This window comes from Triturus cristatus, chromosome 8 (genome assembly GCF_964204655.1).
Source record: "Triturus cristatus chromosome 8, aTriCri1.1, whole genome shotgun sequence".
In the NCBI taxonomy this organism is placed as follows: domain Eukaryota; kingdom Metazoa; phylum Chordata; class Amphibia; order Caudata; family Salamandridae; genus Triturus; species Triturus cristatus.
This window is the reverse complement of record NC_140591.1, coordinates 469,415,599-469,487,687: the sequence shown is the minus strand read 5'-3', so window position 1 is coordinate 469,487,687 and position 72,089 is coordinate 469,415,599. Positions and strand designations below refer to the sequence as shown.

Genomic DNA, 72,089 nt, shown 5'->3' with positions numbered 1-72,089 from the left:
CAGAACCAAGCAGATCCTGGGCTTTTGGGAGACAACATTCTAAAATTCTTCCATGAGGAACTAAGATCTTCTGTTAAAGAGGCGGTGGAAGCCACAATCTCTAAAAAAAGAGGGGCTCAAGCACGGAGGAGAATTATTATTCACTCTCTGATGAAAAACCCCCTCTACCTCTAAATCCCAAAAAGGTGAATAAGTTTGCCCCTTGCTGCAATAGACGATGGTGCTCTTAGCAGCACAAGAGAGGATGGCCACTCAAACGGTGCACAAACAAAAGTTGCCCTCAGCGGCATAACAAGAACGAGTTACCTTAGTGGTACAATAGATCCTAGAGATAACTTCAATTCATCGGCAGTCAATACTACCTACGATTTGGACATGGATGAGTTCATATTTGATCCACAAGATAAGTTTGACCTACTTGATGATACAGAGGAGGACACAGACCAACCCTTTACATCTCAACAGATTAAGGACCCCTTCGGGGCAAAATGTTTACCCCACCACAATTAAACATCCCTGTAGTTCTGAGTGGTGGCCGTTAGACCACATCTCAAAATACTTAAGCCATTGGGTAAGCAAACTCCTAGATAAAGATACACAAAACCTCCTGAGAAATGAGTGCCCAAGACCCTCCACGGGGGACAAAGTGTGTAACACACCTAATTAAGCCCCATAACTAATAACCTTTCTATTTAAATTCGGGAAGGATCCTAGAAAAGGTATAGAGAAATGTCTTAAACAATCTCAAAACATACTCCTAGATAACCTTGGCCCACTCACTCATGTCCTGGATATGGCAGAAGACACAAGTGGGAATAACGTCCCTGTTAATACCGAACTCCTAAGAGGCTAGGCGCAAAGGGCATTATGCATGTTAGGCAATGCCAATGCAAACATAATTACTGTAAGACGTAAAGCAGTCCTGATGAGAATGAATCTTAAGTTATCTGATCTATCTTCCAAGGAAGACATGGGTGACACTAAAGGACTCCTATCTGGAGAAAAGTTTATAAAAACAGTGGGCAAATGCATTTCCACTTTCACAGCCTTCAGTAAAGCGCAATCCAATATGCACAGGATATTTTTCTCATGTTCCCTTTTGGAAGGGCTGACAGGAGGGAACTGGCTGTCAGCCGTGGAACCTTTAGGTCCAAATTCTACCCTCAGGAACCTTGAAACCCCCAGAAGTATGGGGGAGGTTACCGACATAACCCAAATTTCTAGTCTCAAAGGGGGAGACCCCCAAGAAGCCGTGGTGGAAGAGCCAGACCTCCAACCCAAGGATATCAAGAGGAGCAACATTTCTTCTTCAACCTTAAAGGTAGGGGGAAGATTAAGAGAGTTTACCCTAAACTGGAAAAAGATAACTCAGGAACCTTGAGTTTTGGAAACAGTTACAGAATTCAAAATTGATTTTTGGGAGATCCCATACCAATTAAGAGAACCCAAAGTATTAATCCTAGAGACAGAAAACATTACTCTTATAGATGTAGAAGTGACACAGATGCTAGACAAAGTAGCTTTAAGAGTAGTGAAAAGTCAGGAATGGAAACAGGGCTCTGTAAGTACAATCTTTCTAGTAAAGAAGAAAGACAAGGGCTGGTAACAAGTCATAAACCTGAGAGACCTAAACACATTTTTTGTTTACAGACATTTCAAAATGGAGGGTATACACCTCTTGAGAGATATACTTCAGGCCAAGGATTGATTAGTACAGCTAGACCTCAAAGACGCCTACTTTACGATTCCCATGGATGAGGACAGCCAAAATGATCTCACTTCACAGTGCTCTGTCAATTTCTTTGCCTCCCCTTCGGGCTGTTCTTGGCCCCGTAGTATTTCACAAAGGTACTCTGACCAGTAGTAACTTACCTCCGGGAAAGAGGAGTGCAGCTAATCATATACGTAGACGACATCCTCATCATGTCACAGGACAGACTGGAAGCTCAGAAACACTTACTAATGACAATGGAAATCTTAGAAAATCTAGTATTTATTGTAATTACATTGAAGTCAGTGTTGACACCTACTGAAAGAATATACTTCCTGGGCTTTCAAGTGGATTCCACTCTATCCCAACTAATTTTACCTCACAAGAAGGTGGTAAAGATAAAAAAGACGTGAAGATGGCCCTATCCAAAGACTCAATCATACTCAGAGATCTGGCAAGCGTTCTGGGACTCCTTTCATCCTCCATTCAGGCCATCTCCCCAGGCCCACTACACTACAGAGGGTTACAGAGACTAAAAGCCCTAAGTTCAAGGAAAGGGCTATGGTTCGGAGGCTCGATTACTCTGTCACCAGACGCATGGGAAGATTTAACTTGGTGGCTGAAAAATTATGTGTGGTAAAATGTATGAAAGTGTACGAAAGTAAGATATCAGAAATTAGAGCAAATGATCTTGATCAACTTCTCCTATCCTATGTCAAACCCCATAGACCAGTTTTAACAGCAACACTAGCTAGATGTATACATACGATAATGAATGATGCAGGCATAGACCTCTCAAGATTTAGAGCCCACTCTTCTAGAGGAGCCATGTCTAGTAAGGTCTTTTGGGCTGCAGTATCCCTAGCAGAAATTCTTAGAACAGCTTACTGGTCAGATGCAAACACATTTGCAAAATGTTACCTAAGGCTAATAGAGCATGCTGGAAATATAGCTCTTGATGGCTTTAAACATGCATAATGGTAGCCTCCGTTCTTGTAATGAAATGACGATTCTCCAATTATTATGCAGAGAGAATCTTGATTTCATTAAAGACAACAGAGGCTAACATTATCCCACCCCCCTCACCCTTGAGGGAAAATTATACTAGAGTTGAGAACATAAAATGTATTAGATTTGTATTTCAGGATTAATTGTTGTCTAATCCTTTTTTCTTCATCATATTTGACGTTGATAATTATAAGCTTGGTTAATTTTAAGTACCTGTACTTTGCAACTTTTTTCTCTCGTTTTCAGATGATACCATATTGGATTCAGAAAAAAACCAAGATGGATTGTTGAATACTCTCTACGTACAGATTGATTGGCATATATAGCCAATCAAGATATTTGTTTGTTACAAGAGACATGGGCGACAGAAAAAGTGTCTCTTGATGGGTTTACTAGTTATAGTGTGGAGGCCAAACCTGCAGCACTTTTTGGGTGAGCCATAGGTGAGCTTTTGATTTTAATTAAGAATGGCTGTGTTAGCAGCTCTACCTTGATGGTGTTTGATAATTTAGATCTGATGGGGATCACTGTAACCTTTTCTTCGGGTCTCCGTTTGACTATTTTTAATATTTATCTTAGGTGTTCAAGGGGATTGGATAAATCACCTACACTATCTCTTTTGGAGGATGTTAGAACTGGGGGTCTCTAGTTGGCAGAGGTAGGTACCTTTGACCAAATAGGGACCCTTGCTTCTAAGTCAGGGAAAGGGGATTACACTACTGGATAACCCCTGCTCACCCCGTTGGTAGCTTGGCACGAGCAGACAGGCTTATCTCAGAGGCAGTGTGTTAAGCATTTGTGAACACATACAGTAATACAGTGAGAACACTACAGATGGACACCACACAGGTTGTATTATAAAAATAAGTATTCTTTATATAGACTTATCACAAGACCAAAACGACAAAAATCCACAATACTGTAGTCAAAATAATACTTCAAGATGGTAGAAATAGTTCAAAAATAGGTAATTCACTTAAAAGCAGTCTTTAGCAACAGATAACCCCAACTGGAGTTATCACAACGTCGAGGTCAAAGAAATCCCAAAGTATGGCGCCAACCGTGAGGTGCGCGGCGTCGGGCCCGGACTCAAAACAGACCCACAAAGAACAGTACCTTGGAAAAGCGAAAACAAAGACAGCTCACAGCATCAGGGAGATGCGACGTCGTTGGCGCATTGCGGCGTCAGTTCCTTGCTTCGAGGAAGATGATGCGTCGGGACCTGTATGCTTGCGCAGGCAGGGGAGGCGTCGGTTCCTGACCGGAGAGGAGGTGACGTCACAATGGCGCCGAAACCACGGTTCCGTACGATGTCACGATGCGATGGATTCTTGACCACCCACGTCGACGATCGGCTCCGCAATGATGTCGGCTTCGTAGTCGATGCGGCACAGCAGCAGGCGTCGGGCCAACATCGCAAGTCGGAGCAGTGCTCACGGCCATGGCAGGCTTACGATGTCATTCGCTGGTGTCAATTTGGCACGGCGTCGGGTCTACGTTTCAAGTCGGAGCAGCGCTCACGGCTTCGATGCAGAATACGTCGTCACTCGCCGGCATTGGTGTTGAAAACTTCCTTCTGTAGCAGCTAGAACAGCAAGTTCCAGATGCAGGCAAACAGAAGGGGTGAAGTCTGGTATCCATGAGACTTCAGTCAGGAGGCAAGCTCAAATCAAGCCCTTGGAGTAATATTCTGCAAGATGATGAAAGTTCTTTAAAAGCTCCTTCTCCTCTCCTTGGCAATGAAGACACCACTGCAGGCCAACCCAACACACAGCACACTGGCAGGGGGGCAGTCCAACTCCTACAGTTTCCTTGGTTCTTCTCCTTGGCAGAGGTTCGTCTTGTTATTCCAGAAGTGATCTAAAGTTTTGGGGTCTGGGTCCCCATTTTTATACTACTAAATCCCTTGTCCTCTGAAAGCAGAGGGGCCTGTACCCAGCCCAAACCAGTTCTGTGCAGTCCTGGAGCACTTTGTTGACAGGACTCCTTCTTTCCTTTGACAGTGTGGGCCAGGGACATCAGACGCACCACAGGGGGTGGAGCCAGCATTATGAAAGGCAGGCACAGCTCTATGCAGGCCCAGGTGCTATCTTCTCCCACCACTCTACATGCAGATAGGTCTATGCAGCCCTGTTCTGACTCACCCTGTCTCCTGGAATCCCCCAGCCCCAGTCACTCACAAAAGCAGACACAATACGCAAGCTAGCAGTGGCAGGCTGGATGGTTAGGTAAGAAAAGACCTACTTTCTAAAAGTGGTATTTTCAAACAGAGAATGTTAAAACCAACTTCACTAAAAGATGTATTTTATAATTCTGAGTTCAGGCATACTAAACTCTAATTTCTACCATGTTCCCTGGGTCAGTTAGGATTATAGGGTGTTATAATTAAACTGCCCATTCTGGTCTATGGAGACTGGTAGCCTTGCAATAGTGAAAAACGGAAATGGCTGTAATTCACTATTAGGACATGCCACACACACCAGGGCATGTCCTATCTTATACTTACAATGCACCCTGCCCTTGGGCCTACCCTAGGGGTGTCTGATATGAAGACAAGGGAAGGTTTGGGGACTGGTAAGTGGGTGCACTTACCCAGTCAGTATGGCAGTTCTAGACTGCACACATGCTCTGCAATGGCAGGCCTGAGACACACTTTACAGGCTGCTTCTGTGGGTGGCACAACCAGTGCTGCAAGCCCACCAGCAGCATTTGACGTATAGGCCCTGGGCACACATGGTGCACTATACTAAGGTCTGACAAGTAAATCAAATAAGCCAATCATGGAGTCACTAATCAATACATCAATTTAACATAGGGTGCACTTGCACTGTGGCACTGAATAGCAGTGGTACAGTGCCCAAAGCATCTAAAACCAGCAAACAGATAAAAACAGAGGAGGCAATCAGTAAAAAACATGGAAGGGAGACTCACGCCAATGGTACCAGGTCTAACAGAGGAACTTATAGACAATCTGGACTCTAGTGTAAAAGCCATAGTAGGAGGTGATTTTAATACCAGTTTTGAACCTCCATTATATTTAAATGAGATAACTAGAGAGGAAGATGAAGTATAGGGTATACCACGTCTGACTGGTCCCCCTTTGAGATGGTTTTCCAACCCTGGTTTAGAACTGGCCTCTTTTACATTAAGCAAGGGCCTTAGAGCGTGTAATGGGCGTACTCGCTCTGATCCTACAAGGGCAGCTACATTTAATAGAGCATTATTGATTATGTCTTGTTCGATGTAAGTTTATGGCCCCTAATGTATGATATGGAAGTGGTGGTGCGCTTAGATAGTGATCATAATTCTCTTGAAGTAACTTGACGGGTGATTTCTTTAACCCAAGATAGAAATAACCACATAACTATTGTACCTGCCCCTGTCGTATCTAATAATCGCCAGTATGTTTCATGGCCAAATGTTATGTTTAATCAGAAACTGTTCTCACAGATTTACAAACTTTATGTTACGTGCTTTGAAGCATATGTAGGACTGCATATGGATGTAGTTCCTATTCTAGACATTCATGATGGCCTATCTAATGCCTTACGGGAGATTTTTTACCAAAATTGTACTGTTAGGACTTCTAATTCATTGAAGTTGGAGAAATGGTTTAATCCTGCTTGCGAGTTAGCCAAGTCAGGTCTGAGGAAGGCTATAATAGAGGGAAATGGTACTAATGTTAAAGCAGCAAGATTTCACTACAAATCTATCTTGATAAAAACCAAGAGGAATTGGAATAATAACTTATGGCAAGATATTTTGGATGCCGGGAAAAAGAATGACACTAGACTATTCTGGCGCCTTGTTACCCAAACTAAGTCAGAAAAACCTAATTTACATCAATATAATATTTCCCCGGCTTCTGGTGACTCTCAGGTCCTTGATAGCACTCGCTTTTTAAATGTATGGGCTATATTAGATTCCACTCCTCCTATCATCTTCAGCTTAGGCAAAACAATTAGAGCGATTGATTCGCAGAAATTTGCTAAAGCCCCTGGACCAGATAAAATACCCGGGGATTTATATAAATCTGAACCTTTGATATGGTCCTCCTACCTTAATATGTTATTTAATGCTATTGCAGCTGGGGGGAAGGCTTGGAGCTGAAATTATAGCTGTACATAAAAAAGGTGATTTGGGGGAGCCATCTAAATATAGGCCTATCAGCCTCATTGATAATGCCTAACACATTTTTTCGAAACAAATCCTGATGAGACTTTTGGACTGGGTTGATACACAAGAGATTTTATCTCCCCTCCAGGCAGGTTTTAGACCTAGAATTAGTACAACAGATCACATTTTTAGATTTATTGTTTTATAATGCAAATATGTTTTACTTCAGAAACAACAACTTTATGTGGCATTTATTGATCTTAGAGCGACTTTTGATCTTATACCACGATCGGCCCTCTGGCAAGCACTGATAAACATGAGTGCTCCGGCCAACTTAGTGCATTTACTAAGTAGATTACATGTGAATTTTGCACAGGTCCGCTGGGGTCGAAATAGAGAACTGACGGATCGTATTCCCATAGAGCGAGGAGTTCGCCAAGGCTGTGTGCTACCGCCCACCCTATTTTCTCTATACATCAATGATGTTGTGGACACCCTAGAACATTGTAGAAATGATTCTCCAATTTTGAATAACAAAAAGATACCTATTTTTTTAAAAAAATTGTAATTTGAGAGGCTTAGAACTGAATATAAACAAAACTAAGTTTATGGTCTTTGGAAAGAAGAAAAAAGGAAGTCTTGGTATTCATGCGGGGGGCGAGGCCCTGGGCAGAGTACATAGTTTTGGTTATTTGGGGGTCAGACTTAAAGACAATTTAGGGTGGACAAACCAATTGGAGAAATCAAAACTAATTACTGAACACAGATCCAATGCCATTTTAAGGTTTTATAATCAAACTAATTCGAGTGCTATTTCCCCTGCTGTGGAAGTTTACAGAGCAACGGCTCAGGGTGCCGCTCTTTATGGGGAAGAGATATGGGGTTATGGTAATTTACAGTTGTTAACCATTGCCGAGAACAGCTTTTTTATAAGGCTATTAGGCTTACCATCTAGTACCCCATTAATCCCAATGTATCTTGATGTTGAAATAAAACGAGTTGCTCACCGGGCCATTTTGAAAACTTTAGTATATTGGATCCGACTATGGTCTACACCAGAATTTATAGTTTTTTTAAGACTCTCTGGTAGAGGTAATGATCCTTCAAGGAGCCAGGGAAATTCCTTGGGTTAAATCTGTTTCTGGATGCTTTTCCAAACTCGGTATGCAGAACTTGTGGGATGAGCCCAATTCTAATTTTAAAATCTGATATTAAACTACTTAAACATAGGTACGGGGCTTAAATAAATGACCAATCTGTTATAAATACCCACAATGGCCCTGCATCTATTACGTTCTTGGCTCATAAGCACTCTCCACTATTTGAAGAATTTTTAGATTTTATTTTTCCATCTCCAACCAGAAACTTGTATATAAGATTTCGTTATGGAATTTTACCACTGAGAAGCCTTACAAGCAAATGGTCGGCAAACCAAGAAACTGAAATCTGCCCTATTTGCGACCTGGCACCTGAAGATGAAAAGCATGTACAGTTTTTTTGCAAGGAGTACTTTTACATACGCCGTAAATGGCTAGTTCCCATCTGTCGTAGCATGGCCACAGGCAGCCACCTAGAAGCCTTTAATATCTTGAAAAGTGATACATCACAAAAAACAATATTTGCTGTAAGTACATTTTTAGAAGCAATGTGGTATAGGAGAGCAAAAATCCTAAAGGCTTTGAAATAATGAGTTTGTTGGTTGATCTTTTTCCATTATGTATTGCAGTTAATTTCATGTATTTTACGCACTATGCACGGTCACTTTTTTGTATATTTGCACAGCCCTCATATGGTATGTGAAGATAGAATTGCTTATGCACAAGAGGGAAATTGTTGCTGGTTCAAACAAATGACTATAAAGTGAGAAATACTAATGCAGGGTTTTAGGTTTTACGGTATGCGATGGCGCCCACAATGTATACGTAGAGGTTTGAAGCTGAAGAGTAAAACGGTGCAAATAGGACGAGGGGAAAACAAACCCTAAACCCCTCCAGTAGACCGGAGTCTAAACTAGGAAACAACATAGAATGCCCATGCACACGTTACGAGTAAGTACTGTATCAATACAGGAAGTAATGGTAAGAACAGCACTATAGACACAAATTACAGAAATCCAACACGTTTCTTTTTCTTGGTTTAATATGATTCCGTTGCCCAGCCAACACGTGTTTCGTCCGGGTGTAAGACCCACGACTTCTTCAGGGCTAAAAAAAACAAACAAAGATATGTTGTAGACACACAACATTTACAGCATGTCTCATGAAAACAAGTCGCATAATAAGCGTCAGACACCGTGACCGACCGCAGTCACCCAAATTAAAAGGCTTTTTGTGACAGATCCAAGGAAAGACCCCAAAAGCAAGGGATATGACATAAAGATTTCAGAACTAGTATTTCTCAGTGGAAAAGATCTGCATGAGAACACATAAATAATTACAAATCAGTACATAGAGGAATATATCTTAAGAATATTTGAGGATCATAAATTGCCCGAAAAAAAGGATTCAAAATTTATTAGTGAAACCTGAGCTTAAATACTCATTCGGATACAGCAAGTTAAAAACGTCTCATGACTAAAAGGGCCATTCCTAGAGAGTGCATATGGTTCTTAAGGGAAAAAGAAAAAGAAAAAGAGAATGGAGGATGAGGAAAAGACAAAAAAACAAAAAAACATAGTAGTGGACAGATAAAAAGAAATGTGAACACAATCCGATCATATAGAGGGGAAGTCAAACGGAATTACTGAATCTTACCATCAGGCGCAACGTGAACAGTAAGTGGATCTAGACATATAGGAGAAAAGTGTAGACCTCAGTAAAGCATAAATACAATCTATAGCCTAGAAACTACAGTTAATGAAATGTAGGAAAACACCGGCTCACCTCTCCGCCGGTTATAATTCCGTCCCGGCTGTACGGGAAAAAAACATGTAATGGTCACTAATTGGACGAGTTACACAGGGGTGAGTAGCCCAAGTGAGTAAGGACCTAAAGAAAAAATAACGGTACATGAGTCTTCAGGTCACTTCATTATAACAAAAATGCACCTTGCCTTCTACCCTAGTGTCAAACTCTATAAACTGCCAAGAAAAATTAGAAGGGCTCCTGTGACTGCAATTGTTGGTTTAAAATTACAGAAGGAGAGCCACGCTAATCCGTGATAATACACGGCGCAAGATATGCACGAACAGAAAGAGAGTTGTGATGGTAAAATCAATAAATCTATCAACACCACGTCGCTAATTGGTAAATCATGGCTAGCGTCGAAGCAAACAAGCATAGTTAATGTGGTAATGGCAACAGTAAATCCGAATCAGTACTGTGACTGCAATTTTTGGTTTATAAATAATTATGGAGAGTCACGCTTATACATGGTAATACAAGACGTGAAAAAATACGGCGTGGTGATACACATAAATAACAAAGCCAGTAAAACTATCCACACACAGAGGTAACATGCAGCAAATATAAAACTCATAATTTGTAAAAGGCGTCAAAAAAGACATACATAATCACTAGGGTAATGGCGTTAATAAACCGGGATCCCGTTGCCGTCAGTATTGCTCAATTATCAAGTCAAATACCATCCTCAATCAAACCAACTACGAGATAACAAACTGGGAATATGCCAGAAATCCCAAACTTGTAAGGTATTCATAAACACCATCCGTGAACAGCCGCTAATTTACCTGTGAGACGAGTGCGTCTGGGAGTGTAGTTGGAGTCCGGTTCGTAAACAGATCGGAAGTGACATGTCATGCACGTTATAACGTGAAAAGAACATCAGAAAAACTAGACCGTGTATAGCGGTTAGCAGAAAGCACCGGAAGTGAGGGAACGGGAGCCATGTTAAGTCTGCCGATACCACAGCGTCCAACGGAAAGAATTACTGATGTTACAAGTTCCCAAATATCCAAAATTGCTATATTGTGTACGGAAAATAAAATTCCGGCTCATAGCGACGGTACATGTACTCAAAAAGAGACAATAAACAGACAATTATATTGTCATGTGGTCAGTACTTTAAAAGACCACATCCCCTACTTATATATGAAACGGATTGTTGCCCGGTGGTGTGTGCCAGCGGGGAAAAGGAAGGAAAAGACATGGCTTATAGGTATAAGGCCATGAGAGAATTAGTAGAACAGGAGAGCATACATTACAAAAAGGAGCAAGGCATAGAAGTTGAAGAGTCAAGCATAATGAAATTACAAGGCATTTGAGACTCAGATTCATCAATGTACGGAAGCTACAGCGAAAGCCCAAAAGGAGGAGCTGGATATATAGACATTCAATTACAAACAGTGCCGATTCCAGCATATTAGGTATAGTAAAACAGCGATTACTCAGAAGTGCAAGTTTGGAAAAAATTCACTAGTTGAGAGAAATACAGATATCTCGAGTAATCTAACGTACGTTTAAGAATAATTAATTGCCATCCTCATTGTATTTGATGCATGGATATTAAACATTCAGCATATGGTATTGGTATAACCAAATAGAGCACTTGGACATAGAGCAGATGAAATACATACGGCCTAGTAGATGGAAGAAACCTTAAGTAAAAAGGTGGAAAAGTCAGGCAAAACAGCACATTAATTGCCCAAGAAGAATTGCAGCTCATGGTCTGTATTAAGACCCTGTTCCACCGCATTAAGACGCATGATCCAAGTGGCCTCAGAACGTCGTAATGCTAATTCTCTATCTCCACCCCTGGGGTGTGGCAGAGTATGTTCGATACCAAAAAACGTAAAGCATTTGTATTGGCCCTGTGCCGCACAGCTGTTGGCATGCACAGCCAGAGGGTATCTGCCATCATTCTGTTTAAGCGCCCTTGCATGTTCGCTAATGCGCTCTTTCAACATCCTGATTGTGCTACCCACATATTGTTTTTTACACATACACATAATTATATATATGACAAAACGAGTAGAGCAATTAATGTTATGTCTGATAGTGTACTCCTTCCCATCTGGTCCAAAGAAAGTTTTCTTGTTTTGAGAAGCCCACCTGCACACACCACAGCAACCACATTTGTGAAAACCAAGTGTGCGTTCGGTGAGCCAATCACTTCTTTCAGTCATTCTAGGTATAGTCGGGCTAAGTATGGACCTCAAGGTAGTACCCTTCCTAAAAGTAACTAGGGGTCTACTCGAAGTAACTGATTCAATATTTTTATCAGCTCTGAGTGTGTTCCAATGTTTCTTCATACTCTTGGTCAAAATTTGTGTCTTCTGGTTGTAGTTGGTTATGAGCCTGATGGATTGCTCATGTTTGTTATCAGGTTTTCTGGTCGTAAGTGTATCTGTTCTAGGCAAACCCAAAATGCGCTTTTCTGCCCTCCGTAGGGTAGTTTGTTGGTATCCACGAAATTTAAATCGGTTCTTCATGGAGTCTAAACAGGAGTGAAATTCTCTCTCTTCGCTACAATTCCGTCTGGCTCTCGTAAATTCACCAAAGGGGATGGCCCTAATCTGGTGCTGTGGATGTGCACTGGAGGCATGTAATACTGAATTGCATGCTGTGGGCTTTCGGTGTAGTTTACTATGAAGAACACCATCTGTGATGTATAGTTCAATGTCTAAAAAGACTAGATTTGTTCTGCTGTGTTGATGCGTGAATTGAACACCTAGGGTGTTGGAGTCAAGATATTGATAGAAGTCATGTAGCATGGTTTCAGTGCCCAACCAAAGTAACAGACAATCATCAACATATCGCCCCCAATAGACGATATACTGACTAAAATGACACCCCTTGTCACTCCACAGCCATTTGGATTCAAAGTACCCCATGAAGAGGTTAGCAAATGACGGTGAAAACTTTGAACCTATGGCAACTCCTCGTATTTGTTTATACCATAGGCCTTCAAATAAAAAGCAGTTATTTGTTAGAATGAGTTCAGTCATGGCTACTAGCATTTTAGTGTGTTGCCATTGTGTAGCTGGTAATTTGCCAAAATGCCATCTCAGAGCTTCCATCCCTGTATTCGGGTCAATGTTTGTGTAGAGGGAAACTACATCTAAAGACACTAGAATAATGTCATCTTGCCAAGTTAGGTCAGATAGTAGGCTAAGAATGTGTTTGGTGTCTTTTATATATGCAGGGAGATTCTGAACCAAAGGCTGTAAAAACAAATCAACATATTCCGCAAGTTTTTCAGTCGGACCCCCTATGCCGGAGACAATAGGTCTACCCGGGGGGAAAGGTAGGTTCTTATGTACTTTGGGAAGAGTATAAAGTACAGGAAATTTGGGTCTGTTGACTTTAAGGTACAAGTATTCCTCCTGGCTGAGAAGTCCTTCTCTAAGCCAGACTTGGAGATGTTTGTTGATGAGTGATGTGAGGGTACCCATTGGGTTGCTTGTGAGGGATTCGTAGCATGTAACATCATTAAGTTGGCCCTTTATTTCCTTATCGTAATCTTGTTTGTCCATAACTACGATATTCCCTCCCTTGTCAGCCTCCCTGATAATAATGGAGGTGTTAGCAGAGAGGAGTGTCAGTGCCTTACGTTCCCCTACAGTGAGATTAGTATGTGAGTAGATCCTACCTGAATTACTCCTAGCCTCGTGTTTGTCAATGTCTTGTGAGACAAGCTTGTGAAAGGTGTCAATAGTATTGCCCCCTGGTAACACTGGTGTCCATTTTGATTTAGGTTTTAAACCACTGGCTATGGTATAGTCCGTATCAACATTAAGATCTAATAACAAATGGGTTAAATCATCGGGTGACGCTTCCTGATTGGTAATGGAAAGAAGTAATTGGGTATCATATAACTCCTGAATACTGAGAATATCAGATGCACCACAGACAGGAATGTTCTTAGTATGTTTATTACTACTAGGATTAGTTGTAAACATCTTTTTCAATTTTAAATTTCTCGTGAACTTAAACAAATCAACTTTCATTTTGCACACATCTCCCCTATCTGTGGGACAGAAGTTTAATCCTTTTTTGAGGAGGGAGATCATGTCATAAGAGAGTGAAAAAGAAGAGAGATTTATAATATCCACCCCCTTCTCCTGTATGTTGCTCAGTTCCTCTTGTCCCCTGACCTCAGGTTCCTTCTGTATTCGTTTGTTCCCTGCCCTCTTGCCTCTCCTGGTTTTCTTATAATATCTGTAGGGATGGGCTGTATCCTGTTGCCCCTTTTGATACGTTGTACTTCTTGTAAAAAAGAGGAGGAGGCATTGCCAATTTTGTCGCTACTAGTACTAGCTGTAGGGTTATCAGATTCCCCATCACTAGAAGCGGGCACACTCAGGGAGGTGGCGCTGGAGGAAACAGAGCTATTGAGTTGACCAGTTGTTGTACCCTTCGTCTGTTCATTAGTAGAGATGTCATCATATTTCTTGGCGAAGGTAAAGATTCTCCCTTCTCTATAGTCAATTTCATCTCGTTTAAGTTTCCTAGCTTTGCGCTGTTTGATGTCATCCTGATGTTTAGCCAGGATATCTGCCAGGATGACATAATTTTTTTCGGTAGCTTTCACTAATCCTAGGTCTTTAATTTCACTTTCCAAAATACAGATCTCCTTCTGCAATGCTGTTACTTTACGATCCGCATTGTCAATTAGTATGCCCATTAAGGTTTTAGAGTTAGTTGTAAGGGATTCCTCCCAAAGTTTCAACAGGTCTTCATCTAATTCATCGTATGTGGGGAAAATAGTGGGACGTAACCCCCTAGGTATTCTTTCCAGTCTTAAATATTGCCTTAGAGTGATTCCATCCCACCATTTGCTATTTTCATTCTTTTTTAGTCTTTCCAATCTTATGAATTTGTCCCTCAAACTCTCCTTTTTAGTTGAGTTCGTATTCTTCATACTTGCAGCCACGGTGTCTCCTTTGGCCAGATTTTGGAATAATTCTTGTGCTATTTGGTCACGATTCATGATAAGGTCGTGAAATTTCTCAGTTGGAAAAGACAAAGCACACAACTCAGTTATAATGTATTGTAACAGACGTCAGGGCAGCCCCTACCGTAAGATAGTACAGAAATACTAATGCAGGGTTTTAGGTTTTACGGTATGCGATGGCGCCCACAATGTATACGTAGAGGTTTGGAGCTGAAGAGTAAAACGGTGCAAATAGGACGAGGGGAAAACAAACCCTAAACCCCTCCAGTAGACCGGAGTCTAAACTAGGAAACAACATAGAATGCCCATGCACACGTTACGAGTAAGTACTGTATCAATACAGGAAGTAATGGTAAGAACAGCACTATAGACACAAATTACAGAAATCCAACACGTTTCTTTTTCTTGGTTTAATATGATTCCGTTGCCCAGCCAACACGTGTTTCGTCCGGGTGTAAGACCCACGACTTCTTCAGGGCTAAAAAAAAACACACAAAGATATGTTGTAGACACACAACATTTACAGCATGTCTCATGAAAACAAGTCGCATAATAAGCGTCAGACACCGTGACCGACCGCAGTCACCGAAATTAAAAGGCTTTTTGTGACAGATCCAAGGAAAGACCCCAAAAGCAAGGGATATGACATAAAGATTTCAGAACTAGTATTTCTCAGTGGAAAAGATCTGCATGAGAACACATAAATAATTACAAATCAGTACATAGAGGAATATATCTTAAGAATATTTGAGGATCATAAATTGCCCGAAAAAAAGGATTCAAAATTTATTAGTGAAACCTGAGCTTAAATACTCATTCGGATACAGCAAGTTAAAAACGTCTCATGACTAAAAGGGCCATTCCTAGAGAGTGCATATGGTTCTTAAGGGAAAAAGAAAAAGAAAAAGAGAATGGAGGATGAGGAAAAGACAAAAAAACAAAAAAACATAGTAGTGGACAGATAAAAAGAAATGTGAACACAATCCGATCATATAGAGGGGAAGTCAAACGGAATTACTGAATCTTACCATCAGGCGCAACGTGAACAGTAAGTGGATCTAGACATATAGGAGAAAAGTGTAGACCTCAGTGAAGCATAAATACAATCTATAGCCTAGAAACTACAGTTAATGAAAAGTAGGAAAACACCGGCTCACCTCTCCGCCGGTTATAATTCCGTCCCGGCTGTACGGGAAAAAAACATGTAATGGTCACTAATTGGACGAGTTACACAGGGGTGAGTAGCCCAAGTGAGTAAGGACCTAAAGAAAAAATAACGGTACATGAGTCTTCAGGTCACTTCATTATAACAAAAATGCACCTTGCCTTCTACCCTAGTGTCAAACTCTATAAACTGCCAAGAAAAATTAGAAGGGCTCCTGTGACTGCAATTGTTGGTTTAAAATTACAGAAGGAGAGCCACGCTAATCCGTGATAATACACGGCGCAAGATATGCACGAACAGAAAGAGAGATGTGATGGTAAAATCAATAAATCTATCAACACCACGTCGCTAATTGGTAAATCATGGCTAGCGTCGAAGCAAACAAGCATAGTTAATGTGGTAATGGCAACAGTAAATCCGAATCAGTACTGTGACTGCAATTTTTGGTTTATAAATAATTATGGAGAGTCACGCTTATACATGGTAATACAAGACGTGAAAAAATACGGCGTGGTGATACACATAAATAACAAAGCCAGTAAAACTATCCACACACAGAGGTAACATGCAGCAAATATAAAACTCATAATTTGTAAAAGGCGTCAAAAAAGACATACATAATCACTAGGGTAATGGCGTTAATAAACCGGGATCCCGTTGCCGTCAGTATTGCTCAATTATCAAGTCAAATACCATCCTCAATCAAACCAACTACGAGATAACAAACTGGGAATATGCCAGAAATCCCAAACTTGTAAGGTATTCATAAACACCATCCGTGAACAGCCGCTAATTTACCTGTGAGACGAGTGCGTCTGGGAGTGTAGTTGGAGTCCGGTTCGTAAACAGATCGGAAGTGACATGTCATGCACGTTATAACGTGAAAAGAACATCAGAAAAACTAGACCGTGTATAGCGGTTAGCAGAAAGCACCGGAAGTGAGGGAACGGGAGCCATGTTAAGTCTGCCGATACCACAGCGTCCAACGGAAAGAATTACTGATGTTACAAGTTCCCAAATATCCAAAATTGCTATATTGTGTACGGAAAATAAAATTCCGGCTCATAGCGACGGTACATGTACTCAAAAAGAGACAATAAACAGACAATTATATTGTCATGTGGTCAGTACTTTAAAAGACCACATCCCCTACTTATATATGAAACGGATTGTTGCCCGGTGGTGTGTGCCAGCGGGGAAAAGGAAGGAAAAGACATGGCTTATAGGTATAAGGCCATGAGAGAATTAGTAGAACAGGAGAGCATACATTACAAAAAGGAGCAAGGCATAGAAGTTGAAGAGTCAAGCATAATGAAATTACAAGGCATTTGAGACTCAGATTCATCAATGTACGGAAGCTACAGCGAAAGCCCAAAAGGAGGAGCTGGATATATAGACATTCAATTACAAACAGTGCCGATTCCAGCATATTAGGTATAGTAAAACAGCGATTACTCAGAAGTGCAAGTTTGGAAAAAATTCACTAGTTGAGAGAAATACAGATATCTCGAGTAATCTAACGTACGTTTAAGAATAATTAATTGCCATCCTCATTGTATTTGATGCATGGATATTAAACATTCAGCATATGGTATTGGTATAACCAAATAGAGCACTTGGACATAGAGCAGATGAAATACATACGGCCTAGTAGATGGAAGAAACCTTAAGTAAAAAGGTGGAAAAGTCAGGCAAAACAGCACATTAATTGCCCAAGAAGAATTGCAGCTCATGGTCTGTATTAAGACCCTGTTCCACCGCATTAAGACGCATGATCCAAGTGGCCTCAGAACGTCGTAATGCTAATTCTCTATCTCCACCCCTGGGGTGTGGCAGAGTATGTTCGATACCAAAAAACTTAAAGCATTTGTATTGGCCCTGTGCCGCACAGCTGTTGGCATGCACAGCCAGAGGGTATCTGCCATCATTCTGTTTAAGCGCCCTTGCATGTTCGCTAATGCGCTCTTTCAACATCCTGATTGTGCTACCCACATATTGTTTTTTACACATACACATAATTATATATATGACAAAACGAGTAGAGCAATTAATGTTATGTCTGATAGTGTACTCCTTCCCATCTGGTCCAAAGAAAGTTTTCTTGTTTTGAGAAGCCCACCTGCACACACCACAGCAACCACATTTGTGAAAACCAAGTGTGCGTTCGGTGAGCCAATCACTTCTTTCAGTCATTCTAGGTATAGTCGGGCTAAGTATGGACCTCAAGGTAGTACCCTTCCTAAAAGTAACTAGGGGTCTACTCGAAGTAACTGATTCAATGGTTTTATCAGCTCCGAGTGTGTTCCAATGTTTCTTCATACTCTTGGTCAAAATTTGTGTCTTCTGGTTGTAGTTGGTTATGAGCCTGATGGATTGCTCATGTTTGTTATCAGTTTTTCTGGTCGTAAGTGTATCTGTTCTAGGCAAACCCAAAATGCGCTTTTCTGCCCTCCGTAGGGTAGTTTGTTGGTATCCACGAAATTTAAATCGGTTCTTCATGGAGTCTAAACAGGAGTGAAATTCTCTCTCTTCGCTACAATTCCGTCTGGCTCTCGTAAATTCACCAAAGGGGATGGCCCTAATCTGGTGCTGTGGATGTGCACTGGAGGCATGTAATACTGAATTGCATGCTGTGGGCTTTCGGTGTAGTTTACTATGAAGAACACCATCTGTGATGTATAGTTCAATGTCTAAAAAGACTAGATTTGTTCTGCTGTGTTGATGCGTGAATTGAACACCTAGGGTGTTGGAGTCAAGATATTGATAGAAGTCATGTAGCATGGTTTCAGTGCCCGACCAAAGTAACAGACAATCATCAATATATCGCCCCCAATAGACGATATACTGACTAAAATGACACCCCTTGTCACTCCACAGCCATTTGGATTCAAAGTACCCCATGAAGAGGTTAGCAAATGACGGTGAAAACTTTGAACCTATGGCAACTCCTCGTATTTGTTTATACCATAGGCCTTCAAATAAAAAGCAGTTATTTGTTAGAATGAGTTCAGTCATGGCTACTAGCATTTTAGTGTGTTGCCATTGTGTAGCTGGTAATTTGCCAAAATGCCATCTCAGAGCTTCCATCCCTGTATTCGGGTCAATGTTTGTGTAGAGGGAAACTACATCTAAAGACACTAGAATAATGTCATCTTGCCAAGTTAGGTCAGATAGTAGGCTAAGAATGTGTTTGGTGTCTTTTATATATGCAGGGAGATTCTGAACCAAAGGTTGTAAAAACAAATCAACATATTCCGCAAGTTTTTCAGTCGGACCCCCTATGCCGGAGACAATAGGTCTACCCGGGGGGAAAGGTAGGTTCTTATGTACTTTGGGAAGAGTCTAAAGTACAGGAAATTTGGGTCTGTTGACTTTAAGGTACAAGTATTCCTCCTGGCTGAGAAGTCCTTCTCTAAGCCAGACTTGGAGATGTTTGTTGATGAGTGATGTGAGGGTACCCATTGGGTTGCTTGTGAGGGATTCGTAGCATGTAACATCATTAAGTTGGCCCTTTATTTCCTTATCGTAATCTTGTTTGTCCATAACTACGATATTCCCTCCCTTGTCAGCCTCCCTGATAATAATGGAGGTGTTAGCAGAGAGGAGTGTCAGTGCCTTACGTTCCCCTACAGTGAGATTAGTATGTGAGTAGATCCTACCTGAATTACTCCTAGCCTCGTGTTTGTCAATGTCTTGTGAGACAAGCTTGTGAAAGGTGTCAATAGTATTGCCCCCTGGTAACACTGGTGTCCATTTTGATTTAGGTTTTAAACCACTGGCTATGGTATAGTCCGTATCAACATTAAGATCTAATAACAAATGGGTTAAATCATCGGGTGACGCTTCCTGATTGGTAATGGAAAGAAGTAATTGGGTATCATATAACTCCTGAATACTGAGAATATCAGATGCACCACAGACAGGAATGTTCTTAGTATGTTTATTACTACTAGGATTAGTTGTAAACATCTTTTTCAATTTTAAATTTCTCGTGAACTTAAACAAATCAACTTTCATTTTGCACACATCTCCCCTATCTGTGGGACAGAAGTTTAATCCTTTTTTGAGGAGGGAGATCATGTCATAAGAGAGTGAAAAAGAAGAGAGATTTATAATATCCACCCCCTTCTCCTGTATGTTGCTCAGTTCCTCTTGTCCCCTGACCTCAGGTTCCTTCTGTATTCGTTTGTTCCCTGCCCTCTTGCCTCTCCTGGTTTTCTTATAATATCTGTAGGGATGGGCTGTATCCTGTTGCCCCTTTTGATACGTTGTACTTCTTGTAAAAAAGAGGAGGAGGCATTGCCAATTTTGTCGCTACTAGTACTAGCTGTAGGGTTATCAGATTCCCCATCACTAGAAGCGGGCACACTCAGGGAGGTGGCGCTGGAGGAAACAGAGCTATTGAGTTGACCAGTTGTTGTACCCTTCGTCTGTTCATTAGTAGAGATGTCATCATATTTCTTGGCGAAGGTAAAGATTCTCCCTTCTCTATAGTCAATTTCATCTCGTTTAAGTTTCCTAGCTTTGCGCTGTTTGATGTCATCCTGATGTTTAGCCAGGATATCTGCCAGGATGACATAATTTTTTTCGGTAGCTTTCACTAATCCTAGGTCTTTAATTTCACTTTCCAAAATACAGATCTCCTTCTGCAATGCTGTTACTTTACGATCCGCATTGTCAATTAGTATGCCCATTAAGGTTTTAGAGTTAGTTGTAAGGGATTCCTCCCAAAGTTTCAACAGGTCTTCATCTAATTCATCGTATGTGGGGAAAATAGTGGGACGTAACCCCCTAGGTATTCTTTCCAGTCTTAAATATTGCCTTAGAGTGATTCCATCCCACCATTTGCTATTTTCATTCTTTTTTAGTCTTTCCAATCTTATGAATTTGTCCCTCAAACTCTCCTTTTTAGTTGAGTTCGTATTCTTCATACTTGCAGCCACGGTGTCTCCTTTGGCCAGATTTTGGAATAATTCTTGTGCTATTTGGTCACGATTCATGATAAGGTCGTGAAATTTCTCAGTTGGAAAAGACAAAGCACACAACTCAGTTATAATGTATTGTAACAGACGTCAGGGCAGCCCCTACCGTAAGATAGTACAGAAATACTAATGCAGGGTTTTAGGTTTTACGGTATGCGATGGCGCCCACAATGTATACGTAGAGGTTTGGAGCTGAAGAGTAAAACGGTGCAAATAGGACGAGGGGAAAACAAACCCTAAACCCCTCCAGTAGACCGGAGTCTAAACTAGGAAACAACATAGAATGCCCATGCACACGTTACGAGTAAGTACTGTATCAATACAGGAAGTAATGGTAAGAACAGCACTATAGACACAAATTACAGAAATCCAACACGTTTCTTTTTCTTGGTTTAATATGATTCCGTTGCCCAGCCAACACGTGTTTCGTCCGGGTGTAAGACCCACGACTTCTTCAGGGCTAAAAAAAAACACACAAAGATATGTTGTAGACACACAACATTTACAGCATGTCTCATGAAAACAAGTCGCATAATAAGCGTCAGACACCGTGACCGACCGCAGTCACCGAAATTAAAAGGCTTTTTGTGACAGATCCAAGGAAAGACCCCAAAAGCAAGGGATATGACATAAAGATTTCAGAACTAGTATTTCTCAGTGGAAAAGATCTGCATGAGAACACATAAATAATTACAAATCAGTACATAGAGGAATATATCTTAAGAATATTTGAGGATCATAAATTGCCCGAAAAAAAGGATTCAAAATTTATTAGTGAAACCTGAGCTTAAATACTCATTCGGATACAGCAAGTTAAAAACGTCTCATGACTAAAAGGGCCATTCCTAGAGAGTGCATATGGTTCTTAAGGGAAAAAGAAAAAGAAAAAGAGAATGGAGGATGAGGAAAAGACAAAAAAACAAAAAAACATAGTAGTGGACAGATAAAAAGAAATGTGAACACAATCCGATCATATAGAGGGGAAGTCAAACGGAATTACTGAATCTTACCATCAGGCGCAACGTGAACAGTAAGTGGATCTAGACATATAGGAGAAAAGTGTAGACCTCAGTGAAGCATAAATACAATCTATAGCCTAGAAACTACAGTTAATGAAAAGTAGGAAAACACCGGCTCACCTCTCCGCCGGTTATAATTCCGTCCCGGCTGTACGGGAAAAAAACATGTAATGGTCACTAATTGGACGAGTTACACAGGGGTGAGTAGCCCAAGTGAGTAAGGACCTAAAGAAAAAATAACGGTACATGAGTCTTCAGGTCACTTCATTATAACAAAAATGCACCTTGCCTTCTACCCTAGTGTCAAACTCTATAAACTGCCAAGAAAAATTAGAAGGGCTCCTGTGACTGCAATTGTTGGTTTAAAATTACAGAAGGAGAGCCACGCTAATCCGTGATAATACACGGCGCAAGATATGCACGAACAGAAAGAGAGATGTGATGGTAAAATCAATAAATCTATCAACACCACGTCGCTAATTGGTAAATCATGGCTAGCGTCGAAGCAAACAAGCATAGTTAATGTGGTAATGGCAACAGTAAATCCGAATCAGTACTGTGACTGCAATTTTTGGTTTATAAATAATTATGGAGAGTCACGCTTATACATGGTAATACAAGACGTGAAAAAATACGGCGTGGTGATACACATAAATAACAAAGCCAGTAAAACTATCCACACACAGAGGTAACATGCAGCAAATATAAAACTCATAATTTGTAAAAGGCGTCAAAAAAGACATACATAATCACTAGGGTAATGGCGTTAATAAACCGGGATCCCGTTGCCGTCAGTATTGCTCAATTATCAAGTCAAATACCATCCTCAATCAAACCAACTACGAGATAACAAACTGGGAATATGCCAGAAATCCCAAACTTGTAAGGTATTCATAAACACCATCCGTGAACAGCCGCTAATTTACCTGTGAGACGAGTGCGTCTGGGAGTGTAGTTGGAGTCCGGTTCGTAAACAGATCGGAAGTGACATGTCATGCACGTTATAACGTGAAAAGAACATCAGAAAAACTAGACCGTGTATAGCGGTTAGCAGAAAGCACCGGAAGTGAGGGAACGGGAGCCATGTTAAGTCTGCCGATACCACAGCGTCCAACGGAAAGAATTACTGATGTTACAAGTTCCCAAATATCCAAAATTGCTATATTGTGTACGGAAAATAAAATTCCGGCTCATAGCGACGGTACATGTACTCAAAAAGAGACAATAAACAGACAATTATATTGTCATGTGGTCAGTACTTTAAAAGACCACATCCCCTACTTATATATGAAACGGATTGTTGCCCGGTGGTGTGTGCCAGCGGGGAAAAGGAAGGAAAAGACATGGCTTATAGGTATAAGGCCATGAGAGAATTAGTAGAACAGGAGAGCATACATTACAAAAAGGAGCAAGGCATAGAAGTTGAAGAGTCAAGCATAATGAAATTACAAGGCATTTGAGACTCAGATTCATCAATGTACGGAAGCTACAGCGAAAGCCCAAAAGGAGGAGCTGGATATATAGACATTCAATTACAAACAGTGCCGATTCCAGCATATTAGGTATAGTAAAACAGCGATTACTCAGAAGTGCAAGTTTGGAAAAAATTCACTAGTTGAGAGAAATACAGATATCTCGAGTAATCTAACGTACGTTTAAGAATAATTAATTGCCATCCTCATTGTATTTGATGCATGGATATTAAACATTCAGCATATGGTATTGGTATAACCAAATAGAGCACTTGGACATAGAGCAGATGAAATACATACGGCCTAGTAGATGGAAGAAACCTTAAGTAAAAAGGTGGAAAAGTCAGGCAAAACAGCACATTAATTGCCCAAGAAGAATTGCAGCTCATGGTCTGTATTAAGACCCTGTTCCACCGCATTAAGACGCATGATCCAAGTGGCCTCAGAACGTCGTAATGCTAATTCTCTATCTCCACCCCTGGGGTGTGGCAGAGTATGTTCGATACCAAAAAACGTAAAGCATTTGTATTGGCCCTGTGCCGCACAGCTGTTGGCATGCACAGCCAGAGGGTATCTGCCATCATTCTGTTTAAGCGCCCTTGCATGTTCGCTAATGCGCTCTTTCAACATCCTGATTGTGCTACCCACATATTGTTTTTTACACATACACATAATTATATATATGACAAAACGAGTAGAGCAATTAATGTTATGTCTGATAGTGTACTCCTTCCCATCTGGTCCAAAGAAAGTTTTCTTGTTTTGAGAAGCCCACCTGCACACACCACAGCAACCACATTTGTGAAAACCAAGTGTGCGTTCGGTGAGCCAATCACTTCTTTCAGTCATTCTAGGTATAGTCGGGCTAAGTATGGACCTCAAGGTAGTACCCTTCCTAAAAGTAACTAGGGGTCTACTCGAAGTAACTGATTCAATGGTTTTATCAGCTCTGAGTGTGTTCCAATGTTTCTTCATACTCTTGGTCAAAATTTGTGTCTTCTGGTTGTAGTTGGTTATGAGCCTGATGGATTGCTCATGTTTGTTATCAGTTTTTCTGGTCGTAAGTGTATCTGTTCTAGGCAAACCCAAAATGCGCTTTTCTGCCCTCCGTAGGGTAGTTTGTTGGTATCCACGAAATTTAAATCGGTTCTTCATGGAGTCTAAACAGGAGTGAAATTCTCTCTCTTCGCTACAATTCCGTCTGGCTCTCGTAAATTCACCAAAGGGGATGGCCCTAATCTGGTGCTGTGGATGTGCACTGGAGGCATGTAATACTGAATTGCATGCTGTGGGCTTTCGGTGTAGTTTACTATGAAGAACACCATCTGTGATGTATAGTTCAATGTCTAAAAAGACTAGATTTGTTCTGCTGTGTTGATGCGTGAATTGAACACCTAGGGTGTTGGAGTCAAGATATTGATAGAAGTCATGTAGCATGGTTTCAGTGCCCGACCAAAGTAACAGACAATCATCAATATATCGCCCCCAATAGACGATATACTGACTAAAATGACACCCCTTGTCACTCCACAGCCATTTGGATTCAAAGTACCCCATGAAGAGGTTAGCAAATGACGGTGAAAACTTTGAACCCATGGCAACTCCTCGTATTTGTTTATACCATAGGCCTTCAAATAAAAAGCAGTTATTTGTTAGAATGAGTTCAGTCATGGCTACTAGCATTTTAGTGTGTTGCCATTGTGTAGCTGGTAATTTGCCAAAATGCCATCTCAGAGCTTCCATCCCTGTATTCGGGTCAATGTTTGTGTAGAGGGAAACTACATCTAAAGACACTAGAATAATGTCATCTTGCCAAGTTAGGTCAGATAGTAGGCTAAGAATGTGTTTGGTGTCTTTTATATATGCAGGGAGATTCTGAACCAAAGGTTGTAAAAACAAATCAACATATTCCGCTAGTTTTTCAGTCTGACCCCCTATGCCGGAGACAATAGGTCTACCCGGGGGGAAAGGTAGGTTCTTATGTACTTTGGGAAGAGTATAAAGTACAGGAAATTTGGGTCTGTTGACTTTAAGGTACAAGTATTCCTCCTGGCTGAGAAGTCCTTCTCTAAGCCAGACTTGGAGATGTTTGTTGATGAGTGATGTGAGGGTACCCATTGGGTTGCTTGTGAGGGATTCGTAGCATGTAACATCATTAAGTTGGCCCTTTATTTCCTTATCGTAATCTTGTTTGTCCATAACTACGATATTCCCTCCCTTGTCAGCCTCCCTGATAATAATGGAGTTGTTAGCAGAGAGGAGTGTCAGTGCCTTACGTTCCCCTACAGTGAGATTAGTATGTGAGTAGATCCTACCTGAATTACTCCTAGCCTCGTGTTTGTCAATGTCTTGTGAGACAAGCTTGTGAAAGGTGTCAATAGTATTGCCCCCTGGTAACACTGGTGTCCATTTTGATTTAGGTTTTAAACCACTGGCTATGGTATAGTCCGTATCAACATTAAGATCTAATAACAAATGGGTTAAATCATCGGGTGACGCTTCCTGATTGGTAATGGAAAGAAGTAATTGGGTATCATATAACTCCTGAATACTGAGAATATCAGATGCACCACAGACAGGAATGTTCTTAGTATGTTTATTACTACTAGGATTAGTTGTAAACATCTTTTTCAATTTTAAATTTCTCGTGAACTTAAACAAATCAACTTTCATTTTGCACACATCTCCCCTATCTGTGGGACAGAAGTTTAATCCTTTTTTGAGGAGGGAGATCATGTCATCAGAGAGTGAAAAAGAAGAGAGATTTATAATATCCACCCCCTTCTCCTGTATGTTGCTCAGTTCCTCTTGTCCCCTGACCTCAGGTTCCTTCTGTATTCGTTTGTTCCCTGCCCTCTTGCCTCTCCTGGTTTTCTTATAATATCTGTAGGGATGGGCTGTATCCTGTTGCCCCTTTTGATACGTTGTACTTCTTGTAAAAAAGAGGAGGAGGCATTGCCAATTTTGTCGCTACTAGTACTAGCTGTAGGGTTATCAGATTCCCCATCACTAGAAGCGGGCACACTCAGGGAGGTGGCGCTGGAGGAAACAGAGCTATTGAGTTGACCAGTTGTTGTACCCTTCGTCTGTTCATTAGTAGAGATGTCATCATATTTCTTGGCGAAGGTAAAGATTCTCCCTTCTCTATAGTCAATTTCATCTCGTTTAAGTTTCCTAGCTTTGCGCTGTTTGATGTCATCCTGATGTTTAGCCAGGATATCTGCCAGGATGACATAATTTTTTTCGGTAGCTTCCACTAATCCTAGGTCTTTAATTTCACTTTCCAAAATACAGATCTCCTTCTGCAATGCTGTTACTTTACGATCCGCATTGTCAATTAGTATGCCCATTAAGGTTTTAGAGTTAGTTACTTCCTGTATTGATACAGTACTTACTCGTAACGTGTGCATGGGCATTCTATGTTGACTATAAAGTGAACCTGATGGTCAGAGTGGTCGATACTTGAAGTATTATATATTTTAGTTTGTTGTACTTTTATGTGATGTTTTATTGTGTTTTTATATTGCTTTTAAACTGCCTGAAGGGAAATGTTGAAATTATGAACATTATTGCTATTATGAATATCTTAATGAACTGATTGAAATGTTTTTTGATAATTATAGTGAGGCTGTATTGGTGTATATAGGACTCAGAATTTCTTCCCGTGAATTGGTTGTTTGTTTGAGCTTGTTTTCATTTGTTGTTTGTACTTTGATGGTTATTTAACCGAATAAAGTTATTCACTACTGCTACTTCTACTCTATACGTACAACCAGAAGTGGATAATTGAGTGCTTGTGTGTTCACAGCTAAAATAGGAAGATAGGCCTGTGCACTGGATATTTATGCTTCTTCTTGAACATTCTAAATGTGTATGATTTATTACTGTCTTTAAAGGGCTGCATCTTGCCATAATGATGATGATGCATTGTTATGCTGAGTGAGGGGTGTGCGCAAGTCAAGTGTGGCATGAAAGAAAACTCAGATTTTACAATTTCCATTCCAGTAAGTAAACTTAAGGGCTGTTTGTGCCTAGCACATTGACATCCCAGCCTATTCCTAAGAGTCCCAGGTGAGAGGTGGTGTGTGTTGATTGTGCATCACCCTGATGTACTATGGATGCAAACCCAAGGGAGGGGTCTGTCCACCTGTAGCTTGTAACAGTGACAGCACATTAAAGGTAGTATTCTGTTGAAGGGCTCTGTAGTCATTAGCATTTGTGAGGCCCTGGGCAGCTGTCTACGGGCAATGGCAGCCCAGACTGGCACATAGCATTCACCCTGAACTTAATCCACTTCACACCACTCCTGTTATCAACAACTGAGGTTCAGACTACTTGCATGAACTGAGCAAAGGAGATTGTTGCCATGCAGTGTCATGCTGAAAAGATACACCTTCGGCTGTGTCACATAAGGGGACTAGAAGGGGCAGTGGATGACCAAGCACAGACAAATGTTGTTGACTCAGAATATACTAACTGGACTTGACATAGTCTAGCATTCCCAACCGAACAATTAGTTGGACACCAAAAATACTCTTAGAAATGAATAGAGTGTTCCTAAATGTCTGAAACAGAAATGACACACAACGACCATGCAGCACCCATCATTGTCCCTGAACAAGTAAACGAAATATCTTGAACACAACACACACAATTCACTCCTGACAGTATCATGACAACTCCTAATCCATATGTGGCTAAGTCACATTTGTGTCACCTAACAGATATGAGTATCATAGCCTTTGGCAAATAAAAACTGTTTATCATCTTAGGTCTCAGAATCATCATATGCCTGAAACAACAACATTTAGAACGAATGCCCATATGTGAAATGCACTAGCAAATGATACACATCCCTATGACTACACACAAACAAATCCTTGTGAAACCAGAATACACAATAGGTTTAATAGAAGGAACATCATAAAGCTTGTCACAATGCAAAAAACAAGTAGAACAAACCACAGAAACACAAGCCTGAAGTGCCATGTATTGTGTCTTGGTCACAGTTAACTTGTCACACATCCTCTCTGGCAATGTAGACACACTCAAATTCAATTATCACACAAATACTCATTGAAAAGCTTTGACAACATATTGCAACTAACATCAGCCTGGGATAGACCATACATCCCCATCCTGCTGCTTACCATACTCTGGTCTGGTGCATCATATTTCTGGGTGTATGAGCAAACTCACGGCCATTTGTGTACCAATACAGAATCAAAGGGAACATCACATAAGCATGATGTGGCCTATGTATAATTCACAGTATTGGGAAATGCCCAGCCTCTCACACTCTAATTGAGGCATGAGGTTAGAATTAGATCTACATTACAACACTAGATACTGCACAACTACAACTTTACAATCACCACATACCATCACTAGCATTCTAATTGTGTGAAAACCATTCATGCACCATATGCTATGTATACAAGCAACAAACACCTACAACAATTGTGTCGCTGTAAGCACAGTGAAACACTGTAACTTACTGAGACATGCCCTGGACACATACCATTCACATGATTTCCCCAAACAATAGCAGGATGGCATGACTAACATCTCATTGTACAGGCCCTGGACAATACAGACCACAGACACCTTGACTACCAAGAATATCTGCCAAAAATGGATTCCTGAGAGACAACAGGGTCGGAACGGTGTCAGAATAATGCATACCTTACAATCACCATGTGCACAGCACAAGAAATGTATCATATGGGTCCATAGCCTTGAAGGTTATTGGCCTACAGTGGCATGCAACCTGTGGCAAGGTTGTCATTGCCTCTAGTCGATCACATAGATCAATAGAAGAAACTGACATGGGTCCACCACTATCAAGTCAAATACAATAATTCTACCATTACTTTGTGTACATTGGTGTGTCGAAAGTCGCTACCATGTAGTCAAAGTCCATATGTATCAAAGTGTATTAATGAGGCAGTTGTCTTTCAGCACATTACAAACATATGCAGCATGCTTTTCTTAAATTGTTGCATTTTGCGACACTTGAACTATGTTGACATCGGAACGCATGAATTATGTGGAAGTGTGATCTTTAATAAAAAGGTCTGTGACTTCATGTCACACTCATAGCCAAAACCAATGTTGGCATTGACCCCCAGCCAATGTAGGCACCAAAGTCTACATACTGAACAGGTGCTCATACTCCATGTTCCATATGCAATCCATGCCATACTAACATCATTGTATAGTTACACTTCTAATTACACATGATTTGCAATTGACTAAAAATCATTTTTGGGAGGTTACAGAAATCTGTAAACGAAAATTGGAACATGCTTTATTCAGCATACAATATATCCTTTAAGAGTAGGAAAAAGGCAAATGGCCATTCCAAATGAGTTCTGCACATGGCCCACAAAGTCCTCGGCCAGCATTGCTTGCCTGCACTTCTCCTGCAAAGGGACACCTCCCACAGAATGGGCATCTAGGGGGTAGACTAGGCACCAAGGGGACAAGACCAAGGAGGAGTGGATTGGCTTTTGGGGATGGATGGAATTAGGAGGGGGTGGGCCAACTGCAGTGGTATGGTCAGATGGAGGGGGTGGATCAAGTGCAGTGGAAGGGTCGGATGGAGGGGGTAGGTCAACTGCAGTGGGAGGGTCAGATTGAAGGGGGTGGGTCAACTGCAGTGAGAGGGCTAGATGGAGTGTGGGATGGGATGGGATGGGCTTAACATTTTGGAGATTTTGTAATGGGTAATGGTATGTAAGGGATTAGGGAGGGCAGGTGACTTCTTGGGGTGGGATTTTTTAGCAGTGGAGGTCCTGGGCTGGGAATTGGGATTAGGGGTTTCTGGAGGGGGTTGGGACTATGGAGACTGGGAGGATTTTCTTTTGGTGGGTGATTTGGGGCTAGGTTTTTTTCCAGCGGGCAGGGGGGCAGATGGAGATGGCAGGTCCGGGTGGATTTATTCTTCTTCTTAGGAGGGGATTGGTTGGTTTGGGTAGGGTAGGGAAGAGGTCAAGGGCAAATAGGTAGAATGTGTGGGTTGAAGGGGTACGGGGAAAGGCAAGGGTGGGGGTTGTGGAGGCAGAGGATTGTGCGGTCTACGGTATGTCTGTGGATGCTGGTATGTTGTCTGGTGGTATGTCTGTGGTGGTGAGTGTGCCATCTGTCTTGTGAGTGTGTGTGCATGTGGGTTTGTCCTTGTGCCTGTGTGTTTGTGTGCTGCTTGTGGTGGCTGTTGAGTTGAATGAATGTGTATGTTTGTGTATGCTTGGGTCAGGTAAGGCAGTTGGGACTGTGGATAGGGAGGAGGCAAGATAGGGGTGGGACAGCTGGATTTGGGTCATTGCTGCCGTCGGTGTGGAGGCTAGAGTCTGATTGGATCTTTGTAGGGCAGACATGTCTGAGTGAAAGCTCTAAGGAATTATGCCATTTGTGTAAGGTGATTGGTATGCACCTGGAGGACCTTCAGCACTGCTGTCTGCCCCATAGAGATCTGCCTCAGGATGTCAATGGGCTTCCACACTCAGGGTAGGAGGGGGACAGGGGCAGGGGTGAGGTACCTGGCATGAAGGAGACGCCTCCCCTTCTAGGGGAGCGGCCATGGACAGTGGGCTGGGGAGCAGCTGGGAGGGTGGAGATGGTAGGGGTGGTGGTGGACTCGGATGTAGTGGATTCAGTCCCTGGGTCATCCACCACCACAAGGGAGTCCTCACTGGAGCTTGAACTGGTCAGGGATCTGACAGATGCAACGTCTGACATGCCCTCAGTGAGGCTCCCCTCACCCTCCGTGCCACTGGTTCCCTCCTGCTCAGAACTCAACACTGGAACCAGTCTGGCAAGCTGCTTCCTCCTGTTCTGTGGTGCTGCCTCCTCTGCTGGCCGTTTCTGATGCTGTGAACAAGAAGTAAAATGAATCACATGGGTCGTCTGTATGTACTTGACACATAGGTATCATCACAAATCTTCACAGATCAACCAACTACATCAATTGGACTTGTGCTCTTATTTTTGATACTGTTCCTTAAATACCACATGTTAGTACGCAATTTAACCTATGCACCCTCACACGTGATGTTGTCAGCGACATTGTGTGTAGCAATATCAAAAGCCACAACCACAATGTCAACTACTTCACTATGCACCAACTGTTGTATTGTCTTTCGCTACTGATGGTCTTGTGTCATGACATACCTGTCTCATCTAATGCAAGGGATTTAAGACCTCACAATGGAAATAGGAGTCACACAATTGAACTGAGACATGGTATCCATTCTGCAATTCCTAGTCATCAATTAGGGAACCATTGGGTCTGATGGTACAGGTCATATAACTGTATTGTCATTCATCAAGCTTGCGTAGCCATTGCATAAGTCATATCACACAGATAACAGTGATTGTGCTCATTTGTCCTGTAGCTCAAGTTCTTTCCTCTCAAGGTCACACATCTAACTCCTATTGTGGAGACACCAAGGTAGTAGGCACCAACTACATCAATTGGACTTGTGCGTTTATTTTTGATACTGTTCTGTAAATACCACGTTAGTAGGCAAGTTAACCTATGCACCCTCACACATGATGTTGTCAGCGACATTGTGTGCAGCAATATCAAAAGCCACAACCACAATGTCAAATACTTTACTATGCACCAGCTGCTGTATTGTCTTTCGCTACTGACGGTTTTGTGTCATGACATACCTGTCTCATCTAATGCATGGGACTTTAGACCTCATAATGGGAATAGAAGTCACACAATTGAATTGAGACATGGTATCCATTCTGCAATTCCTAGTCATCAATTAGGGAACCGTTGGGCCTAATGTTACAGGTCATATAACTTTATTGTCGTACATCTAGCTTGCGTAGTCATTGCATATGACATATCACACAGATAACAGTAAGTGTGCTCATTTATCCTGCAGCTTAGGTTCTTTCCATTCAGGTCACACATCTAACTCTTATTGTGAAGACACCAAGGTAGTAGTCATAGCTAGGGTGAGAGCTGTGTGGCCCGCAGTCTTGTGTCATCTATGCACAGTGTTAGGAATGAGAATCTGAATTTTGTGCACATTGGAAACACTTCACCAGTTTCACATGCGAACATTGATCAACACACTGCCAAGCCCAATGACTGCATCTTCACAATGCTCCACATGGATCACTATGCCACTGTACTGTCTGGGTGCATCGTCTGTACAGACTATTAGCAACGGACATCTTGTTTTTAAATGTTTAGTCAACACTTTGAACCATTCTGTCCAGACTTCAGAAGTACACCTTTTTAGAGGCAAAATCTGAATGTTCCTTACTTCTTTTTGCCATTGTGCACACTTTGGACAGCTTAACTTGCTCTTGCTTGCCATCTCATGTTGCTAGAGAGCAAAATCACTTAAAAATGATACACATGTGACATCTATGAAACTAACAGTGATGAATGGAACACATGGTTTAGAAAGGCAAACAACTATGACTATTGCAGAGCATTTACAAACATGGGAGTTATGTGAATGTGTATCTAACATCATCACTTACAATACCAGCCCTGTTTCCACCAGTGACCAACTTTGTTTGCCACAGAATGGCTTGCATCATCACCATTACAGAGTCAGACATATGGACTTCCTCTTAGGAATAGAGAGAATGGAATCTTACTCCCAATCATATGAAAGCCCTGTGTGTCAGGTGGCCAGAGTTAGCAAACCTGCAATTAGCCCATGGGATACATTGGAATACACTGAGCACCAGGGCTAGGACCTGACGTTTGCACACCTCCCAATCAATACTCACCAAGGCCTCAACATAGACATCACCTGCTACTTGGATGTATAGCATGGGTTTTACACTTGAGTGCTCCAACAACATACTTCACAGATTTGGTGTGACCACACAAGGAACATTCCAGACAATTTGCTGACACATATTCAACAATCACAATATTCCTGAAGGTTATCTCCGTGCACATGTTGTTGCAATACATTCAGATCACTTGAGCATGGCCTACTGTCACTACCCAAAGCATATAATCCTCACATGTACCAGATGGAAGGGGCATAACCATGCATCTTCTTATCCTTGTGCATATGCATCTTTGAACACTGAACAGTGGTTTTGGATTTCTTACAACCTGTAAAACTGCCAGCAGGCTGAGATACTTCAACATGCATGGTTAAAAAAGTTGTGCAACAAGGCACATACTCACCCCCTCGTTGCTGCTGTCTGCCTGTTAACTGTCCATCCAAGCCAGGGAAGACCTCAGCTAGGATGCGGAGCATGTGGGGGGTCAGGGTTCAGCGCATGCCCCTCTTGCTTGGAAGTGACATGCCCAGCTGGAATATCGCAATCTTCTTTGTCCAGCCTCTCAGGCCCTGCCACCATTTCTTGCAATGTTGACTGTGCTGATTTGCGACCCCCACAGACTGCATCATCCAGGCGATGGTCCTCCACAGCTTGGCCTTCTGATGGTAGTGGACCTGTGAGAATTACATGGTGACACGCAAGATGCACAGAGACAATTACTCATACACATGGGTCATGAGCAGCTTGCTGACACTGTCTAAAGGTGAGCAAAGTGGCATTCTGTGCACTTTACCAGTGTACAATGATTATTCTCTCCCATGAGAACAGTAACATGATTTTTACACCAATACATACACTTCTACAGCAGTGTACTTGCCCATACCAGTTTTCTACACAGTTAGAAACTTCAGATAAATCAGTTTACATGCTTGTCTACGGGATTCCTAATGCGACTAGTTCATGGTTTAATGCACATGTCAAATAATAATGCTGTGTGCAATCACCTGCTCCTCTGGTTTGCCATAGATCTGCCTGTAAGAGGCAGGAGCGTGTCCAGCAGCATTTGGTTTTCCTCCTGGGTGAAGGTTGGTGCCCTGCACTCTATACGTGCCATAGTAGCTCCCATAGGATGTGGGCAGCAGCAGAGAGATGGGGAGGTACAGGAATAATGCAGTTAGTGCAGGCAAGTGAACTCTCTAGGGAACTGAAAGACTTACATCTAAATCGCAGAGGCGGTCTTCAGTCAATGCGGTCAAAGCGATAGGTCTGCTTCAGCCGCATTTTGCGAATCCGTCCAATATATTCCATTGCTTACAGATGACACGCCTACGGTGCGGTTTAAAATACATCATCAGACCGCAAGTGACTTTGATACATTACCAATGGGAGTTTGCCAAGTCCGTTTCCAGGCGATGTGGACACCCGCGCCTGGAACAACTGATAGCCAATGGCTGTGTCTGATTCGGTTATGATGCGCCTACCGCGTATTTTGAAAAATCAGTTGGCAGGGCAGACACTTTTATAAATGTTGTGAATTGTTAAAAAAACATGGCTGGATGCATCTTTTTCCTGCTGAAAAGGACATCTAAATGAAACGCTCACACTCCCATGATGACCTAACCTTGAGGGGCACATGACACAGTGAATGGAAGGCTAATACCAACTGGAATAAAAAACAATTCCAGTTAGCCTCTTAGTCTCGGTCACAGTCACAATGGGTTTTTGGGCCAATACAAGTACAGTCTGTACCTAATCACTGCTTTACGTGACAATGTGACTCAGTGAGCAATGTGTGTGATGTGAGACTGGAAAGCTGTTTTTTTTCAAGTCCTCAGTAATGCTTTTACCAAGGAATCACTACACAGTGACATTGAGCAGCCACATAAGCTTAGGTTGGATAAGTGAATTACTAGTGTATCTTTGTGTCCCACACTTGAGTGGACAACCGCATCATATGGAACTCCTATATAGTTAATGGTATGTGTATGTAATTGTTCATGTAATGCAGATATGACAACATGACAGTGTCCACTGTGTGACAGTAGTGTGCATAAATTACATTGTGATATGCTCTGAGTATGTGGTGTCCCACATATCAGGTATTACATGATACAATTGCGGGTACATTTGAACCACATGATGGTTCTCACAAACCAAAATGTAGGCTTATTTGCTTGTGAGTTGTTGAGTATGTCATGCTTGCTTGACATGAACAGTGACAGACACTAGTGAAGTTTACAGTACTGCACTGTAATTGCTGTGTCACCATACCTTGGAAACATGTCTAGCAAGTGATTTAATGCTGTGATATGTATCTAAGGACAACCTTATTCTTTGAAATGTGCATTTCCAGTGACATCTATTTTTAGGTGTGGTAATTGTTTTATTTGCTGTTCGTCAAAGTGCATGTTGCTTGGTACATTGTGAAGTAACACCAACTGTGTTACATTCTACACATAGTTATCGCAGACAGCCTCCAGTGTACAGATCCTTTCCACTCCTACCAACATTGGAAGAATGAGACATCATTAAGAAATACCATTTCACAAGGGCTACAATTGAGGAGTTGTGCCAGCAGTTGTCACCTTATTTGTGGCCTGGTCGCACTCATCCTACCGCACTAACCCCCAAGATGAAGATGATGGCAGCATTGCATTTTTTTTCCACGTAAGTTTCCAGTACACAGTGGCAACATCAGGTGGAATGTCCTAGTCCATGTTCAGCAATGTCCTTCAGGATGTGTTGTAGTCATTGATCCGTTACGTGGACCACTACATAAAGTTTCCTAAACCAGGATAGTTGTCTGACATCAGGGGTGATTTCTTTGCCTCATGTGATTGGATCGATTGATGGCACACATGTTGCATTATACCACTACAGGCCAATGAGCAGGTCTATCGCAGCCTCAAGCATTACCACTCCATCGATGTCCAGGTGGTGGGTTTGGCTGAAATATGCCTCTCTCACATCTGTGCCTGTTTCACTTGCCCTGCACATGATGCATATATCCTGCATAACAGCATCATCCCCCATTTGAGGGCTCAACTACAACCTGACCTGGCCTGGCTTGTTGGTAGGTGATGTTGTATGTGTATGTTGTAGTATGTGTTGGTTTTATATCAGATAGTGATGTGTTGTTTTACAACTCAAGTATTTTCTGTGTTCATTGTAGGAGACTCTGCATACCCCAACAAGCCATGGTTACTGACACCACTGCACAACCCAGTCACCCCAACAGAAGTGCGCTTTAATAAGGCCCATGGCCGGACCAGGCGGGTAGTGGAGCAAACCTTTGGCCTCATGAAGTCCAGATTCCGCTGTCTGGATTAAACTGGAAGAGCCGTCCAGTATGCCCCAGGAAAGGTGTGCCAGCTAATTGTGGATTGCTGCATGCTACATAACGTGGCAATACATAAGGGAATACCTCTGACTGTGGACGATGGAGACCAGCAGGTGCCACCGATGGAGGATCCAAGACTGGGCCATGATGACAGTGGTGATGATGATGATGGTGTGGATTTGAGACAACGGCCTATCCACAACTTTTTCACAGGACTGTAAGTATACAATGAGAACGGATGACTGGCTACCATTGTTTGTTGTTGAATTGCTTGTGGACAATGTGTATGCATGCTTCTGAGTGTATGATAATTGTCCTGAGGTTTTTTCTAAGGTAGGTCATTGAAATGGACAGGCTAACATGTACAGTGTTATCGTTTGGCATAGTCAGTGTACAAACTGACATTTTTGTGCTTTAGAGGGCATACTTTGCAGAATTGTGTTACCTCATTCCTGATTTCCTGACTCTGTTCTATGTTTTTTCTTACAAAGGGTGCTTTGCCATGTCGTCTACAGAGGGGACTTGCACATAAGACACATGACAGATACCGACATGGAAATGACCTGATAGTCTGGTGATTTTATTTTTAGTGCCTTTCAGCACTATGTGATGTAATGTGACTTTATGTTCAGGTCCCAGGTTGTATCAGGAGAATAAGCATGTTTTCCACATTGATATGTGCCTTGTCTGATATGACACATCCAAACAGATTTCTGATAAAAGTTTGACCATGAAGAACTGGTTTGCTAACAATGATTTTTGATTGTGCTGGCAAATAGTGATAGTTGTGTAGACAATTGACTTCCTGTGAATATGTACAGTGTACTACGGGTTGTGTGAGAACCTGGATGTGTATATCTATCATGCTGGGCCAAGGGGCATTTACTCGCAAGCCCTTAGTTTACTACTTGGAAGTAATTTGTTACCGATGTTGGTGACACTTTCTTCATTGTGATTTTGCAGGGGATTACAATATGAACATTTGGCAAGTATTTTTGTAAAACGTGTTTTCTTTTTGTACAAGCATGTGATAAAATAAAGCCACACAATGGTGGTGTGCTCACAAAAAAAACAGATTGGGGAGATAGGATTTGACAGTGTTTGTAGATGAATTTCTCCAAGGGCAAGCATTTGAGTCCAAAGTCCAACTTTGTCCTTCCATCTCATGTGGGACAGTCATTTTGGACAGTCAACAAAGTGAACGCTTGGCACACACTGCAGGATATCAGGGGCACATTGTCACTTGCTGGTTGGTGCCTTGCCATCCGACTCTCACAAAGTTTTCCTCAGTCACCCCTTTCCACTTTTGGGTGGGGAACCCACAGCTGCAGGCTCCTGGGGTACTGGGGACTCTCCGCCAGACTCTCCCTCCCAGTGGCTTGTGCAGATTTTGATGCACCAGATACTGTGGGCACACAGGGAGATGTGGTCAAGTGAGTTGCAATCTGGCGGAGGCCGGTACCGCTGTCCCACAGCACCCGAGTCATGTCATCAATTTTTGGAATAAAAGTGTCCAGGTGTTGTTTTTTTTGGCCTGACTGCAGCTGCTCGATGTTACAGAAGATCCCTATTACCTGACCCAATTCTCCCTGGTAACCCTCGTAGACTTTGATCACCCGGGAGAGGTTTGGGTGTTCCTCGGAAGTATCAGCTGCTTGATAGCATGGATCCACACAGCCCCTCCCACCACCCATACCCACCCAAGCAGGAGCAGCTGTTAGTGGCACAGTCAACACTGAGCCTCCTTCCTCATTGACGGGGGTGTTGTTATTGTTCAACTTCAGAGTGCTCTGTGTTGCTGTGCTGTTGGTGGTGTCTCTGGCTGCTGTGTCCATCAGGGTAGAAGTCAGCTGGGTGTTGTCAGCTAAGGCTGCAGTGGTTGCAGTGGCCCTGCTGTAGCTGCTGGTGCTGTGTACCGACCCAAACCTGATGGGCGAGGTTGCTCCTCCTCGCCTGAGAATATGTGAGAGTCTTCCATGCCGAAGAGCTCCGGGTCGGTCAGAGTCTGGGATTGACTGTCCTCATTTGGTCCAGGGGTGTTCCCAGCTCTTCCTGTGGTTACAGAAATGACACAATCATTAATGTGAATGTCCACTACACCTCAAATCATACCCATTACATAGATGACTGAACCTAGAAATAGGTTAATGAGGATAGATTTGCCTCCTTCTTTCATGATGCTGGCCTATGTTTTTGGAGAACAATGCAAATCTGGATTGGTGATCTGCTCCACCTATGAGCATAAATAGGCATGTTGTGTTTAGTTCTTATGACATGTCCAAAGGCATTGACCGGTACCTGACACGTTGTGGATGACACTGGTGGGTTGGTGTGCTCCACATCTGTGGGATAACAGTGACATATGTACTCTTTAGTTCCCAACTTTGGAATTTGTCAGGCCTGTGTACTGGGCTTAGTCCATGTCTCACCAGTCACGTAGGTGTGGCTGCCTACACACTCACAGTCTGTTGCTTTCCCTCGAATTGTGTGGTCATGATGGGAGTGAGGTGCTTATTGTTCTCATCCATGACACTCAAGGGAATGCCTTGTCTGAGCCAAATGTGTGACTGCTTAGCTTTGTGCCTACACAGATCATGTATTTGGTAAATTGTCAGATGAGATCACAAACTCTGCTTTCTGCTATGTTGTGACTCACTAATTTTGTTATATTTCATATTGGTACCCTAATATAGGTCCAGGGAACATCGTACACTTTCCCTACATCAGCTCCCTTTATTTCATACGAACGATCCTTATAAGTACATAACTCCAAATAAGGACAGAATGCCTTATAGGGACATCACGCCTTATAAGGACTGCAACCTTTTATGGACTAAACCTTTCACCTAGTTCCATGCCGAGGGTGAGTTTTTCCCCAATCGATATTGCTAAGACGTCATCCTTAGCACATATGAATAAGTGATGAGTACACTCTCCAGGAGGTATAGTTCACCTCTCCCATCGAAGCACAAGGTTTAATCCCCAACGTCATCCTCATACTGAGCAATGGCAAACACACGTACATAGACTGTATAAATACAGCACCTCTTGCTATCAGAAGGCAGGAGGGACCCGAGACTTCACGGCCGACACACTGACCAGAGACGCTGCAGCTCCGGCATGCCATCGCTCCAGCTGACAGTGGTCTTACAATCCCTTGCGGGGTGTCCAGCTCAAGTCCAGGACGAAGTACCACACGGTTTGACTAAAGCCTAGTGAGATTCTTGGCTCTTAGGCTCTTAGGCTTCGGCTATATAGTACCTACTCACATGCTATGTAAACTTAGGTACATCTAGTCAGGCATCTCAGGAGTACGCACTTCATTTTATAAATGCATTTTCTTATTCGTGAATATGTTCATGACTATTGAAAATTGGTATAACAATAATATTTCTTTTTATTCACTGTACTGCTGGTTCTATATCTCTGCTACTGTGTTACAGTTGTAACAGCGCACATATTCTACATGAGAAGAGCTACTGCACAATAAATTCTTATTGTAAACACGTTCGACTGTTTCTTCTCTGTATCTCTCTGAGAGCAAAAACAAGCAAGCACGAGTGACTAGGTGAAAAGTAATATATTGTTTCCACGAGTTTGAGGTTATTGTGTTCTATGGTTGCCAAAAACGAATCTCTCTGATAGCAGGAGATTCTAGTGGCACTGCGAGCTAGCTAATGCAAACCATCGGCTAATATATGCAGCGGGGGTGTACAGAGTCAGTCTGCCACCAGACCCACAGTATATGTGATCCGTAAACGTCGTAGGTCCTGCATGACAGGATACTATTGGGACTACACTACAATTTCATGAGCTGGGGTTTGAGTTGTGATGGTCTATTTGTGAAACTTAGAGTCCTACTCCCACCCAGCCCAACAGGCCACCAGGAAGAGTGTTCTCGAGACAATGATGGGAAATGTACTTGCAAGATGGCTGTCACTTGTGCTTGGTGTTTTGAGCACAAGGTCAAATTTGATAGTTGTGATAGGGTCAGAAAGTAGTCCCCAGTGTCAGCCATCTTGCTAGTCCATTTCCACTCACTGTCAGCTAAGCATAGTTCCTGTTGGGCTGATTGGACTGGGTGGGAAGGTGTAGGACAGGGGCTGATGCAAGATGTTGTGATTCCAAACACTCTTCCTCCCACCCAGCCCAACAAGCCCACCTGGAACTATGCTTACCTGACAGTGAGGGACATGTGCTACCTAGATGGTTCAAAGTGATGCCTGTTGTCTTAGTTGAGCAGAACTCCAATCATGGATTTGTGCTCCAAAGACTAGTCCCCAGTGTCAGCCACCTCAATAGCCTATTCTCCACTCACTGTCAATTAGCCATAGGCCCTGAGGAAGTGGTTGTGCTTTTTTGGATAAAGAGTGATTGCCTTTACTCCAACTCCCATCAGGCGATCCCTTACACACACTCGTCCCGCCCATCCCAAACAGCATACTTGTGATTCTGTTTCCTGAGAGTAAATGTAAATGTACTAGCAAATTGGCTGACCCTGTTGCATGGTGTTACACATTTCCCCAACTCCCATCAAGGCCTTGTGCAATAAACACCTGTGCCCAGTGTCAGCCATCTTGAAAAGACATTCCCACTCACTGTCAGTAAAGCATAGTTCCAGGTAGGCTTTTGGTGCTGGGTGGGAAGAGATGTATTTGCAATGGCCACATCTCACACCAGACCCTATATTACACACACTCTTCCAACCCTGCCCAAACAGCACTCCTGGAACTATGCTTCCATGAAAGTGCTTGGAAATGTACTGGCAAGATGGCTGACACTGTGGACTGGTGTTTGGAGCACAAGGCTATGATGGGAGTTGTGGTAAACTGAGACACCATTCACCAGTGTCAGACATCTTGCCAGTTCACTTTCCCTCATTGTCAGGACACCAGTCTTCCTGGTGGGCTAGTTGAGCTGGGTGGGAAGGTGTGTGTGGCCCCATGCCGGATTGAATTTGTAGTGCCAGCCAAGACTCCTCCTCCCACCCATCCCAACCAGCTCATCTGGGCCTATGGGTACTTGACAGTGAATTGAAGTGTACTAGCAAGATGGCTGATACGGGTAACTGGTGTTCAGAGCACAAACCTTGACGGAAGTTGGCTTCAAGTTCTACCCCATGCACCAGTGTCAGCCATCTTGCTAGTCTACTTCCCCTCACTGTCAGGTAGGCATATGCCCAGAGGAGGTAGATGGGCTGGGTGAGAGGAGAAGTATATGCACTGGCTACAACTCTCATCCGGACATATCCTACATACACTTTCCCACCCATCCCAACAAGCCCACCTGAAACTCTACTTTCCTGACAGTGATTGGACAGTGAACTGACAAGATGTATGACAGTGGTGGCTGTTGTCTGAATTGACCTCAACTCCCATTATGGCCATGTCGTTTGTACACCAGTCCCCTGTGTCAGCCATCTTGGCAGTACATTTCCACTCACTGTCAGGTAAGCAGAGTTTCAGGAATGCTGTTTGGGCTGGGTGGGAGTAGTGTGTGTAGGACAGGGCCTGATGGGATATGTAATTATTGCAAACACTCCTCCTCCTTCCCAGCCCAATATGCCAACCTAGAACTGCTTACCAGACAGTGCGGGGATGTATACTATCAAGATGTATGATAGTGATGCCTGTTGTCTGAGCTGACCACTGGCAGTACATTTCCACTCACTGTCAGGTAAGCATAGTTCCAGGTGGGCTGTTTGGTCTGGGTGGTATGTGAGACTTGGAATGCAATGGTGACCACCCACCCAATTACAAATTGCCTCACAAATGGCAGAAGCCTGCCGGTCCATGCACCGCAGCTGAGAAGGCGGAAAGGGAGAGCTATAAAGACAGAAATCCCATTAACATCTTCTTCTGAAATGGAGTCCACCCTACACGTGATGCTGCTGCTCTACCTTCTCGATCACATCCAAAACAGACACTGTCATGGACGAAATCACCAATAAGTCACACAAATACATGTTGCCATAGATACCTCTGCAAAACGGTGCCTCGTCGTGGATCAGGCAAGGGAATTGGGGCCCCCAATTATTGCACATTTATATAGTGTCCCTGGCTGAGAAAGTTTCTCAACGATCTATTTAGACAAAGCTTTGAGATGCCCTCCCAGGCCCAAACATTGGTACTGCACAAGCACACCATACACAAATAGACATGTGTCAGCATTTCATTCAAAGTGAGAGTGATGTCTGCTTTCATATGTGTACCACAACACAACCTCCTCTACAACATCACACCATTCAATCTCTGTCACAAATAACACTTGACATTTATCACTTCTCTATCATGGCAATATTTATCTTTACTAGTCGTGCAGATCACCATTTTTCATTTTTTTTTTTTTTCAAATAATAATGATAACTTTTAATAAGGAGGTACTGAAGAACAGCCACATTTTCTAAAAGTTTTGGCATATCTTACAGAATGGTGTGGATCTAAAGGATATAATTGGCCTATAACAACTGATGACATTTCAAAAGGTACCACTTCTGGTTTCCTTTTTTTTTTCTTTTTTTAAATATTTTTTATTAGGCAACATCAATACGATCAATAATATGTAATACAAAAATTAAGACAATACTTCAGTTCTATATAATTCATAGAGAGAAAAATAATAAGTCAGTAACATATTAAGACATTTAGATTTTATAAATTTTATAGATATTTTTTAATAAAAGGAAATTAAACATATACCTTGAATTACGTTAATTTTGATTTTAGAAAATAAAGACAGAACTAAAGCTTTTCTTTCCAGGAAATAATAGGTAGCCAAATTTGAGTACCTTGTTGTCTAGCTTTCAAGCCCTTAGCTGAATAGATTGCCATTTCTTGATTAGAAATCGACAGAAACCGCGTTACCCAAACTTGAAAGTTAGGGGGATCAATATCTTTCCATCTAGTAGCCAATATTAATCTATATACAGCCATACCCAAAAACAAGCATATTTCTTCTTCCTTACTATGCCCAAGAATATTATCATAACCTAAGAGGAGAAGAGTCTGGGACATATGAACTTTATGACCGAATACCTCTTCCCAGAAATCTAACATTTTTAATTTGAGGGAAGACAATTTATTACATTCGACAAACATGTGTATTAAGTGGGCCGAACCTATACCACACCTGGGGCATTTATCATCTATTCGTTTCCCCCATGCGTATAGTTTTGCCGGTGTAAAGTATAGATTGTATATAGTCTTATATAGTTGAGCTTTAAGAGTTGATGTTAAGAAAACTTTACCGGCAAGAGAAAGAACCTTATCAATATCAACATTTGGATTAGTCAATTTAGATGCCCAAAGTGACTCTGTTCTCTCCAAATCATCACATTGTTGTGCCAATAGCAATTCATAGAGTATGCTTATACTAGAATTTTTCATCCCCCTATGTACTCAAAAAAATAAATATTCCTCATTGAAATATTTGAGAGTTTCGCAGACAATATGGCATTCATTTGAATATATTTAAAACGATCAGAGATAGGAATATTAAATTTTATTTGAAGATTCGAGAACCTCATGTTTGGCATAGTGTCAAAAAAGTCTCCAACTGATATCAGTCCAAGGCTCTCCCACCTCTTAGCAATATCATCATTAATTTGCCGAGAGAGAAGAAAGGAGTGCCATAGAGGCATACATTTCTTAATTTTGGGGATGTCCAAATGTTTGGAAATTTTTCTCCATACCCTCCAAGCACTCTCAATAGTCTTAAACTTAACCTTTTTATAGTACGATGGTTCCATCTGTCTCAGCAATAAGCCATTGGCTTTACTCCCTACTGCTAGTTCGTATATTGAAGGGATTCCAATCCGATCTGTGTCATTACATATTGGTTTTATGTTAAAGAGTGGAAACATCCCTTGGAGAAAACTAGCCCAAAAATAAAAAGTTATATTTGGAAGGCCGAGGCCTCCTCTCTCCTGTGGTAGGGATAGTAATTTTGCAGATCTCCTCATTTTACCATATCCCCAAATAAATTTAGAAATTTGTGAGTCTATGGCTGTGATCAACTTCTCCTCAACTAGTATAGGGATTGCACGAAAAAAATCTAATACCTTCGGAAAAATATTAATTTTAACAAAATTGACCCTACCAATAATAGAGGGATTGAGGCTATTGACCCTCAAAAGATCGTTTTTTATAATTTCAAGCATAGGGTCATAATTAAGTTGATTAATGTTTTCAATCTTAGGGGATATAGAAACTCCTAGATAAAAAGCATTTGTTGCTTTTCTGGGGTCATTAAATAAGATATTATTTGTGCAAATAACAACAGTTTTCTCACAATTCAGAGAGTATCCCGACATAACCCCAAAAGACCGGGTTAGGTCTTCAATTTCTTTGGTTGCCTCAGTAGGGTTAGTTGTTACAACCGCTACATCATCCTTATAGGCAAGTATCTTAGTATCATACTTGCCTGTTTTAATTGGTGTTATCTCAATACTTGCCAATAGTTTTAAGATCAACGGATTAATATAAAGGGCAAACAATATTGGGGAACAAGGGCACCCCTGCCTTGTGCCCCTTAGAATGTTGAAAGATCTAGATTCGAGGCCCATCGTCTGAACTTTAGCAGTTGGATCTTGATACATAGCTTGTATAGATCTAACCAAACCAGCCCCTAAATTATTGATATCCATTATTGCCCATAGGTATTTCCAAGAGACTCGGTCGAAGGCCTTCTCGGCGTCAACGAGGATCATAGACATCCGGCCCCCCGTCGCAGCCATAATATCAAATAATGTTATGACCCTACGAATATGATCCGTAGTTCCTTTATGAGGGATAAAACCATGCTGCCACGGGGAGACCAGATGTTCTACAACCCTCCTGAGCCGATTGGCCAAGACCTTAGCATATATTTTGGAGTCTGAATTTATTAGTGAAATTGGGCGATACAAAGTGGGGAGCTCTGGGGGTTTACCCTTCTTGGGGAATATTACTATATTAGTCTCTTTCCAAGATGGAGGTGTATTGCCATTCACCTGTATTCCTATACAGAGATCTAATATATATGGTGTAATGACCGAACCAAGAATTTTATAAAGATCTAGGGGGATCTTATCAGGGCCAGCTGCCTTGCCGGGAGCGAGACCAGATACGGCAGCTTGTACTTCGGCTAACGTAATATCTTTATCTAAATCGTCCTTTGTGGCTGCGTCAACAGTATTAATCAATCCACAATCCGTTAGCCAAAGCAGTAGTAGTTCTTTAATTTCGTCCGACTCAAAAGTCTCTTCGTTAGTATAGAGATTCTCATAATATCCCCTAAAGTCCTCCAATATCTTATCTGGTTGAGTATGAGTCTTAATACATATATGAGTATGAGTCTTACCATTTGCATATATATGGCTAATTTTATTAGATGATTGTTTCTGTCGGGTACGGAGGGCTAGTTGCTTTCCGACCCTTTCTCCATCTTCATATAATTTATTACGACTGGCTTGGTAAGTCTCTGTTGCCTTCTGATTAAGCTCACTATTAATCATAGTTTTCAAAATTAGCAGTTTATTTAATGTGGCTTTACCATCCCCCCCTTTAGTTATATCAGACATCTGTTCATGCTCAATTTCGGCAAGATCTAACAGCTGCCGCTGATTAGCCAGGAATACCTCTTTCCTTTTTTTAGCTATGAAACTGATAGTTTCACCCCTAAGAGCAGCCTTGAAGCAGTCCCACACTATGACCCTCAACGTACTATAACGATTACAATCGAAATACCCTTGTGTCCACGTCTTGATGTAGTCAATGTATTCTTTATTAACAAGAAGTTTTCTGTCAAAAGTCCAACTATAGCGGGGCTTATACAAATTGGACAAATTAATAGAAAGAATAAGCATGTTATGGTCAGAAAGTGTCTTGGGACTTTTTTCGATTTCTGCACCCAAGATCTGTTCACTGACCAGCCACATATAATCGATTCGAACATATTTATTGTGTGGAAATGAAAAATAGGTATAGCCAGGATCAGAATATCGTTTAAAGGCCCAAACATCAATTAAGCCAAGACTTTCTCTAAGTTGGGAAAATGCTCTATAAACTTTGGGTTTCCTTCCTATATAAGTAGACAAATACTGATGATAGGGCATTCCTAAGTGTTTAAAAGAGATATTTAAGTCGCCACAAATATCAATGTCTTGGGCCAGGAAGCCAACTCAAGCTCTAACTCTTCGAATATATGTGGATCGTCGTGATTCGGAGCATAGACTTAGCAGAGTGTTATTCCAGACCCTAGCTCAATAATAACCCATCTACCAGAGGCATCCACTAGCTTACGCTTCGCTTGCCCCAAAAAGCTTCTGGCAAAGATAGCTACGCCACAAGTTTTGAATGTTAGTGACGTATTTGCTAGTAAATTAAATCCAGGCATTTTTAATAAGTCCCTATCTGCCCAAGCAATATGGGTCTCCTGAAAGCAAAGAATATCATAGGCCCCTTGCCTAAGTAATTCATGGATAGATGCTCTCATGGCCCTATCATTAAGCCCTGCCACATTCCAGGAACATATTTTTAACTTCCCCATAACTGTGTCCAGTAAGTTTCCATGTTTATCTCACCACAAATATAAAAAAACATTTTCTTTATTACTTTAAGATGCAGTAAACGTTAGAGGTTGCCATTTTTTCCCTTGTTTTTCCCCCCCCATTCCGGCTTCCACCGACCCTCCCACCCCCCCCTTACTACCACCCCCCGAACCACACCCTCACACCTCCCACACCCTCAGTGAGGCTTTTAGACTCCATGAGAGTCTATTTGATGAGCGTGCATAGTGAGACCCAGCACTGGAGCTAGTATTTAAATGTTTGAAGTAACATAATATCCTCTGAATAAATCGGTAGCTCAGAAAAACATTTTGAGAAAAAGAGCATAAAACCACAAGGATTATTTAAGACCATAATAACCTTGGAATGCTTCAATAAGCGCAACCAGATAACACCATAGTAACACCCTAGTATCAAGGAAATCTAATCAAATAGCGCTACATTAGAAGTTGCTTCATAAGGTATCTAAGTATTCCTTGGCCTTAATCTCGGATGTAAAAATTTTTATGGTCCCCCCATTAATTATTTTGAGACGGGCTGGATTATTCAAATAAGCCAATACTTTCTTCTCTTGAAAAGGTCTAATCAACTGGCGAAGACGCCATCTCCTTTCCACTGTGGCGTGACAAAAATCGGGGCGGACAAAGTAAGAAATAATGCCGCTCCCTCGCTTTGACTCAGGTCTAGCTTTCTCAGATATTGCTTGTCTGAGGAGGAAGTTACCAAAGTAAACTAAGATTGCACGGGGATACGCTCCCGAACGTGCAGGGTGTTTTAGATTTAGAGGCACGCGATGAGAACGTTGTATTTCCAAGTCCCAATTCCAATTCGACAATTCAGGTAAAGAGTCACGAAATATTCTAATAATAAAGGTTCGAGCATCCTCCCCTTCTAGAGTTTCAGGGACTCCTAGAACACGGAGGTTATTTCTGCGGAGGCGGTTTTCAAAATCCTCTAACTTCCATCTTACGTCAGAGAGCTCTGCTTCATGTGACTCCACTAACTCATAGTTTGTTGCGATCTCAGTTTCGTTGGATACTATGCGAGACTCAAGATCAGAAAGTCTATCACCGAAAGAGTTGACAGTTTTGTTCAATCTCCGAACCACGCCTTGCACTTTTCGGAGGGTATTTTGGGCCTTACGACCATCATGTGCAGTCTCTTCCCTATGTGCTGCAATTGCTTGGAGAACAGTCTCCATTACTGTATCGAGAGTGGCTGGTGGACCCGACGAGTGATCTGGGCAATCCGGAGCAGTGGGTTGGTGGAATGGAGATAAAGTATTTGTCGCTTTGTGATCTGTAAATTGATCCGGGATAGATTGGATAGATTGGATGGGTTGCGATGTAGGAGTATAATTCCATGCCAAATCTGTCGAACAGTGTTGGCCCTTTCTTTTTTTAACTACTGTTTTTTGAGCTCTTGAGCCAGAATCAACTTCATTGTCGCTACCCGTTGATAGAGAGCATGTCTCATCAGACCATTCTAACTCGACAGAAAATGAATAGAAATCGCTTGGGTCTTTATCTATATCTGTATCAAGGGCTCTCCTGTTGTTTGTATCAGTGCTACATCCAGCACTTTCAATGATTAATTGTTCTTGGGTAACGTTAGAGTGACCCACCTCCTCCAAGCTAGGCATAGTTAGCGTCTTATTTTAAAATAAATTACTTATAACAGCCAAATCGACCACAGTCTCCTTGTTAGAAACTTCAGGTGCCATTGTAGGAATTAGCGCGGTCTCAGCGACCTTGTCTATGATTTTAGCTGGACTCAGGTAAGGTAGTTTACTTATATTGATATTTGTATTTGTGACAGTTTGTGAATAAGGTAGGATAGATACGTTAAGAGTGTCTTGAGGAAAGTCCTTGGTGTTGCCTGTATCTGGCAAGTTCCCTTCAGACTCTTCAGCCACACCAGCCACATCTCCAGAAAAAATATCAGGACTTACTTCAATAACTAGCTCTCTAGAGTTTTGCAGGGTTTCACTGCTTCTTAGGCGAGTCTCTGGCGTTGCGTCTGTATTTGCTGGCTTACTCTGCTTCGCCTGACCTGGAAGTGCCCCACCAGGTGTTCGACGAAGGAGGTCAGCGACTGTGGGACCGGCAGCACTTCCTTTCGCTTTCACCAATGATGCAGACCCCTGCCTTGGAGTCCTGGAGCCCGAATTCGATTCTTGGACAGTTCGCTTGCCGATCGCGACATCTTCGCGCTGCGCCAACCTCGCTGCTGCTGCTGCCGCCCTCGCCTTAGTCGCGGCAGAGGAGCCTGCATTCTTGGGAGGCATTATAATTTCCTCATCGGCATCAGCATTATCGTTGTCACTGAAGGCAGATTGGAGATCGGATCCCCTGTGCGACAATCTGGTCGATTTCCGTGATAACAGCTGCTCGTGGCAAAGGAAATGAATGACCGAAAGACCAATAAATGTGCTGAGAGTCTTGAGGTAAGATCCTGTACCTGCGCTCAGTATCTTTTCATTTGTCAGCACCATCGGGAGACATAAAGATAGCGGCCTCTTATAATCTGTTTGACTGTTTGACTGATAACTTCCTCTATATGTTCTGTTGCTCCTTTGCTCTTACTATTAAAATTCAGATTCAAAGTCCATAGTTCCCCTCCAGCGCTGGGCCGTTTGCACCACGATCTTAGTCGACCGCCATCTTGCCTCCCAGCTCACCATTTTTCAAGTCTTGTAAAAGTCACATTGAACTGACTCCAACTGAAAATAATTTTTGGGATTCCATCTCCGACTAAGTTGCTTCAGTGAGTATTACAAGATCACAATGCACACATCCCTGCTTGAGTTCAAAGTAACATCAGTATGGATGTGTTTTCAAACTTAAACATACCTTCTCTGCAGCAACTCTGTAGTCCACTCGCACACATATCCCACATCAAAAGGCAATGTCACTCTATGGGATAATATGGAAGCATTGGGGGAAACATTCTAAGGTCACAATAGAAAAACTCTGCAGGAAACCTAGGCCTGTATCAGGGAGAACCCACAAAAGCTGGAGCACTGGTGCACACTACGTTTTGCACATGTCGAACTAACACCATGTGCACTGGGCCTGGGAACTGAAGTATATCAGGGACAACCAATAGCTTGTGATGGACAATGGAGAGGTACAACTTATGAAAGGAAACACAGCACTTACAGCATGTGGCACACATTTCGTTGGAGTAGCTCTACGGTACACACTGCAAAATAAACACATGTCCATGCATAACTAAACAAAGAGAGGACCAGTTGACACCCTCCATGTGTGGATACACAAATATCCAATAAAAACACATCAAACACATACCCAAAATACATCATAGAAAGAAGGGCAAGCACAATTATGATGGCATTGGCCAGACCAAGATGTAATACTTAACACATAGGGGCCGATTCCGATCCTGGAAAAACGCTGTACAAATCGTGGTATGGAGCGTTTTCCCCATACAACTCGTACTTGTAATGATTCCCCTACAACCTAGGAAGTACGATCCCTACAAATAGACGCTCTCCATACAAATTGTAAAAAAGACCATACAACTCGCATATACAAGCGATTCCGATTCGGATTGCCCTGTACGCAACGTTCACATGTATTCCCGGCAGCAGTTTACAACCCGTCAAGTATGATTCGTACAAACGGCATTCCGTACGGCTCTTTTTTTACAGGAGCCAAAAAGTGCTGGGAAAACATTGTACGCCCCGAAAACAGTACGAGACGGACCCCCCATGTACACGTCGTACACCCCATGAATACAGGGGTACGGTGCGTATGTACGGTGTGTACCGATGACACGGAAAGTGGAGCACGGTGCGTATATACGTGCTGAAGGGGTACTGGTCGTGTACGCACCGTACAAGCACCGTACCCCAAAATCGCTTGTGTACGCACCGTACCCCAAAAGTGCGTATGTACGGTGCAGACCCCAAAATCGCGTATGTACGGTGCGTACATGCGTGATGTTGGGGTACGCTCCATACACATGCCTCGCATGTGGGGGGACCCCTGTACGCCTCATACCCCTATACGACCCATACCCCGGTACGAGTCGTACCCCCAGAACGAGTCATACCAGGGTACGAGGCGTATAGGGGTTCGCTTCGTAGCCCGGTACGAGTCGTTCCCCGTATACAGGCCATTTTCCATACAAATCGCATGCTGACAACCCGGTACGAATCGTACTTGACGGGTTGTACAACCTTTTGACAAATAGTATGGTCTTTTTTACGAGTCCGTGTCGTACAGCTTTTCCCGATCCGATTTGTAAGGATCGGGCCGATCTGTATGTATTTTTCCCGTACGAATCGTACTACATGGGTTGGAAGGGACTTGTACGATATGTATGGAAAAAAATACGGATCCGATTTGTATGTAAAATAAAAGTCCAGGATCAGAATCGGCCCCATAATGTGTCATTCAATGCTATGTCTGCCCCATCTGGCTGTTAACCCACACAGACAAATATCCAACATTTACCCTTGTCCTTTCTGACTCCAGGACTGATTCCAAGGGCACATCTCACTGACCACTTCAACTCAATCACCAATCAGGACTCAAACAAGCACAATTGTAGTCACACACCACTAGCTATACAATAACATCATGTACATAGGAAAGAAATGGCAGGACTAATGTCTATCAAACTGTGAAAGTTTTTAATGAATGGATCAAAACCAATCCAAAAAAGAAACAAAGGCCAATGGGCAGTCAATATGTAAAGAAATGTGCCACAGCACAATGCTGTGCCAAAACACTTGCCCAATCTGACACTGCCAGAGAACCTCGTCTCAAAGGGGCATCTATTGGGAATCCCAAGCACCTCCATTAAGTAAATTGGAAGGGCTAAGGTCGGTATCATGAGGGTTTGGATCGACAATGGGAGGGGGGTAGTAGCTGTGGCAGAGGAAAGGACAAGGAAAAACTGAGGGATTTCCATGGGAGCCTGGGGTGGTGGGATAACAAGGGATGGCCTTTGGGAGGTAGAGGGAGTGTATGTCTCTATCATGTCTGTTGGCGCAGGATCTGTGGGTATGTGTGTGGTGGTGCTCCTGAGGGTGGTGAGGATCTGTTCGGTGACTGCATGTTTTTTTTTTGCTGCGTTGTGTGGGTGGTGTGAGGCATGTGGATGTTGGTGTGGGTGCATGTTTTCATTTGTGTGTGCTGGGGACAGGTGTGACAAAGGATTTGGGATGGGGAAGAGGCAAGAGTGAGGTGGAAGACTGGGCTGCATGGGAGGCCACCATCAGCTTGCAGCTGATCTGTGCATGTTCTCAATGCACTGCAGGAACCGAGCTGCTGCTCGTTTTTAATACTGCCTCGTTTGTGTCATTTATTTTAAGCTCTTCATTTATTATACCCTGCTTTTAACTAGCGCTTATTGCACCTGGCCCTTACTTGCATTTAAATTGGGACACTCACCGCTGTTTGGCGGGTCCGCTTCCCGGCGCAGGTCCGTTTTTAGCGCCATCTTGGATAGGGATGGTTCAACACTAACGCTGATTGGCTGGTATCGCGCTCTAGTCGCCAGGAGGACGCTAGGCGGATACTTAAGAGAGGTAAATCTCCTGCTCTCTCTCTATAGCTTGCAGCTGATCTGTGCATGTTCTCAATGCACTGCAGGAACCGAGCTGCTGCTCGTTTTTAATACTGTCTCGTTGGTGTCATTTATTTTAAGCTCTTCATTTATTATACCCTGCTTTTAACTAGCGCTTATTGCACCTGGCCCTTACTTGCATTTAAATTGGGACACTCACCGCTGTTTGGCGGGTCCGCTTCCCGGCGCAGGTCCGTTTTTAGCGCCATCTTGGATAGGGATGGTTCAACACTAACGCTGATTGGCTGGTATCGCGCTCTAGTCGCCAGGAGGACGCTAGGCGGATACTTAAGAGAGGTAAATCTCCTGCTCTCTCTCTATAGCTTGCAGCTGATCTGTGCATGTTCTCAATGCACTGCAGGAACCGAGCTGCTGCTCGTTTTTAATACTGCCTCGTTTGTGTCATTTATTTTAAGCTCTTCATTTATTATACCCTGCTTTTAACTTGCGCTTATTGCACCTGGCCCTTACTTGCATTTAAATTGGGACACTCACCGCTGTTTGGCGGGTCCGCTTCCCGGCGCAGGTCCGTTTTTAGCGCCATCTTGGATAGGGATGGTTCAACACTAACGCTGATTGGCTGGTATCGCGCTCTAGTCGCCAGGAGGACGCTAGGCGGATACTTAAGAGAATCATGTTTACGCGCTGCGGATACGCGCTGCGGGGACGCCAGACTGACGCCGGAGTTACGCCAGAGTTCAGCCCGTCTGCGCCCGTCCGCGCTGAGGACGCGCTGCAGGACGGGCTGGACCCTGGGCCCTCCGACGCTCATCCTTCCCCTCCACTAGAGAATCTGTATGATACTCTTCTTTCTTTGAGACCTCGTGCACTTTGTTGCCATCACCGGCTTAGACCAGAAGTCCTGAGCCGGGCCCGTTTATGTCCCTCTTGCAATAGCTTTTTTACTCGTCCTACGCAATCCGGTACTCGTGCTACCCCTCTTCAGTCTACCAGCCACATCAGTCAACCCAAACAGGGTTTTTTGATCAATGCTCGTTCCCTGATTAAGCATGGGATCGAATTTCATGATTTCGTCAGTTTGAGGAATCCAGACTGGGTCTTTGTCACTGAAACTTGGGCTTCTGAGTCCGCTGGTCATGATCTGCTTTTGGCTATACCTGAAGGATACACCTTTCTGAGATTAGACAGAGAACATTGTAGAGGAGGTGGAATAGCCATTCTTTTTAAATCTACTCTCTCCTGCATAACAAAACCGGTATCAGTTTCTACAGATCCTTTTGAAGCGCTTTATTTTTGTATTACGCACACTCCGGTGAGCTCTTTTTCTGGCATATTACTCTATAGACCCCCTGGGTCTAGAGTCAACTTCTGCCCAGAACTTTTTAGAATTTTAGAACCCTATTTTGGTAGGCCTTACTTTACCATTTTGGGCGACATTAATTTCCATTTAGAGGATTCTATATCAAAAGACACCTCCTCTCTTATTAATTCCTTGGAGGCATGTGATTTTGTTCAACTCGTTCTTTATCCGACCCACCTGGCGGGGCACACCCTTGACGGGATCTTTACCAACGATTCCAGATTAAAAGTCGGTTTGCCGGTACCAATTACATGGTCTGACCATTTAGCAGTTCCGCTGTCTCTAGACATTTCCTGTCCTGATGTCACGACTGACACCGGTAAAAAACAATCTAAAAGGAGCTTCAAAAACTTTACTAAGGAGACATTTGCACCTTTTATCCGCAACATCAATATTTCAACTAAACAGAAGGTTGATGACTCGGCCCAAGATTTAACTGATGCAATTATCAAAGCTGCTGATGAGCTAGCCCCCCCTTCCTTTAAATCTGCAGCTAGACAGAAGCCATCCGCCCCTTGGTTTTCTGCCGATCTGCGGTTGCTTAGACAAAAATGTAGACAGAAGGAACGTGGCTGGCGTAAATCTTGGGATTTAAAAGATAGAGAAGGTTATAAGAGTCTAGTTCGGGAGTATAGAAAGCGAATCATTAAGGAAAAACAGGACTATTTTTCTAACTTAACCTGTTCGTTAACATCTTCCAGAGAGCTTTTTAAAATTGTAGACTCCCTTTGCTCCCTTCAGGTTCCTGACCCAGTAGTTGCTTCTCAGGAGCTATGTGATGATATATCGAATTTCTTTTATACAAAGATAGACGATATTTACATAGCCCTAAAGACACAGAGGAACTTACTCAGTTTGGAAGATTTCGTGCAAATCACACGATTGGAGGCCTGGAATGTAGATTCCCCTCAGTCCCTTGCACATTTCCCGGCTCTTACACTAGAAGATCTTAATAGCCTGCTAGATAAAACTAAATCTTCATCTCCCCTTGACCCACTGCCCCTCAAGGTGCTTAAAAACTGCAGAGAAATCATTCTTCCTCCGATGCTTGAGGTAATGAATGGAGCCTTGGAACAGGGCATTTTTCCATCACTTTGGAAGAGAGCCATCGTAAAGCCGCTTTTGAAAAAGACCACCTTGGACCCTGGAGTGCTGAAAAATTTTAGACCCATCTCTCTGCTGCCAGCCCCTGCTAAGATGTTGGAGACCCACTTGAACTTCCATCTCTCGAACTTCCTCGACGCCTCTGGCTTCTTGGATGGGTCCCAACACGGCTTTAGAAAGCTACATAGCACGGAGTCTGCATTGACAAAAGTCATGGATAACATCCGCAGAAAAGTAGATTTGGGTCTTACCTCCGTACTGGTGCTGCTTGATCTTTCAGCAGCTTTCGACACCCTGTCTCCCCTGACTTTAACATCTAGGTTAAGGGAGGCAGGGGTAGTCGGTTCAGCGCTCAGTCTCATTAGCTCCTTTTTACAACATCGAGAGCAACGTGTCATGCTAGGTGAATACCTCTCCCCTGTCAAGTCGTTGCAATGTGGGGTGCCACAGGGGTCGGCATTGAGTCCGACCCTGTTTAACATCTATGTGGCCCCCCTTGCAAGACTTGTAAGATCTCAGGGGATGGAGGTAGTGTCGTATGCGGACGACACGCAGATTATGGTATCCCTGACCCACTCTGTCAGTAAAACTGCCTCCAACTTTAGGGCCTGCATGCAACTTGTTGCAGACTGGATGGTTTCCAACTCCCTAAAGTTGAATGGGGACAAGACAGAGGTCCTGGTCTTTGGCAAGGACCAGGACATATGGTCAGATGACTGGTGGCCCCCTTCTTTAGGCAGCTGCCCTATACCTACCAAATCTGCTAGAAACCTAGGAGTCATCTTTGACACCCAGCTCTCCATGGAGCTACAGGTGAATAGAACGGTGGCGACCTGTTGGGGGGTCATCAAGACCCTAAAAAGGATTGTGAATTATCTGTCCCCACAGGCGCGGAAACAGGTGGTGATCGCCCTTGTTGGCTCAAGGCTTGATTACTGTAACTCTGTGTACGCCGGGGCCAACAAGGGCTTGCTCCAGCGTCTACAGGTCGTACAGAACGCTGCAGCGCGGTTTGCCCTCGCTTTGCCCTGGTTGTCATCAATGACCTTAGCGAGGAAGAACCTCCATTGGCTTCCCATTCCGTCAAGGATCACCTTTAAACTTCTTTGCCTTACATTTAAGGCTCTAACTGCAGGCTCGGCTGATGCTCTTGGTTCATTACTCACCAGATATGTTCCGAGTAGATATTTACGTTCCAGCGAGCAATACCAACTGGTAATCCCCAGAGCCAAGAAGGCTAGATGGGGGTCCAAAGCTTTTTCCATATTGGCACCTCTCATGTGGAACTCACTCCCCCTTGAAATCAAACGACTTCCTTCCCTTGATCTCTTTAGGAAGTCCTTGAAAACTTGGCTCTTTATTAAGGCATACCAGTAGGTTCTGTTTCTGTCTGCTATCAGCTATATATTTTGGTTTAGGCGCCTTGACGCCCACTGGGCCTAGCTGCGCATTATAAATAATATTTCATTCATTCATTCAGTGAGAAGTCCTGAGTCTGAAACGGTCTCTGTAGCAGTGGCGGCTGCCACTAACAAAGGGTGGTGTAGCGGGTGGTGGGAGTTCATGGGGAGAGCACATGGGGAGAGCACACGAGGCATGTGTTAATTAAAACAATGTTTAAAACTTTCCTGACTCCACCAGCCGCATCTCGCATTGCATCACTCCTGCTGGCCTCTTCCTGGTCATAGCAGCCCCTGTGACAGACTCCCATCCAATCCCGATGCTGCAAAGCTGCTCAGGAATTGGCCTGAGCAGGGATGACGCTCCGCTCAAGTGATGGAGTATGTAGGGTTTCTCCAGCCTGGCTGCTGAATGCAGCCGGGCTGGAGAAACCTAAATGCGCATGTGTGTTTTGGTTGGCCTGCGATGGCCGACCACACACATATGCGTAGTTGTAGAGTGCACAAGCGCTCCTCCGCGCCACTCCCATGCCTCTCCATGCATAAGCTGGCTCAGAGACAGCAAACAAAAAATAAAACGTGCCATTGCTCTTTAGGGCAGACATATTACTGTGAATGCCTTCCAGGAACACCAGCATTTGCGCCATCAGGTTGGACTGCTCCTAAACGGCATTCAGCAGTGCATCCTGCCCAACAGAGATCTGCCGCAGGAGGTCAATAGCCTTCTCACTGAGGGAATCTGTGGCCACATGGGCAGGGGATGAGGTGCCTAAACCAAAGGAGATGTCCCGCTCCTTATAGAAGCGGAACTGGACAACTTGGTGGGGAGCACGTGGGGAGGTGGAGATTGAAGGGGAGGTGGCGGACAAGGTTGGTGTGGACACAGGAACTGGGGAATCATCCACCACAAAAGAGCTGCCACTGGAGTCCAACTCAGTAGAGAAATATGCTGCATCCTCACCATCAGGGCCACTGACTCCATTGGTGTCAGTATCCTGACTGTGGCCTCCGTGGCCACCTGCATCCCCAACATCACCAGCGCCATCACCTCTGGCTGACTCAGTTGATGCTGAAAAGAAAGTGGAAATAGATGTAGGACATCTGTGTTAACTCATTGTGCAAATATATCCCAAAAATTACATCATCAAATGGGCAAATATCACTCCACTGACAAGGTCACTTATAATGTACATAGAGAGAGACGTGGGTCCCATGCTCACTATGCCACGGATTTCAAGCTAGCCTGGCTGATGAGGGATGATGCCCCGGAACCAGCCCCAGGATGCTTGTTTTTCAGTCCAGGGAGGACCTGGCCTAACAGTTGAGGCTGGACTGGTACCATGGGGAACAGGGTCAAGGCTGATTTGCATATAGCTGGGTCCAAACTGGAATGGCATGGTGAGAAAACTAGCGATATATTAAACCCAGATCTGTGACTGGGGAGTGAATGTTTGACAATGTTCAACATTCCGTCCATCATCTTTTTGTGTTGCATTTTCACCCTAAGTGTGAAGGGTATGCCCAGATGTCGGTCCCATGCTCACTACGCCACCAGTTTCAAGCTAGCCTGGCTGATATGGGGTGATGCCCCAACACCAGTCCCAGGATTCTTGTTTTCCAGTCCAGGGAGGACCGGGCCTGGCACTTCGGGCTGGACTGTTCCTATGGGGAACAGGGTCAAGGCTGATTTGCATATGGCTGGGTCCAAACTGGAATGGCTTGATGAGCAAAATAAGGATGGATTAAACCCAGATCTGTGACTGGGGGTGAATGTTTGACAATGTTCAACCATCCATCCATCATCTTTTTGTGTTGCATCATATACATAGTGTCAATAGAAGAAGATGGCTAATTAGATTGACCATTATCTCTACGTATGCCTAACAAACCCTACCTTGTCGACACACTTCTGTCTGTGTGTACACATCACCTGAATACCCATCATAAATGAACATTTTACCTTTATACATTGGCCAACACATACAAATGTGGAGAACTCTCAGCCCTTAAGTATGTACACTCTTACATCATGGGTCATGTGCTTGTGCAGATGGTATCACCAAAAATAACTACCTACACATGCCATCATGTAGGCATACATACAGATAGGACCACTGTTGTTTGTCATGTCACAATGCTGTACATACCTCCACTTACCAAGACCTAGTATGGCTCATTCTCTACATCCTATATGCACTGTATGCCATGTCACATGTAACTGATCCCAGGGACAAGATACACAGTATTGGGGGAGCATCACTCCTGACTCAAAGAAGACATGTGGTCTGTGTGGGACAGCTGATACACACAACATCAATCATGTGCAGGTGAAGGGACGCCCTCCAGCTTTGCTGTTTGCCCTCCGTTGGGGGCTGTAAGTCAGGAAGCTGGGAGCAGAGACTACATTCCCCAGCGTCCCTTGTGGTGTCCCTGTGCAGCTCAGCATGCAGCCGCCCACGTCAGCACCAGCATCCCCACACAGCGCCAGGAGGCACTTTTAAACCTGCTAGTGGCTCCCACAGCGTGGGAGGTGCGCGGGCATGCCCGGGCCAAGGGTGGGCCCATCTGCACCCGTCCGTGGACGTCTGAGGCCGGGCTGGACCACCCCCATTGGTTCAGCTCCTTCAAGGATCACCGTAGACACCGTGGACATAAAGGAACCGCAGGTACTACCCCTGACAAACAGGTTTTGAAATTCTAAAACTTTTTGCCTGGCAAAAATGGTGAGAGACTCTAATCTTATGTAACACAGTACCTCCATTTATTTTAACGGTGTACAGAAGAGAGGAGTACCCATATCATATACAACGTACTTTGGCCATCCAGGAGTCTGTGTTAAGGAGGTTTTTGTGACAATTCAGCATAAGTCCTGGTTTTCTAACTTAATCTTTTACTGCCCCTTTTAACGGAATACCTATAATAATAGAGAACAATTCTAAAGGGCTCAGTTGTGTTTTAAATATTTGTGTGTCCTTATAACATCTTATTGTCTTGCATGTTACATACTGGACATACCTCCTTGCTCATTTGCACTGTATTGGGTATTGCACTTCGTACAACGCCTTAGCACCTTGCACTTTGATACTAGCACTAGAATTTTTGCACTTGGCACTTTATATTGATATTGATTGTGTATTGTATTATAGATCACTACTAGCTTATATTGTATAATTAAATATTGCTTGAGATATTGGGAAGCCACCATGGTCAAACGCAAGATTCAAAAAGCTACAATTGATAACCCGCGCACTACAATTGATTCATTTCTAGTTCGAGCAGTTAGTGCAATCATCGATGAAATTGATAGGACAGAACACCGTCTATCCTTGGGTCCCGACATAATGGTAGGGGAACAGATAGGTAACAGTAGCGGATCCCTACCAGAAGAGCTAACACAATCTGCAGAAGCTGTCACTACTGTGCCCTATGGAACACCTAGACCCCCTGTTATTGCATCAGATCCTGAACACGATTTGCCTCTTCCATCTGATTCCTCCCGCCTACGTATATCTGATAGATCGCCATCCCCTAAGAGGAAGAGAGGGTTTAAGAAGAGACAAATGTTGGTGGGCAATCCCAAAGGAAAGAAAGGCCCTATACAGACCCCTAAAGATCCTAAATATGATAGCCTAGACAACCAAGAAACCACTGCTAACCCACAAACAACACTAATAATAGCTATAATTTTATCTAAGGTCAAGGTGCTGCTTAGACCGGTTTATGAGAAAATTGATAATCTGTCCAGATCTATGACCTATTGAGGGACAGTTGCACTAGTGCCGGGGCAAAAAGGGAGGTCATCAGGGGAGGGGAAGACGAACCTGTGCCCAAGATAACTACCCCCATTGCTACTGGAATCAACAAAGGAACAGGTAAAGAACATGTCAGGGGGCGAAATTACATAGCAAGCTGAGTGCACACTAGCGGTAACAATGTATTAGCAAACCATATCTGCCCAAGTCAGCAGAGTTCAACTAATAAACCACGACTAGTTAAAGGGACTAGATTGGATAGGATGGATGGGGAACACCCAAGCACACATATAATAAGGCATATCACTACATAACCCAAGAAAAGAGAGCTGACATTTCTATTTATTTGCCCCCTGAGTGCTGCCCATACGTTGCCGTTCTGGTGAACGTGCCTCCCCTGCTACCAGGACAACTGGAGAGTCATGACACACTGAAGAACAGAGTAGTACACTGGCTTGACAAGAACTGTGGTTTACTGGTGACAGGAGCTAACCAGACTCTAGTGACACAAAGAGTAGATTGGATTGCCCCCTTACGGAAGTGTCTCAAGAAGACTGCATTATCATCAATTTTAGAACCCCAAGTTTGGCTAGAAATACATTATTTAAAGCCCCCCAAAATCTCAATTTGACCCAATTAGGACAGTGTTACCACTTGGTTTCTTCTACAGGCATTTAAGAGTCGCACAACACAGGGATCAAAACCCCCAATGAATCCAGCCCTGGTAATCCAACCCCACCAGGATTTACTAGTTTCAAATAGATTTCAGGCCTTGAGTACTCTCCAAGAAAATGACTGACATAAGGATATTAGCCATTCTAGATTTGAGCCTTATCATACAGGGAAAGGTAGTAGTCAAAGATGCAGGGGGCCTACCTATAAGTGTCCCGTCCCAGACCATACCTAACGATACCTTGGACTCCGAGTGTGTTTCTATAGAGGCTCCACCAGTAGGTCCAGTCAAAAGAAGCAATAGCAAGTACACTCGTATAAACTCAGGGAAACTACTTGAGAATGGCTACACGATTGCCACCTGGAATGTTGCAAGCTTAAGGGGTAAACAGGATTCATCAGAATGGCAGGATTTAATTACCAGTGATCTCAATATAATTTGCCTCTAAGAGAGACGTGGTGTACCGAACCGGTATATGTAGAAGGGTTCTCTTCACATTGGCTCCAGGCAGTGCCCTCACCAGCTGGTAGGGCCGAGGGGGGACTCCTGACTCTTATTTAAAAAAAGTTATCTGCTATTACTATTAAAAAAATCATTACTATAGGAACACACTCACAGATTTTTAGTTAAATTGCAAAGACAACAGGGATGTAGTCATGATCAATTACTACAATAACGTGTTCCTTTCAACTCGCAGTAACTTGGTTTTAGAGTTGGACACTGGGCTTGGTAAATTGTTAAGTACTACTAAGACTAATATTGTTTAATTTGGGTGGGGAATTTGGATATCCAGTCCTGTCCATTGTCGATGACTAAAGTCTGTGGGAACATGTATGGTGAGGATGATGAAAGTATGCATTTGGCACACAATGATTATGGCAGAGTCCTTAATTTATTGATGGCTAAATACGACCTTGAATTGCTTCAGTGTGCACGGAATATCAATGGTGGGCTTCTAACAACCTTTACTGGCAGAAATGCTGTTTCTACTATTGACCATATGCTTATCTCAGCCAGCAGCAGCCATTTGTGTTCTACTCCGTGGATCACTGAGCAGGTATTGAGTGACCATAATCATATTTCTATGTCAACTTTAGTTTGGGGAATAAAAACGGTAGCTAATCAAGATCTTATTACTAGTATTGCTCCCATTAGGCCCAACGGGACACGTATCAAATGGGTTGGTGTGGAACCTGCAAAAATCTTACAGGAAATTGTTACCAAATGTGATACAGAGATTTGTTATTGCCTCAATGAGGATGTTAATCCCTCCCAGTTGTTAGCTAACTTTGGAAAAATTAATGTGATAATCGAGGGGATACTGACTGCACCCTTCAGGGAAAATAGCAGACATAATTGAGGATGGTTTGACCATACTTGTACCAAGGCCTTAAGCCAACTTAAACACGCTCTGGGTTGTAAACCTAGAAATACTGAGATTATCAGTTTACCGTTCCTGAAGAGGGATTCTTTTCCAGAATTACTCATGTCACCTGTGATGCATGGGTGAGTCACCTTTCTAGGATTTTTAATCATCCTGTTCCCGATATATTTGAGCAGCAAAGTATAGTAGGAAGTAAGTGGCCGATGCTGCCCCTAGATATTTCCATCGATGAAGTCCAGGATGGTTTGATTGGAAGTAGGGGTGGTAAAGCACCAGGCCCAGATGGTTTTTAACTTAGCTGTGACGGAGCATATACCATCATCATGGGGCCAATCCGTGATATTAATCCCTATTTTTAAAAAAAGGTACTAAAACCGAAGCAAAAAATTATCGCCTAATTTTGCTCCTGGACTCATCCATTAAAGTGATGAGCAGAATCCTATTGGTGAGACTTGAAAATTGGGCAACTGAAAACAAGATACTCTCACCAGTCCAACATGGTTTTAGAAAAGAGTTGGGAACCCTTGAGCAATGCATTAACTTAGAACTCTTGATAGGCAAATATACGCACGCTAAACAAGGAAGATTATACCTCTGTTTTTCAGATCTTAGCAGTGCGTTTGACCTTGTTGACCATTCTAAGCCAACCTTGCTTAATTTAGGGGCTCCCAAAGAAATAGTTTTCTTCCTAGCAAGGTTGTACGAGAAACTCTCCTGCAAGGTGCGATATGGACAGCGTGGGGAGTGTACACCACATTATGAGGTCAAACGAGGTATTCGCCAGGGTTGTTTCCAGTATTTGTGCTATCCTTGTGCCTGAAATTTGCGTTCCCTAACGACCTTTCATCCCGTGGACCCACCCCCTCATGTCGTACCGCATTTACGATGACATGTCCACGTTGATTCTTTAAACATACTGCTCTCGATAAATGGCCCACTATTTGTCTGAAACATCGTTTGTATAGTACTCGGATAGCCTTAGATATATTCTTTGACCTGACCCCAGGCTACCCTTACGGGACTGATCTCATTACCGTCTTCAGAACTCCGACCATCCCTGATTGGAACCTAACCTGGAACTGATGTGCCTTATCTGATGCTTGCCTAGTGTTTTCCCCATATCATATAGAAGAACCAATATGTAAAGAGTGCTGTTGATGGAACGGCTACCTCTGTGTTTGTCCCACACACCTTACATCGCCGTTGCCCTGATGGAGGTGTGGCTCACTGGTTAGAGGCGGCAGACCCGTAAGCAGAGAATTGGCCAGGGACCAAGGTTCAATTCCTGACGCGGCAGGGTTGTGGACCAGGGTCAAAACGGACTCGATAATTCTCGCCTCGGTACCTACTCTAACCAGGAACACACTCGGCAACTCTGGGCATTAAGCTTGCCTCATCTCTACAACGGCCCCCCACAGACGCTGGGGATGCCTGGTTTCACCTTGGAGATACCCAGAAAGGGACCATCTCACAGGGATAGCCAGGACGGGTTCTCCAGCGGTCTATAGCGCCGGGACACCTCCTCGTGAGGTAGCTGTTCGCGCTTTACAAATATCAGTATTATTATTATTATTATTATTAGCTTACACCGAAACGTGCGTTGGCTTCTGCACTCTCGTGTTCATTGAAAGAAACAACTTATCTCTATGAACTGTTTATGCACGAGCCAGTCTGAATTGTTACCTTTTTTGAACTTCTACCCTTTTGATGCGCTTTTTAACTTTATTGACAATTTTATGTATGTTATGAGTATATTCGTATCTATTTGCTCTGAAAAAGACTTTGTTGTCCGAATGAGTGTTTGTATGTTTGTCGTTTTGTGTGGGACCTTATGTTTATTGATTTAAAAATAATCTGCATGCAATAGCGCTCATCATTCATTTTGTATGTATAAATTATCACTTTGAACATTGTGATCCGAATAAAGTGCGCTTTTTATTTATCGAGCTTGTCTGTCCTGGCCCTTGGCTTCTCTTATCAAGTTGACCCAACTCTTTGGGCCTAATGAAATTAATCTAGTGTAGACTGTGGGGTTCTGCTTTCTTGTGAAGATTCGCCAGGGTTGTGTCTTGGCACCACTTCTTTTTACTTTATCTATAAATGAAGTCGACAAAGCCCTTAGGTCGGTCCAGGCAGACGCTCCACTAATTGCTGGCAATTCCGTACCTGATTTACTATATGCAGACGATGTGGTACTGCTCTCCAGAACCCCAGTTGGTTTACAACGACTAATGGATAACTTTAGCCTTTTCATCAATAATAGGAAATTGCTGATCAATAAGGCCAAAACTTTTGTCATGGCCTGTGGCTAGAAAACCAAGAAATGTAAGACTTTTTTCATAGAGAACTCCCAGGTGGAAGTTGTTAATACTTTTTGTTATTTGGGAGTAACTTATTCAGGGAATCGAAAATGGTTACACAAGTTTACTAATGTGCGCTCCAAGATGGTTAAGAGTGTCCATGGGGTTTTCAGAGTTGCAAATAAACTAGGTAATCATCCTATCAAGGATATGCTAGACATATATAAGGCTAGATGTGTTGCCAGAGGCCTTTATGGTGCCGGGGTTTGGGGTCTTAAATACAACCAGATTCTACAGCATGAAGAAAACTCTTTTTTAAAACACCTCATCAGCATCTACCGAAATTATACATCGTGATGTAGGCATTAACCTACTATCAGATCAGATTGCTATGCAGCCTTTATTGCTATGGAGATTCATTTGGCCGAAAGAGGAGACTAAATTTACTCAAACCATCTTTAAAGACTGTTTACTTCTGGACAATAGTTTTAGCATCCCTTGGCTCAAATATATTCGAGACTCATTTAGTAACTTATTTAACCTTCAGATCCAGGGTGACCCAGGCTGTGTGACAACTATATCCAAACAGGTGATCAAGGATACTTTTTTAGCTCACCAAATAGAGACTCGCAAGAGAGTGGTAGGGAAGCAACCCACCATTATATTCTATCAGCAGTTTGAGATTAGAATGGGATTTCACCACCTAGTTGCCTTTCCCATTATGAAAACATGCCCATCAACCCCATGCCCCTGTGATGGGCTATCAAAGCAAAGCACTATACATTTTATGCTCTTCTGCAAGTTTTATTCATTTTGAAGAAGTTTTTATCTGAAACCATTGTTTCTCAAATTTAATGTGAGAACAACCCAGGCTGCTATGAACTTATTGGTTACACTTGATGATCCAGGAATATGGTTTTATGCTGCTACTTTTATTAAAAAAACAATTGCTGCTAGGAAGGTATCATGCTTGATAATTAATTGGATGGTTTTATGTATCATACTGTTTTATACATGTGTTTTAGATGTTGCCTCTGCTTTTATGGTTGTTGTACATACCGAATAAAGCTCTTTGAATTGTGTAGGTGAAATGTAACATTACTCAGCAATGTGTCTGTACAATGCTGAAGTTTGACAGGTGACTTTACTCAGCTCTAAATCAGTACCACAAGACATACGTCTTGAGCAAAGATTATGCAGCAACCTCACTACCTACACATACACCCACACTGATAATCCTAAGGACATTCCTCACTTACACCGTTGATGGGCCAACTGCTGCCTATAACAGAAGGAAAATGTTAATGCACAATATCAGACTCGGTACAGTGCTCACCCCCTGGTAGCTGCTATTTGGCCCTCAACTGCCCATCAAGCTCAGGGAAGGCCACTGCCAGGATACAGGCAATTATAGGAGTCAGGTTCTGATGCGCTCTCCTACGACCTGGGGATGACTTCCCCAGCTGGGCTTCCAGCGTTTCATGTCCTCCCACCTCTTTCTGCTGCTGGTCTTGTTAAACGGCCTGGAGGATACAGGGTGTGACAAATGCAAAAAGAACTATTGATGAACCGAATGCAGAACAATGTCATACATTCACCCCAGTACAGAGATCTGGGCCTAAATCCATCGTTTGTTTGCTCACCATGCCATTCCAGTTTGGACCTAACCATATGCAAATCAGTCTTGACCCTGTGCCCAATGGGAACAGTCCAGCCCGAACTGCCAGGCCAGGATACAGGGTGTGTATATACATGGCCAAGTGGTTTCCCCTTCAGAAGGTCAGATTGCTCTGGTGTGTGCCACTGTTGCTCTCAGACGACTACATTTGTGAATCGGCCCTGCCATACAAAGTGTTGGTGGTCTGTGTTAGTCAGTGTATTATTCTACCAGGATAGAAGATAATCTGCTGAATAAAACTAATTTGTGGATAACCCTATAAGTGCTGCTGAGCACGCGAAGAGTACAAATGTAGCTTATTAAGATGAAATTCTTGCTTCTGCTAGTTGTCTAATAAATATGTGAGAGTCCCACATGGTTCCATTTACTATCAGTTGCAATATCTTGCTTAATCTCTACCATCGTACACCACACTTTCCGGGTGATGGCTTTTAGCAATCCCTGCTTCAGATGGGCGTTAACCTTTATTGAGGCAAGAGATAAAGCAAGATACTGTAACAGATAGTAAATGGGTCGATTCTAAAATGACTAATGAGCTTGGTCAAAATCTGTAGCATTGACACACATGATGAATACGTCAGTACACATAGCAAAATGTTTTTTCTGTTATAATCCCACCTACTAGGATGCTTTGATTGACTAAACCCTTAGCAGTAGCACATGAATGTATGTCACATGACGCAGACACAGTTGCACACAAGGATGTATTGGCCTCAGTCTGCCACTATTACATGAGTCACCTTGTCACAACGCAGACTTCATGTATGTTTCATGTCATGATTTCACCCTGTATACTTTGACTCTTTTAACATACTACAGTGACCTAGCGACATCACCTAGCATGGTCATGCTTACAGCAGTCCTACCCATTCCACACAAGGACTTGCTACAGCCACAAAATAGTTCTGAAACCCACTTCCCTATGTACTGATGTGAGCCTGATACAGGTATTTCACTGCAACATGTGTGATACTAAGGATAATGAGTCAAAGAAAGTGCCCAGTCCACACTGTTCACACAACCACATTCACACTTTATATGCTCTCTTTCACAACAATTCACAATTTTGAATGAAAGCCTAGGAATAGTTTTGTACCATGTGTTTCACACCAAAGTATCCTGGAGACAATGCTGCTAAACTTTGGTTGAGATGCCATCACATACATCAATATGACCTGACACCACCTACGCCTAGTGACATTCCCACTGCATTTAGCTATGCACACCACAACCAATTCCCCAAAGCATATTTTCTAGCTTTAACAACAGGTAAGAGTGCTGAGACCAGGAAATGTCATGTCCATGTGGTGTATGTTACCCTTGTAGACAATATGGAAAGGACATCACAGCACAAAAAGTTTTTCTTACGTACAAATATTCCAATATGTTGCTTACAGTACACACTCACGCATGACTCCAACAAGTCAGCAGGCAGTTATGTTTTCTCCATATTTCCACATAAATGTCACCTGACACCTCACCAGCATGTGACGTCACATTGTTAGACGGTACAGTTAGTCCTCATACCATGTATCTAATAGCAACTACATTACCATCATGGGTGTTTCACAAAACTATGTATATGGGTATATGTGACACAGCCATCCATGTCCACACACCCCTGCCTGTGGTGAGACACGACATGTATGCACATCACCAGCCACAAAAGTCCTTTTCACCTTGCATCATACATTAACTTGTGATGTACACAGATGCCATACTATGTAGAGCCATAGATCTTGTAGTGAACACTTCTGCATATGATAGTAAAACACAGATATGTTACCAATCTCAACCAGGCCTACACATGCAGTGACTCTTCTATATGGTTTAGCATAGGTCAAGCTCCAGGTTGATATGGTTGCAGGTGACTGTAACAATGAAGAGTTGTTTAGGCAATACTCAGATTAGCAGCGCAATACTCACCACCTCCTAGCTGCAGTTGGGCCTTCAAATGCCCATCAAGCACCGGGTAGGCCATCGCCAGAGTGCGGTTCATTATGGGAGTCAGGTTGTGGCATGCACCCCAACAATGGTGGGAGGACTACCCCAGCTGGACTTCTGCGATGTTCCTGGCCCTGAGTCTCAGGTCCTCCATCTTCTTCCTGCAGTGGACGCTGCGTGGGTGATAGACTCCAAGGGTCCGCATTTTACGGGTGATGGCTATCCAATGTCTTTGCTTGAGATAGGCCTTGGTCTGGATTGACGCAAAAGATGAGGAGACTGAATGGACATGCAAGACAGAGGTCATCTGTGTAGCAGATAAAGAAGTTGTATACACCTAGCATGTTCAAGTAGAACTTGGTGAGATCACAAATGTGTGGTCTCCCTTGATGCACATGCACTCTGAAAAGAGCCAATGTAAAACTAATCTTCAGACTACTATAACAAACTCTGTTTGCGTTGGCTACTGCCTATCCCAAACTTACTACAACACTCAGGCTAGAGCCAATACACATGTGCTGTTGATTTAGACTACATGTACCACTCCACACTATTGGGAACGCTTGAGTTGAGGAAAATCAGCATGAATGTATAGGCACTTCAACGGACCAGATGCGTGACTCTGTACATGCTGTTCACAACATGACTGTTAGCACAGACTATGATACATCCCAAAAACTAGCACCAACATGGAAGGTCTGGCATGTGTTACACATTGTGCTCAGAATCTGCACAATAGTGTTACTGTGTACAATTCCATGTAAAACAGGTGTACGACAAATTTATCATTTGGCCGATGTCCTGGCAGCAGAGCTAAGCCATTTAGAACTTTCAGCCACTGTAACAGGGAAAACATCAACATTCCATTGTACAGAAGCTTGGTTAGCTTCATGTGACACATCTGGGGATGCATTGATGGACCTGACTGCTGTACACACCAACTATCTACACAGTACATGTTTCAAGAGTGCAGATACTCTGCCCAATGAGTGGACGAATCATGGGCCTGTTACAACACATGTGTGGTAGTGAGGGGCCTGCCCTAAGGCAGTGTAACACGTTGTCAATGAGGATAAATAACAAGTACCCTCAGGTCTGTGGCTCCTGTCAGGTACAATCCAATAGGTGGCTTTACCAAAACGTCTTAGGGCCACCTATTGTCTTAGCACACAATGTCTAACAATCTCTGGATCTGTAGATCTGTTTGAAGAGGACACTGTGCTGCAGTGCTGTGCTGCATATATCTCAGCTAAATCTTGGGCCACAGTAGTTAGGAATCATTGGCAGGATTAGCCTTCTGCATGCTTAATATAGTGTACCCACAATGAAATCATAATTTGCAAGTTTTTAAAAGGTTTTTGTGAAAGTAAAGGTCATGCAATATATGCCAACAATGTTGTGTTGCTCACTTAATGCATTTGTGATGTTCCGTCACACATAGCCAAACGGTTGGTGCTGACTGACAGGAACTGAGAGATCTGGGTGACAATACACATACCTGCATTCAACTACTGCTGCACCTTACACTTTACCTCCACTAGTCATGCATAGCTGCATCACCATTCCTTGGCAGATGGAATATAATCTCCATGTGAAGCCCATTTTACTCGACTTCACACTCTGCATACATGTACATTTGCATGCCACGTGGTAGCATGAAGTGTGACTACAACATCATTATTGGTAGTGTTTTCAGCCAATGTACAGAGCACCAACATCCATTACATCTCTGACCTAGATGGTGAGAATATACCCCAAAGAAATGTATCTGTACTTTCACTCTGGAACTCATAAGCTCATAGTTGAACATAGACATGTCAAGGTTGAGACATCAGTATCCTTCATAGACATTGCCAAACTTACCTGCTCCTCTGGTGAGCCATAGAGCTGGCCCTCTTGGAGAAGGACCTCTCCAACCAGTGTCTCCAGCTCTTCTGGTGTTGAGGCAGGGGCGCTCCCACCTGCTTGGCCTGGCATGGTTGCTCCCAGAAGTTGCACACGCAGCTGATGGCAAGGAGGTGTTAATGGCAGTAGTGTCAGTAGGCAAGTGTGTATTTTCAAATCACAACGTACATGTGCAGTGCAAATGTGATCATGTGCGTAGACGTACACAGTCATTGGCCTGCCGCAATCAAGTTTTCGATACGTCAGCCTATGGCAGAGACCGCCGTTCATGTCACCGCCAAATGCGCGGTCATCGACCACCACCAGGTAAGCCTCTATTTCTCCTATTAGTGGGACCAGGCCTCGCCATGACCATGGTAGTGTTAAAAGTGTTGCAAATGGCATTTTTCCATTTGCAGAGACGGTAGTTGTTATGCCAAAGTGCACCAACCCCACCACCACATATAAGAGCTGAGACTTTCACTATGAAAAGGCTCAATTACCATGTCATTTCCTGTACAACACTTCATCTGTGTAGTGCATTACTGTGCATGTGCCCAATGTGCTCTGCGCTTTGAGCTATGTATTAGCTGAGTAAACAAGTCATGGAAGGCTCACTATGGTGCAGTTTCTTTACTTTTAATTGATGGTGTGTACACTCATTTGCCAGCCCTGTGTTTACAAGCTAGTATATGACCAGTGGACGAGTCAGATTGTACATTCATGAAGTAACATGTGTACTGATCCTTGATGCATACATTTTCAAACACCTGACTTTGACCTTATATGCCACATTTTTGTAAGTTTGGAAACTGATACCAATATTCATGTTACATTTAATTCCTACATAGGTGCCCTGGGAGAGGGAGGAGATGCCAACCTCCAATGTTCCATCCATTGTCAGGCTTACACAGCATGCAATAGTGCTACATCTTTCAGAAGTTCAAAATGAATCACCAATCCTGGATCTCAGTCATCAGTTGGAGCCTGACCTCACCTCAATAAACCTAATTCGGTATAATCACTAGTGAAACTCATGCCTGTTTTGCATTTTCTAATCACAGGCTCATTTCAATTCACTGTTGCTTTTTCAAGTGGAATGTCACTACCGATGTTCAGTCTTGTCCTCACAGAGGTGCTCACAGCAATGTTAAAACACGCGGACAGCTACATCCAGTTCCTGTTGCTTTTTCAAGTGGAATGTCACTACCTATGTTCAGTCTTGTCCTCACAGAGGTGCTTAAAACACATGGACAGCTACATCTAGTTCCTCAGACGTCAGGATTTAGCCACTGTGAAGGCAGATTTCTATGGTTTTGGTCACATCCCACATGTTATAGGATCAATTGATGCCACCCATATTTGCCTAGTATCACCACACGATAGGAAGCAAGTGTACCGGAACCGGAAACACTTTCAATTCAATCAACGTGCAAGTTGTTTGCATGGCAGATTTGTACATCTCCAATATCTGTGCCCAGTTCCTAGGATCTGCACATGATGGTTTCAAACTGCGGAACAGCACCATACCCCAGCTGATGTCACAACTCCTTCTGGAGAGGGCCTGGCGTGTAGGTAAGTGTGTTATATTTATGCTCTGTCTTGTGAAATGTTAGGTAGTATGATCTGATTGTGTGTTATTAAATTCTGTGCTTCTAACTATCTCCCATCTAGGAGCCTCAGCGTATCTCAATCGGCCATGGTTGTCGGCCCCGCTGAGGAATCCTACAACAGCAGGGGAAGTCCTCTTCAATTTGTGAAGAACACGGCGGCCAGTTGAGTGTACTTTTGGGCTCCTGAAAGTGACATTCACTTATTCAGATGCCTGGACCAGACTCAAGGAGACCTCCTTTACTCACCCAGGAAGGTCTGTCAGATCACCGTTGCCTGCTGCATCCTCCACAACAATGCCCTCCAACTGAAAAACACTTACATCGCAGAGGATGGAGGCCATCAACACCCACTGGGTAGGGCTCATGAAATGCCAAATGAAGATGATGATAGTGGTGAAGAAGATGGGTTCACTGACTGAATATTGATATAAAAAAAATAGAAGTAAAAAAT

General features: G+C 43.0%; 1 protein-coding gene across 2 annotated transcripts; it reads right to left on the bottom strand.

Annotated features, from left to right (window-relative positions):
- Positions 1-35,468: 35,468 nt before the first annotated feature.
- Positions 35,469-70,983, bottom strand: LOC146802356 (uncharacterized). Of its 2 annotated transcripts, XM_085621940.1 has the most exons (4): positions 70,005-70,983; positions 68,124-68,394; positions 57,372-57,479; positions 35,469-38,493 (listed from the first exon to the last, which is right to left on the bottom strand). In XM_085621940.1, exons 2-4 carry the CDS (start codon positions 68,194-68,196, stop codon positions 38,306-38,308), a joined length of 369 nt encoding a protein of 122 aa, XP_085478066.1. In that variant the 5' UTR covers positions 68,197-68,394; positions 70,005-70,983; the 3' UTR covers positions 35,469-38,305. The 2 variants fall into 2 exon arrangements, with proteins under 2 accessions (XP_085478066.1, XP_085478067.1); XM_085621941.1 differs by lacking the exon at positions 70,005-70,983 and having other exon boundaries at positions 37,439-38,493; positions 68,124-68,495.
- Between the last annotated feature and the right edge of the window lie 1,106 nt (positions 70,984-72,089).

What these genes read in the sequence shown, in the direction of transcription:
- LOC146802356 (XM_085621940.1), bottom strand. Translation starts at nt 68,196, where the DNA reads ATGAACCGCACTCTGGCGATGGCCTACCCGGTGCTTGATGGGCATTTG. An exon ending in CCAACTGCAGCTAGGAGGTG is followed by an intron (nt 57,480 to 68,123) that starts GTGAGTATTGCG and finishes CTTTCTTTTCAG; the next exon opens with CATCAACTGAGTCAGCCAGA. An exon ending in TGGAGTCAGTGGCCCTGATG is followed by an intron (nt 38,494 to 57,371) that starts GTGAGGATGCAG and finishes CTGTAACCACAG; the next exon opens with GAAGAGCTGGGAACACCCCT.